The sequence below is a fragment of the Coffea arabica genome, chromosome 2e (assembly GCF_036785885.1).
Source record: "Coffea arabica cultivar ET-39 chromosome 2e, Coffea Arabica ET-39 HiFi, whole genome shotgun sequence".
Lineage (NCBI taxonomy): Eukaryota > Viridiplantae > Streptophyta > Magnoliopsida > Gentianales > Rubiaceae > Coffea > Coffea arabica.
In genome coordinates this window covers 12,688,593-12,749,540 of record NC_092313.1, presented here as the reverse complement: position 1 = coordinate 12,749,540, position 60,948 = coordinate 12,688,593, and the positions used below count along the sequence as shown (strand labels likewise).

The window sequence follows — 60,948 nt, the reverse complement described above, 5'->3', positions numbered from 1 at the left end:
CTAATTGGAAATAAACAACCCAGAAAAATTGAAAATGAGGGGGAAAAAAAATGTAATCAACTGCATAGCTGCACCAACTGCAACATAAGTAATCAAGTGAAGGGAATCATGCTGTTATCTAATCCATTTCAGTTGTAGGCATCACAAAATTTACATCACTCTCCTTGTGGGCATTATTCAACCAGATAATACTGCAAAAAGGATGTACAACCTTAACCATGGCAATATGCAGAGATCAGCGGCAAAACTCCATGCTTCACATTTTTGGCATTCAACATATTGAATTCATTCAATTTCCCAGAATTTGGGGAGCACAATGACAGACTTGTTTGCAAATTATGGACATGACATTGGACAGCAGTTATTGCTGACCCTGGGAAACCAACAAAATTAACAGGGCAGCTAAAAAACAAACTACTGAAGAATCCAATCTCTCGAGATAGTGAACTATGCAGATACATGTGCCTCTTAACTCCTGGTTGAGTATGACCAGCTCATTCGATGGGCATCCATGTGTCTGTGAGGCAGAAAGATAAGAGAGAAGATAATACCTAGAGATGACAATTCCTGCTTTAGCTGATTATGTTGGAGTGTGAACATCCCTTATTTTCAGCTGCATTGCAAATTTCTGAACCATTCTGATGTTTTCAACAGTTAAGGTATTTGTACAATTATATTTTTGAATTGCAAGTCAACACAAAGTCAGTAGCTAAAACAGCAGAGATGAAAGGATATTTTCTGTTCATAGATAGGATGGTTTAGCATAAGAAGGTTGTTGTTGGTCACAATTGCTCGGACTAAAATTTCCTTTGCCTCCTCATGTTTCTTTCTTAGCATGTTGCAGATCTGCATTAGAAACATTTCCAGTCACATCCAACTTCTAACAGTCCAGGTCTCAATGGAGAAAAGATAGGACCATTATAGGTGCATAAGAAATTTCATTCGTTTAGAAGACAGCTGACAGAAAACTATTTAAAGCTTGACAAGCTTATGATGATATCATCAGAAAGCAAAAGGGGCAGCAGAAACAGGAATAAACCTTCATTAACTACCCAGACAGTCACCCAACAATTTCATGACCAGAAATCAACTATAAGGTAACTAGAACCTATGATGGAAAAGAAGATTTCACCAGAAGCTTTAATTAAAAGATACTGTTGCATTATTCAGGAAAAAAAATTGTGTTTGCACCCTATATTTTAGCTAACTTGTCTCACAATAGGCTACAATCTTAATGAAAATTTCCAGGATCAAAGACCAATTAATATCATAAGCTAGGGGGGAAAGAATATCTTGTGATACTAGTATATTATAATGAAGAAGGAGTGAGTAATGTTACAAGTGAAAGAGCAAAACCTTAAGTTTACAAAGTTGCCGCAACTAAATCAGTTTAAAAGGCCGGAAGAAAATAAGTACCCAACAAGGTCAACCTTACATATGCATATTTCATCATAATAAAAGCAGCTTAAAGGAATTAAACTTGTACTTACATCTTCAAGCCCTTTAGCACAAGCATCCGCCTTTTCAATGTTGATGTCACTTTCTACAGAGAAGGTAGCATCTAGTCCACTCATGTCCCCAGGCACATCTACTCTGGAAGTTTGTGGATTTTTGTACACAGTCATGCTCTTCCCATCCGAAACATTCCCATTTCCACGTACCTGTTGAAATGTAAACCAAGTAACACTACGTGTTAAATCTATCATGTCTGCATGAGGCTGTATGTTTACAACACCACCTTATAAATGCAAATTTATTAGTTTAACATATCACCTCTCCATCAACAAGCTTTCCTATTTCTGCCGAATTTCTGCAGATTTCATTGAAAATCATGCATGGTGACAAGGATAAATCAGGAAAACAAACTCAAGTATATAGCCATTAATAAAGACAAACTCATTGCTAGGTGATGCTGAGAGACGCTTTGATGGATTTAAGATCACATCTGCACTAGAAGCCTGTAAATAAACAATGACATGAGCAATGATTGCCCAAGGTAAATTAGCTTGCTGCAAAGTAATTTATTGTAATGCCATAGCAGTTTTACTGATTTGAAGAAACCTCAACATCAAAAGGAAAAATATGGAAAGACAAACCTCAGCTATTTTTCGCTTAAGAGAGGGGATGGCTGGTGCTTGGTTCTTCATTTCAACAACTTTGGGAGTCTTGGATGGTGTGCTTCCAGCTAAAAATCTATTTTGCCGCATATCTCCTGAAACTGCAATTCCTTTCTGGGCTGCAGACTTCGATGAACCCAGGTTTGCTCCAGAAGTTCTATGTCAATACCACATTAATGAATACTAAGTACATTCATAAAGAACTTTGTAAAATATCACAGGAAAATACTACCTTAAAATTGTGAGGCCAGAACTAGTAGCCATCAGCTTTATAGCATTAGAAGAGGAGACTTTGTCTCCTTCAGTGGCTATGCCTTTCGTAGAATGACTAGCTTCCACATTCATGGGCAAACTTGCTGCTTTTGCAGGACTCTGAGATGTGGATTTAATTGTCAGGGTAGAAAGAGCAGGCATCTGCTTAATAGCTTTAGAAGAAGAGACTTTATCTCCTTCCGCAGCTGCGTCTTTCCTAATCTGACTAGTTTCCAAATTCACGGCCAAACTTGCTGGGTTTGCAGAATTTTGTGATTCTGGTTTCTTTGTCATTCCACTCGAAGGTTTAACACGTAAGCTGCAGGCATCAGGCCAATATACTTAAACAGTGGTATACAATATTTGCCATGATTGATTGCGGTTCCACGCATTATTTCAATTGATTTTGTGAAAGAAAGGCAGCATAATACACAAGCTATATCATAAATCGCACGTAAGAGTTAGAAGTGAATACTCACAGTTCAACAGCTGTGATTTTTCAGATGTGAAAACCAAGAAACTCAAGAAATTCTTAAGAATCTACAGAGGGCAGTATTTATCATCAAATAGACAGGCATCTATGTGACAGGAAAAGAATGTGCAAGGATGCTCAGATTTGAAGATTACAAAATTCTCATTTCTCTGAGAAAAAAATTTGAAAAGCCAACAGAATATATTTCTAACCATAGAAACAGATGCCTCACCTGAATGAATCTAGAGTTTTAACATTCTTTTCACCTCCTCTGGATGAAGGTATTCGTTTATTCACATCCTGGTCGAGTAGTCTTGAATTCCACCAAATGAATGTTTCAAATAAAGGCATAAAACTCAAGTCATTTGTGGGGGTCTAAGTAGAAAAGCATCACCTATTTGTGTTAAGACATTTAGAGTTCTCCTGACTTCCTATATGAGAATGTTCCTTCCTGGTCAGTACTTCAGAACTTGATGGGGAAACACCAGCCACCATGTTATCAATTTTAGACTCTATGGAGTTGCAATTCCTGCTAAAAATTATCAGATGAAAAGTGTAAATTTCAGAACCATTTTCAATCATAATGTTCAGAAAACATCGCTGACCTTTCATCCGGAGGACATGGTTCTCCGGTGCCAATTAATCTCCCATGCACTGACGAAAGCTTTGTCTGATGTGAAGCATTCTCAAACCGAGAATCAGCATTGTCTCGTTGCTTAAAATATTTTGACCTAATAACCGCCTCCCTTTCTTTCTCTGGCATCATATTATTATTTGTAGCTCTACTGCACCACATAAAGAAACCATTGGACCAGCTAAGATTAACATTGGCCAATAAAATTCTGTCCTTAATTGACAAAACAAGTGAATATCTACATAGGTTAGCACCACCAATGTTAAGAAAAGGTAATTGTACACTCAGTGATGCTCTGCCTTAATTAACAGAATCATTTACCACCAGATATTGTAGAATCTGTGGTTTCTTGTGTCACTTTTGCACACAGGACATGCAAAGGTTGCAAAATCCTAACCTCTCTAATGAACTTGTAGAACGCTCCAAGCTGTCCTTGTTCTTCACATTCATTTGACTATGAGTAATAGAGTCTTTTGAGGCATCAGTTGATAAAATTGGTTCGACATAAGTTCCACCCAGAGCAGGCTCAGCTCCCTCTTTATTGGCAATATGAGCATGATTATTAGTACAAACTTCGCTCTCCCCATTGTCTTTCTCAAAGCTAGCAATATGCTGCAGAAATGATTAATTAGAAACAAGACTTTAGAACCCGAATCTGCTATAAAATGCTGTAGACTTTGTTCCCCAACCTGATTACTTACGCTTGCATCCCTGGGACTAACTTCCTCTTGTGTTTTCAAGAGAGTATCTTGACCTGACTCACTTCTGAGTACTGTATCAACTGCTTTGTGCTGTATGGTTTGATCAGTAATTGGAGAAGCTGACTTGTCTAGTTGGCAGTTTGATGCTTTCTCACTGGTGGATGTTGTCTTCTTAAGTGTGGCCATTTCTTCAGGAGATGCAACTTCATCTATTGCAGCCTTGGAGTTTGGAAAACCATCATCATGGGTTCCAGACTCAGAAAGGAAATTCTCATTCAACGTATCAGGACTGGCACCACTACCAACTTCAGAGTCAAGGTTCGAAGTAATCAAATCCCCTGATGCCGGCAGATTGCTGAATTTTCTATCTGCATGTGCATCGAGATCTTCAGCCAGGCAGTCCCCAGATTTCTGAGAATCTCTTCTGTTCAAAGAATCTTCCTCATTTTCACCTTTATTGACTTTTGGATCATCTTTCTTTGAGCTTGGCTTGAAATTGAAACCATCCAATCTGAAAGCAAGCATTGAAAGTGATGACTGGACACATAATGTGCTGAACAGTTACCCAAATTAAGGATGAATGTAAAGATTTGCGGTGCAGCATGAATCATAAATAGAAAAATGCAGGAAAGTGAATAAATAAAAGAGACAAACCCTGGAAATGTATGCATACTTACTCGCCAAAATCAAACGTAAATTCAGAGCGATCTGCTTTTCCTTGAGTATTTCCACTTGCAGACTCCTCATTGGATCTTCCCTTGGATTTGCCATCCTTTTTAACCGGTGAAGAAATATCAATGTCTGGAATGTCTAAGTTGAAGGATGGGAGTTTTCCAAAATCGACATCAAGATTGAAATCCACATCCCTGGAGTATTAGCAATGTCAAATCAATTTATTGCAAAATGCAGCAGTAGTTCTATTTAGTGGGAGTCCGGAAACCCTTGCAGAAAACCATCAGGTCTTTCCAACAGCAAAACTGTACTCTATGGCCAATGTTCTAAACAAAAGTCACATAGAGAAATACAAGTATTTGTGCGATCTTACATTTTGCCAAAGTTGAATGCATTCTTCTTGCCTTTTGAAACAGGCCCAAAATCCAAATTCATAGAATCATCTTCAGTTATAGACGTTGACTTCCAGGAAGTCAGAAAGTCATCCTTCCCAAAGTCCAAATCTGACAAGAAGTAACAAAATTACTTTCTTATATGGAACAAATAAGATTAAACCACAGATTATTTTGGTCCAACAAGAGATACTAAACAAACAAGAAGAGGAATAATTTTCATCCTTAAGAAGCTAGCTACTGGTGGTCTGGTAATTAGTCCAGCCCAAAGTTTGCTATCAACTTATCTTTTAGTTATTTCAACTATCTCACTTAATTTTGATACTTTATATCTATTTTGCACAAATTATTCTATTGAAAATGGCTTTCTACAGCTTTCAAACCAAATGCTTTGAGAAGAAAGCTGCACTGCAAAAGTTTGGCAACCCATCAATGAAGTCTGGTCTTCATGGCCTCTATCTTTAACTAGAAAAACAATAATTCATGAAAAATAATAATAATAATAAAATAGAGATAAAAAATGAGCTGAAAACTCTTCAGAAACAGATTTTGAAGAGGATACCTAGCAATGACTTTTTCTGTTTTGAGTTGACAGATGAAGAATCTTCCTTCTGGGATTCCACCATATTTAAGAACAGATTTATCTTTCAATTCAATTCTGCAAGCATTAAAAAGAGTATGTATTGTGAATTCGTAAGAATTAGCCATCCTGCTGATACATGTTTACAGACAAAAAGTATAGAGGCAAATTCATAGTCCACCAAATGCTGATAAATAAAGAATATTTTATCATGACTATAAATGATTCATCCATTCTGCAGAAACAAACCTCCAGAGAAATGAGCTACAACACAAACTACTTGCATCTGTGAGTCAGAGAACTTAAAATTCTACCATCACAAGAAGCAACATTGTACATCATGAAAATCTTTCATAGCCTTTCCCAATCACTATTTGTGATATAAGTTATCACTATGATATCTGCAGGAATCCCAACTACAGACAATCAGCTGCAGGATTCTTTGTTGTAATCTTCTGTCAATGTTAAGGAAATGATAATTTCTCCAGTAGATATCTAATGAGGGATATCTAGACTCAAAACATCTGGCTAGAATAGTACTTCGAATCCAAAAGACACATCACACAGAGAATTTAGTAAAAACTTGCAAACATATTATCAAGTTTGGAAATGTTATTCTTCCCATTTCTAGCTCCCATAGGCTGTGAATCTCTTGCCAAAGCCAAGAGAAAGCACTTCTATGGCAATCATAATAATAGACATGGTATCAGAATTATTGTCCTGACTACATGCGATCTTCGTCGAATCAATCACGATGCCATAAGGCATAAGAAATACTCATTTTAAACCTCTACACACCATTCCTCCTTTATATTAGACAAAACAACACACGGGACATGGAGCTTAGGACGCCATTGTTGAAAGAAATACAGAAACTGTTTTTTGTTTTGTTTTAGTGCCTAGAAGTTTTGCCATGCCTCCCACTTTTCAATAGCTGGTCAACACTAAGGGAACTAAGGCTGAATAACTGCTTTCTTACTGCCAAAACAAGGTTAGAATTGAGTATTGCTACATTTAAGCCTAACTTCCACGATGCTGACGTCAAGAAAATGCTTTTTTAATCAAACCAAACTCTATAAAAAAGTTTCAAAAGTGATTACTAATACTTTAAAAACCTAATCAGATTGTTTAAGTATCATTAATCACAAAACAGGTATAAAGCGGCTCAGTTAAAAGTTCTTAAAATTAGGGGGAAAAAACAATAAAACAAACAGATACACAAAATTATTATCCGCAAAACAACTATATTTCCAATTATTCAAGTTAACACATCTCAGAAAACAAATAATAACAACCGGATAGTTGTATAACTGCATTTCCTATTAAATTGCTCGATGTACAAAAAACGTAGAATTTATAGATACGCAGCAATGTTAAATCAAACTGACGATAAAGTGATGAATTTGAGGAGCGAAAGCTCGAGCTCGTGTGATAAATGACGATAATTAAAGTCAAATTACGAGATTTTTAACATAATTCTACAAAATTACGACATAAACCTGGCTTTGAGATGAAACTAGAAAGAAACTTAATCCAGTGATTATCCTAACAGCAGATATTACAACAAAATCCACATACATTCATATGTGAGTGTGTTGTGCGTGTGCGCGTGAGAGAGGGAGACCTGAATTCAAAGAAGGTTGAGAGCTTCCGACGACGACGAGGAGGAGTCAGAGAGTGCTAGTGTGTGTGTGTGAGGCGGTTTGAATTATTTGAAGTGGTACGGCTTTTATACGCAGGAGGCTGGGGTATTTTCGGTATAAAGTGGCGGTATAACATCTTTTTTAGAGAATTGCCCGAATGGTCCTTACGTTTGCAATTTATAGGTTTTTGTCCCCCACATTTCAGATGATATATTCCACTCTCTAACGGAGTTGAACCTTGCAGTTTGGTCCTATATTTTATTTTACATCACTTTTTGCATGAATAGGTTATGCCAACACTACTTTTTTTTTATGCCAACACTACTTGAGATGAGATATGTTAAAATATCTTAAGGACAAAAGGGTAAATATGGAACTCTTTATCCAAACAAGAAACGCATCTTATGTGTGTTTTATTTTTTGAAAATTGGAATTGAATTTTCAAAAAAAATATAATGGACATATAACTCTATTTGAAATATTATGATTTCATCCTTAACCGTGATTGCCATTCAATTTATGAGCATGTGACGTGGTAATGATGTTTTGAGGCCAAAAGAGGTTTAGCTAAAAAATAGTATTGAGATCAATGTTATGTTTTTAACACATCATTTTGCATTAAACTGATAAATATTTCAAGTTACACACTGGTATGGACTAGTTGTGCAATTCCTCCCTCATAAGCTTCTAATTTTACATTAGCCCCCTAAACCAATCTCAATTATACGACAAAACCACCGCATTTATGATCGATTCTCAATTGGCCATCATACTTCCACTTGTATCAAAATGGCCTCTTGGATTCTTTTTCTCTTTTTTTTTTTTTTTTTGAGTCTTCCCAATTGTTTCCTATTATGTAGATCTAAATGACATATTAAAACCAAAATATTCGCCACTTCAAGAAAACATTGTATACTATAATATACTATATACGGTCTAAAATAAGGGCAAAGTTACCACTTGCACATTGAGGCAAAAAGCATACATTTAGGACCATTTATTTTGCTGCCATATGACAAAGTTAAGACTTCTATACCACCTTCCTTATTTCTAAAGAAAACAAATAATGCTGTGCTTTGTATAAGAGTCGAGTTAAGATATTAGCATCGCAATTGTAGGTTTTTAAAACGTTATCCTATTGTTTATGTTTGTAATTTAGATGGTAAATAACGGATGATGCCAGTGAATATACATTTTTTGTTTTTGAAGTAATTAGTGGACACGTGTTAATTCTTTATTGTAAATGAGGAAATATTTCCCATCAACTTTACCTTCCATTTATCTTTTTTTCTTTGGTCAATCGTAAAATCTACTTCTACTCTTACTCTAACCTATATTAGGGGAAGGTCTACTCAATAGTAGTACAAGACACTACACAATAGTATTGCTTAGCATATATGCTTGACATTGAATTTCTTCAAGAATACGGATAGGTAATTCGATACATATGAGTTGGAAGGTTCCACTTTTCTACATGGACAACAACAAGCATTTTCCTAATTTGTTGCCAATAGATCAAATGTCCACTGTGTTTTATCCTAACCGCTAGCTACATACAAGCTCGCAACATCTGATATGCAGCAGACATCAATCTTTGGTGTAGTTTATGGCCCTTTCAATATCTCCATAGCTAGTCGGATTGGTTCCGTAGCCTAATCTTTACCGGCAGGTCCCGTGATTGATCCTCGTGTGCTACTTCACTGTATATCCTTAGGACAAGATTCTATATAGCCTTAGGGAATTAGTCTGACCGAAAGATTGAAATACCACTAAGCGCAAAAAAAAAGGTATGGCCCTTTCAATAAAGTCAAGGCAATCCATCTATTGGCCGTTTCGGTAAAATGAGGGCCATCCGAGTTGATATACACTGAAGGATCTGGGCAAGCTGTAGTTTGTGGTTCACCACATTGTACTTACAATGTCGTAGTTGAAAGAGCCTCCTGCTCCGCAACATTATTATTGTGTAACAGTACTAGTTCTTCATTATACAGATAAGCTGTTCAATAAATAATATTCAGCAGAAGTCTTCTAACATTCAAATCAGTAAACCATATGGAGTTTATTAGTTTATGAAGTCTTGATTATACCACCTGCTAGCCATGAAATTATTGAAACTCGTAGTAGCATTACGTTCCCCGGGCTAGCCATAGATGAAATGCTTAGAATTTGCAACACTCTATATACAGGAGATAAGTGAGCACAGATTGTAAGGAAACTTTCGGCACTGAAAAAGTGACATTTGATGCCATAAATCACAACCTTGCTTTATCTGTCTTTGGAATTGGTGATCGAGTCTTTTGTTACTTTGTCAGGAGCAGGCTTTGGAGGGATCAACTTTCATTCATTAGGAACCTGGTGTGGCAATATTGAAGTGTCGACTGTACAAACGAACACATTTATTGAGCAGATTAATGTTGTGATTGGAGACAGAATTGAACAGCCAGAATTGTACATCATTTTCTTTTCAATGGTAACAGGCTATTAGACTGCTTCATCTTCAACTTCAGATTGAGGTAATCCTTCTGCTGATTTTCTTAGAATGCATGTAGCTGTTAAGTTGAAGAAAGCAAGACAACCTTTTTGGGCATTGGATAAGCTATTTTACAGTCACGATTGAGGTGGTAATCCTGCCCCATTTCCTTGCTAGAACAAAAGCTATTGATTTGCCCAATGACATAATACTAGCACGTAGTACCATAACAAGTTTCGTCGTCCTAATGCCATCCCCAGATAGCACTACAAACTCCCCATTATCGCCTGTGACATGCTTTAGCGTTGGAAAGCAGAAAAAACACCAGCTTGTACTGTAACATCTAGATCCTCTTTATCTCTTCACACATTCACGGACAATAATTAGTTTTCCCTGCAATGAAGGCCCAAACTGAACAACTATCCATCCCCGTATCAAGTTCAGGGACTGATCTAGGCCATCATAAAAAGCATAGCTCCTAATGGAGAACTGATGGAACTGGTCTGTCATTGTATTGAAGATTACTTTAAAAGGAAACCAGTAGATCTAAAAACTGGAATAATTATTGTAGCTGCCTTTGTCTTGCATCCTTCCCAGTATGCATCATTCATTTGCTGATGAGTCAGAGCAAGGTACCATGCTTGTGTATGAGACGTAGAGTTGAGTACTCCGGGACTTCAGGAACATTCTGTGCCTAGACGTCTACCACCCATACAAGTATGATTATCTTAAACAACAAAGCAATAGAAGACAATGTCGAGCTTTCTTCAGAAGCTATCCAGTGGGTTTGCACCACAAGTAGCCTGCTGCATGCTACAAACCATTTCAGAAGACTATATGTAGTGGGAGGCACCCTGGTCACCTTTTCCAACCCAAGAAACATTCAATCACAACATAAGGCCCCTTTGGAAAACTCTTGAGATCCTAGACCTGAAATCCTTTACTGTAACAACAAGAGTTTTATGAATGTATGGAGAATCTTAGGCCTCTTTACCCTTGATCACAAGTTGCAGTTAGACCTGTTGTTTTCTTCTGAATATTAAGCATGGATTACTGTCAAGAGTATAACTCATGATTATAGAAATTAGCATTGACAATAACTATGTAAGTTTGAATGGAGATGAATGTCTTTCAAGTTATGATACAGACGTCAAGCTTCATGGATTATATCTGTTGCATAGAATCAAAGACTATAGAACTTACAAGACGACAAAAGCTACCAATTGGTGATAGGTTGCAATTTTATCATTTATGTTATTATTAATTTTCCCTATTACCTGACCTGATGTAGATTAATTGTTAGATTCTACTCACTTTTAAAAATTTGCATTTATTACAGGGAGTAAAACGAAAATACCATAATAAGTGCCAATTTGACGGTCATCAGGAAGAAGTTTAAGTAGAGGCGTCCAGCGGCATTTTTGAAATATCAAAACGCGACCCTTTTTTATAATTTGCGGAAGATAGCATTGGAAAAAAAGAACGAAAGGCTGAAGTCTTCCTGACCGCTGGGGACGCCGCACGGTAGCTAGGCATTAGATAGAAGTAGGGAAATTAGAGTAGGAACTAGATATTAGATAGCAGAGAACAAGTACTACGGAGGCTGAGCCTTTTCTGTTTTGTCCTTTAGTAGCTTTTTCTTTCTTCGTATGTCCAGACGAAGTGAAGACATTTAATCACTTCCTGTAGCTTTGCTCTTTCATCAGTATTCCAACGAATTGAATTTACCCAATTGATGGCCGCGACTGTTGCTTCAATTTTGTGTGAGTTTTTCGCATCCGGGATGAACTAAATCCCCTTTGTCTAGTCCAAGAATAACGGAGGTTTTAGTTCACCTAAAAATTGTGAGATCGATTTAATTTTATCTTTTTCTTTTATTTATTGATATTCGCATATTCTTTGATTACAGTGCTTATGGGTGTCCAATTAATCGATTGTCTTGGATCCGGATAATTAGTTAATTTGGTAATCTATTGTCAATTGGAGCGTTGAATCCGTAATTGTTTAATTGTCCTGAAATAGTGACAACTGGTATGATTAGTTTTGTGTCAGGGGGATACGCGAACTAATTTGAAATAACCCTGATAGTGCGTTATTTGGTTAGAATAGGGTCTCTCTAATACATAAAGCAATTGGGGAATTAAATCTTACAGGCGTACTTAGGATTATTTCTCAATTAGAGCAGTGATTAACGGGTATACCTTAATCACCGACACAGTAAGGAGGGATTAACTGTCATCGCTTGTTTGATGGTTATAACCTATTTATTAGTAAATAATTGGAATTACATTTGCCTCGATGATCAATTAGGTGAACCATTGCTGAGGTTATTTCTTGGCTAAACCTTTAATTATTGTTACTCTAATTTTAGTGAATTGTCATTTAATTTCTAGTTAGCTATTTATTTTTATTTGAATTTCTTTGATTGTCATCGTTTATACAAAAATACCCTCCGTGTTACTTTGGATTTCGAAAGAGACAAATATCCCCAATCCCCGAAAATACGACCCTACTTGCCCTGTTTACAAATTAATAATTATTTGTGAAAAAATCATCATATTCGGGTATATCAGATCAAGCAAACTCTTCGGGAACAGGGTGAATCAAGTAATCCATTGCACACCTAGAGTCCCTGCTCCAGTACTTGCAATCGGGTTCTGGTTATTTTAATTGGCAATTAGGTTTATTTTTATTATTGCACAGGTTTAGACAACCTGTCAATTTTTTACGCCGCTGCCGGTGACTGGTGCCAAATTAATTTGTTTCTTTTTGAGTTCATCTTGTTTTCAGTTTTTATTTATTTTTCTCTTTTTTTTTTATATAATTTATGATTGCTAACATTCCGTATTTTGATGATAGACTGGACTTTATTCTTGAATGGGGTTATGAGACTCGTGTTCTTCCTAATGATCAATTGGCTGTTACAAATTGTGAAACTTATTTTGCCTCAAGTTATTCAACCGACATATGCCCCGCATTTTAAGATAATCTAAGTGCTCCAATTGATACTTTTGGAGATTTTTCACCTCGATTTCAAACATGATATGACTCTTACTCAAATAGGTATGATCAAGGATGGTAAGATAATTTCAATTTTAATTGTGCGACCGAACCAATGGATTTTCAACAGTAAGAGTCTCAACAACAATCATCCATGTCAGGTATGTCTCTTAAAGAAATGATTGAATTACTAGCTATTAATACATATCGATTTCATCAGGAGACACAAACGAGCATTCGTAACCTGGCAGATCAAGTGCATCTATTGATATTCAGGGTGACGCAATTAGCTTCTCACATGTGTGAAGAATTGCCCTCACAGACCAACATCAACCTTGAAGAAGACGAGAGTGCAATTATCCGAACAAATGACATGGAACTGCAAGAGTTTCAAGAAACGGATCTAAAGATGCAGTTAAAAGGAAGTTGAAGTGCAAGAAATGAGACCCCAGTATCAACTCGTTCAAATGAATGAATCCAGTGAACAATCTCTAAATGCGGTGACATCTCATCCATTTCTTAATCAATATTCTCCTGACTCTTATTCTTCAATTTCTGTTAGTGAGATTGACTTTATTATACCTGAAAATTTTGAATTTCATGACAGGAATAAATTAAGAGTGGCGATGGCAAGATATCTTGGACCAATAAATGCACGTGAGGGAGGAGTGAATGGAGAATTCAAATTACCGTTGACTTGTTTGGCGCCATTTACTAGTCCATGGATGACCATAGCTCGTGTGCTCAAGGATTACTCTATTTACGAGGGTTATCAGGACTATATAGAGGATGAAGCATTGAAACGAGCACAAGATTTTATCCTCCCTGAACAAACATGACAATGTCTAGCCAAAAATGTTAAAGAAAGGCGCTCATTGGGAGGCAACTCAATTTCTTTTAGTTATTTATTCGATTTTGTTTGATAGTTTAAATATGTTTTCCTTGAGTTTGACTGATTTTTTGCTTCAATTTTTCGTTTTTGATTATTCGTAGGTATCTCTCTAACTTGACGCGCCCGCATCGAGTCGTATGGAGAGCTCTTCGTCAGAAGGGTTCTTTTCTTTTTGACACGCTCGCGTCGAGTCGGATAAAGAGCTCTTTGTCAGAAGAGTTCTTGCCTCACGGGAAAGCCGCCATCCCCTCCCTTCATCGCCATCGTGCGACGCCGACCAGCAATCACCGTCTCCATTCCTCTTTCTCTCTCTCTCTCCTCCCATCTCTCTCTCTCCGCCTCTTCCATCCCCAGGAGCTGCTGAATGGCACCAACTCCGGTCACAAGTTCAGACTCTGGAGGCTCGGGTGATCAACATTGACGCCAACGTGGTTAGCATGGCGCAGAATTTGGCAGCATTTATGCATCATGCGGGTCTTGCACCTCAATTTGGTTTTCACCCACCACTTTGACCCGACTTCATGGAAGTTTTGTTGCCCTTTCTCCTACTTTTGATATTTATTTGCTACATTGAGGGCAATGTATCGTTTAGATGTGAGGGGATCAGTTGTGGTGCTAGTTTTTCTTGTTTTTAGTTTTTTGATGTTTTTTCTTTATTTTTAGTTAGTTATTTGTTTATCTTTCGTTCATTCTCTTTCTTTCTTTTTAGTGCTTAGCTCTCATGTGAATACCAAGATTTGATATTGGGTTGTTGACTTTAATTCTACTATTGCCAAATTTTAATAATAAAAGTATATCTAGTTAATGTGGTTGAGTCCAACAACATCTCTTTGGTGAATATCGGTGATTGCTTGACTCTTTTGATTTTTTTGTTAACTTTTCTAGGCATAGGAAATGATTGTTGGCATTTTCATGTGAATTGGTCCAGTATTAACTTTAGTTCTCCATATTTGAAGAAATGAGGCTAGCGGCTGCTATTTTTATTTTCTTTTGCTGTGTTATTTTGAGTTATTGTATTATCTGACTGTGAAATAAAGTTGACTGTACTCCGCTAGTTGTTACTACTGAGTAACTGGGGGTTTTCACCAAAAGTGTCGATTCTCGCCTCAAAAAATAATAATTTCTATTAGTTCGTGGTCGTATAGCGATAGGAGTTGAGTAATCGAGCTCCTTCATCTGAAAAATATTGGAGTTCACGTCAAAAGACTCCAATGGCTAGAGACTAAGTCTTTTGTGCTATAAAAAAATAATAGAAAAGTGAAGGTTGTGTTAGTATGTGATAGAAGTCAGCTTGCCGATTTATGGATTTAATGTTGAGATTTTGGTTAATATTTGGACCATTTGCTGATAAATGTTGTTCGCCATTTCTTTTTCTTCGATTAGTTAGTTTAGATTTGAAGGAGTTTGTGGTTGAGAAGCTAACTGGGGTGACGTTTCTTGGATCTTGATCACTGATGCTTGATCTATGTTTTTCTCGGTGTCTTGGCAGTATAGTAGATAGAGCAATAGCCATTGTCAAGTATTGGTGTTTGTTTGCTGTTCTCATGCTTAAGGACAAGCATGGTTTAGATGTGAGATGAATTGATTGGTTACAATTTTATCATTTATTTTATTATTAATTTCTCCTATTACCTGATCTGATGTGGATTAATTGTTAGATTCTACTCACTTTTGAAAATTTGCATTTATTACAGGGAGTAGAACAAAAATATCATAACAAGTGCCAATTTGGCAATCATCAGGAAGAAGTTCAAGTAGCAGGCGTCCAGCAGTATTTTTGGAATATCAAGACGTGACTTTTTTGGTAATTTACGGAAGACAGTATTGGAAAAAAAGAACGAAAGGCTGAAGTCTTCCTGACCGTTGGGGACGCCGCACGGTAGCTAGGCATTAGATAGAAGTAGGGAAATTAGATTAGGAACTAGATATTAGATAGCAGAGAACAAGCACTACGGAGGCTGAGCCTTTGACTTTTCTGTTTTGTCCTTTAGTAGCTTTTTCTTTCTTCGTATGTCCAGACGAAGTGAAGACATTTAATCACTTCCTGTAACTTTGCTCTTTCATCAGTATTCCAACGAATTGAATTTACCCAATTGATGGCCGCGACTGTTGCTTCAATTTTGTGTGGGTTTTTCGTATCCGAGATGAACTAAATCCCCTTTGTCTAGTCCAGGAACAACAGAGGCTTTGGTTCGCCTAAAAATTGTGAGATCGATTTAATTTTATCTTTTTCTTTTATTTATTGGTATTCGCATATTCTTTGATTACAGTGCTTATGGGTGTCCAATTAATCGATTGTCTTGGATCCGGATAATTAGTTAATTTGATAATCTATTGTCAATTGGAGCGTTGAATCCGTAATTGTTTAATTGCCCTGAAATAGTGACAACTGGTATGATTAGATTTGTGTCAGGGGGATACGCGGGTTAATCTGAAATAACCCTGATAGTGCGTTATTTGGTTAGAATATGGTCTCTCTAATATGTAAGGCAATTAAGGAATTAAATCTTACGGGCGTACCTAGGATTATTTCTCAATTAGAGTAGTGATTAACGAGCGTACCTTAATCACCGACACAGTAAGGAGGGGTTGACTGTCATCGCTTGTTTGATGGTTATAACCTATTTATTAGTAAATAATTGGAATTGCATTTGCCTCGATGATCAATTAGGTGAACCATTGTTGAGGTTATTTTTTGGCTAGACCTTTAATTATTGTTACTCTAATTTTAGTGAATTGTCATTTAATTTCTAGTTAGCTATTTATTTTTATTTGAATTTCTTTGATTGTCATTGTTTATACAAAAACACCCCCGTATTACTTTGGATTTCGAAAGAGACAAATATCCCTAATCCCCGAGGATACGATCCTACTTGCCCTGTTTACAAATTAATAATTATTTGTGAACAAGCCATCCTATTCGGGTATATCGGATCAAGCAAACTTTTCGAAAATAGAGTGAATCAAGTAATTCATTGCACACCTAGAGTCCCTGCTCCAGTACTTGCAATCGGGTTCTGGTTACTTTAATTGGCAATTAGGTTTATTTTTATTATTGCACAGGTTTCGATAACCTGTCAATTGGATACACTAAAAATGTTTATTGACGAAAATTGATGCTTGCTTAATTTGATGAATGTAAGTTTATGGAATATAAGCTTATACGAGATCCATATTTTTACAAATCTTACTTGTAAACGAAGCCATGGGAATCGATTTAGGCCACTGCTGATTCAGCCAAAAACTATTGAGCAATGGCATGTTAGTAAGTGTATTCTGCTTGTTCTAATCTCAGGGGGTTCTGTAAGAAAGACTGCCACAATAGGAGAATGATAAAGAATGAGACTCAATTTAACAGACTAACATTATCACAAGCCACTTCTATTCCAGAAACTTGGCCTCCGCTCCTGAAAGGCTGGCAACCGTTGATATACAATTGATGCAGCTCTTATCAAAATGCCAGCAGTTAAAGCCCATATAACAAACTTCTTGTTCTCTGAGTTGTGATCAAAGAAATGGAGTGCATATTTTTCTCCCATCCATTCTAGCTCCACTTCTCTTCTGTTTTCGTCCTGAAAGCACGGTTATGCAAATAAGGTGTGGTAAGAGCAATTAGAACTGAGTTTAAGGTGAAAAAGCAGACAGACAAGAAAAAAGAACCTTGAGAAACATCTCTAGGGGTGCATCAAATATTTCTTCCACTTCTGCAGTATTTGCATCTGGTTTAAATGCGTATCTGTCCTGCATAATACCAATAACAGGAACGACTGATATCCCCCGCTGTAGGAACGAAAACAAAGAAAGAGAATCAGAGAGACTTGAAACAACATTCAATAGCCAAAACCTTGACAAGCTCTTTAAGGGACATTTCAGTATTTGAGAGATGGGCAACACTTAGAAACTACAATTACTTTTCTTTAAAAAAAATTTTTTTTGAAACAAACAACATTTACTTTAGTCATCTATATTTGCTATAGCCTCCAGAAACTTTCAGTTTGCTGTCAGATATGGTTTTAAAATACTTCATCAAAACCTTAAATTTCAGAAGATCCCAACACCCAATTGCAGGAAAGTTAAGCAAATCTTGCTTTAGATAACTTCTCGTATTTTCTTGGAATCAGATTATAAAGGAAATCAATAACCTAAGCCATAAATATCTCATAGCCACACCGAAAAACTTCAGGAATGGAATCTCTAACAAAAAGCTAAAGATTCATACTCAAAAATCAGCATAAAGCCATCTTCTTTTGCGCTAGCAACTTCAAGCATCAGCAACCACGCAAGGCAGCAGAAGAAAAATCAAAGGACTCTACCATACAAACTGATTATCACAGTTGATAAATCCCTACACATTTGATATTTCCCAGATTTATTGAGCTATACCAAAATAGAAACCAAAAGGGAAAAAAATCAAGTCAATTTCCTACAGTTGGGCAAATATACAGCTATTCTTTTCAGTTGGACTCTACCATACAAACTGATCTACTCTTTTACCTACACAAAAGGAGACTTGAAAATTGTTCACAAATCTTTCGATCATTACCTTAGTAGTGAAGGATTCAAGAACAGTAACAACATTTACAAGTGAAGGGTCCAATCCTATTTCCTCCTTAGCCTCCCTCAATGCTGTCTCAATGTCATTAGCATCGCCCTCCTCAACTTTTCCACCTGGCAATGCTACTTCCCCTGCAAACCCAAGGGAACAAACAAATGGACACCCAGGACGAATATGTAAATCATGTATAATACTTATGCTATATAGATCGCTTAAGGGCCTTTTTTTCACCTGAATGGGAGGACAGCGTTGAAGATCTTTTGGTGAGGATAACACGGACATCTCCATCAATCCCTTCAAACAGGCAGATCAGGACTGCAGCTCTATTATTGGATTTGACATTTTCATGTTGGCTGGCATTACTAATTTTATCATCTTCAATAGGATTTGTGATTTTGTTGTTGGTACTATAATTAGTTGGAGGTTTGTATAAACGGAGCTGTTCAGCTAAGTTGTTAAGTTTCTGGGATCCTTCAAACTTGTTGCGGTCCATGAGAAACGAGTATGATGTACTGTGAATTTGTATTCTTGAATCTCGATGTTGGTCTAATTTCCCGACCACTTTGGTGAGTTGGTAGGTAGCGGGGCAAATTGAAATTCAACGAAAAAGAAATTCAAAGGATCAGATTTCTGGTTCCTATCTAACAAAAATTCTTTTTCCTCTTTCACCCTTGTTATCGTTTAAAACGATTCTCATATTTCATTAAATAAATTTTTTCGCTCGTCAATTTTAAAATAGTAACTTTACATTATTTACAAAATTAAATATGTAAAATTTGATTCCAGCCTATATTTTTAACCAATTTTTTACTTTGAATACATCACATAATCCACACATAATAAATTTTTTGTTAGTAAATTTACCGTTAAAGACATGTTAGTAATTATGTTACAAAACACCAAATCAATTTTCTTCGAATTACACAATTCCAATAATGACTAATTACACAATTGTTATATGATACCCTCGTTTGGTTTTGATGTAAAAATTGTTATGTGAGACCCTAAATAACATAAATGACCAAAACTAGTTTAAGCACTACATTAGGTTGTATTCATATGCATCATATTCAAATCTTGAAACTTTAGTTAGTGCTGGTTTATTTTGATACATTGTGTGTGATCGAATGGTCAGAGCTAGTTTGACCAAAAAAAAGAATGGTCAGAGCTAAAAAAAAAAAAAAAAAAAACTAGTACTAATATTTTACAATTCAATTTTACATATATTAGAGGGCACGAAATACTTCTATGGCGAGCTGTTATGCACAGTTAAGAGGTCTGAGAGGCCAGCTAAGTGTCAAATGGAGAGAATGAAAATAATTTTTGTTCTAGCGTCTAAAGGGAAGAAAAGAAAAGAGGTTCTAAATAAAGGTTTAGCATCGAATGTACCATTGGCACATGTTTTCACAAAAAATTCAAGATCGAATATAGTGATATGCATATACATTGCAGACATTATCGATTTCAGAAAATACGAAATTCCTTAGTTTGTTGAATACTCAAGAAAAAATATCAAGCAAAAGATTGAAAACATGATGATTACCATATAGGATATCAAATCTTTCTTGGGTGTCAGAATCAGTTACTGTATTGATCTCTCCAAGGAAACCAAAGAGAGAAGAAGATACTGGAGAACAAGAAAATGATGAATCCCTGTTTTTGGCAAGACATCCTTGTTAAACTGTTGAGCTAAAAAGGGCAGGGGGCAACAATGGAGAACCTCGAATGATTCTTCAGCCTATGCAAGAAGTAACCAACACAATGTCGAAGGAGAGTATCCTGTTAGCTAACCAAATGAAATTGACATCACAAAAATTAAAAAACTACATGGGAAATTCCTTCAAGGTTACATTGCAAATGGTAAGAATACATTCATCTTTAGTTCGTACAAGCAAGAAAAAGATGAAACAAGAAACTTTTCTAGATTAGTTCCTGAAATAATAAAGTATCCAGTCGGTGATGCATCTATTACAACTCATAGTTTCAATTTAAGCAGTATACAACAGGTTTAAGAACTACAAGTTAATTTAAGCTACGATGCAAAGGTTAAAAAGTCTGGCTCTTGTACATTTCATTTCTAGTCTCTCCCTCAAATACATCACCTCCTCTGTAAAAAAATCATAAATCAGCATGGTCCAATTCGGTTTGTTCCACATATGATCAGGTGAATCACAGGAAGTAATTTTCAGCCCAATTTAACGCATTGTAGTATCTCTATCCACAACCCTAGGGACCTTGAATTTCGGATTTTGCTCCAAGAAAGTAGGCGGCCTTTGATATACCACTGATGCTGCCCTTATTAAAATGCCAGCAGTAAGACCCCATACCAGATAGTTCTTACCATCCATTTCATAGTCAAAAAAATGAATCAGATACTTGTCTCCCATCCATTCTCTTTCTTCCGATGTTCTATTTTCATCCTAAGGAAGATATTTAGGAATTAGTTTCATAGAAGCAAAGGAACAAATATACACATAGCATGTGAACATATAATCTTAAACAAACGCGTGCAGAACATATGTACACAAACACCTGAACATATGTATATCAGGTCATGCAGATGTGTTCATGCGTATGTCCATACACAAAACCAATTAAGAGATCCAAACCAATTATAAGCAATGCAGTAGAAGACCTTGAGAAACATTTCCAGTGGAGCATCAAAAACTGCTTCAACTTCAGCAGCATTGGGTGTGGGAGTGAATGCCCTTCTATCAGAGAGTATGCCAATAACAGGAATTACTCTAAGTAGGTGCTGCGCATAAGGAAGAGAATAGGTCAAGCATCTGTAACTTGAAGAAATACACCCAAAAATTTTGAGTAGTGTGATAGATTCTTAGGATTATGAGTTTTTTTTTCTTTTTTTCTTTTTTTGAAAGGAGGTGAATATCATCACATAACTTTTGATCTGATACAAGCGCAATGCAAATTAAAACTTTTTGAATGAATAAAATCACCAGAAAGTGATAATCAAGGTTACCACTCTTGAAATTATATTATCATTCTCTTTGTTCTTATCTTTTCTTGACAGCAGAATCAAAGTTTTCTGAGCAACCTTTAATTTGAGATCCAGTAAATATTCCCCCAAACAGGAAAGAGAGAAGAAATGAGTCAAAAACGAATAATACCAACATGGAGGAATAGTTTACAAGCTAGCAGGAGAATACAGCAACATTCACCGCATACTTAAAATTCTTTGTTTAGAATGTTAAAGTTCTATATATACCTGCAAATCATAAATTATGAGGTCAATTATTACATAGATGTCAACATGTTAGACATCATAGGTTATGCTATTGATCCTCATTCACAAGGTAAGCAGAAAATCAAGGGAATAGTGGCAGTTCATCCAATATATTCCCTGATGGTAAACTTCGGTGCTGGATAAATGGATGGCCAGACTTCCTTATAAGTTGTAATGAAGGATCTCTTTGTATTCTTTTTTTTTTCACTTCTTTGTTGTTTCGTATGATGTTGAATCCCAAAAAATGCCTTCATTCTTTTGTTTGCATGAATGTGAATTAATATGCCTCAGGTCATTCTCTTTCAATGTTTTTTTTCCTTCCCTTATAAATGGCAGTCTAGTGGTTTAGGATAAAGAAGGTGATTGAAGAGATGATTATCCAAAGACATCAGCATCATTCTGATTCAATCAAAAGTTTTGCTTCTCTTATCATATCTAGCTCTTTGGAAGGTACCGTTCAAGACATCAGAGCTCTAGTTCATTCTTATTCTGCCAAATTTTGGGCAAGAACTGAATGGGAATTAGAGAAACTGACCTGAAGCAGTGGTATAGCTAAAAAGTAATATTACTTGTAAGAGAAAATAAAATTGAGGAAAGAAAAAAGTTTAGGACACATCCCCAAATCATTAGTCTCCAAACTCTATTAACTCTGCTTCTTTAGGTATATGTATTTTGTAAAAATAAAGAAATTTCACACAAAAAAAGAGCAAATGCCTAGAGTAATGAATTATACAACAAGTTTTAAAAAGAGAGAAAATAGCAGGCAGGAGGACAAGGTAAGCAGAGACAATGACCAAGTAAGAGCTATGAGAAATGACCAAATAGAGAGCTCATGTGGCTAAACATCTTGATTTTTGCCACAAAATCAAAATCTTGAATTACATTCACCAAAGGGATCTACTGTTTCACCATTTTCCTCTAATTGCACTTCTACTCTTCCAATCACCTATCAACTTTTTGGACTTTTTTGGGAAGCGAACATAATGAAATCAGGATGGGCAGCCATAAAAAGTTTGAAAACAAAACAGAAAATCAGTTAACATCAAAAACTTTGACAGCATATAAGCTGATGAATTTGAGTTGAGGAGCCAAATGAAGCCTATCATGAAAAGCATCAGAAGAATCATTTTGGTAAATTACACCAAGCAAATTACCAGAAGATAGGGCATGAATTTCTGAAAAGTAGAATAACTAGCTTTGCCTTCACATAGGAAAAGATAACTTTCTTGCAATGTTGTTCTAGGTCTACAGATATCTAAGACCTTTCGAGAGACTCATAAGATTCAGAGAAACAATGGTTATGAGAGATCTTAAAACCACATGAAGTAACATATTTACTCCTGTTCCAAACCTTAACAAATGCATTTCCTAAGTTATAAACATTAAGTCAGAATCATTCATATGGTCCTAGAATAAGGAGATAATGAGTTCCAAATGTAACAAGCACACATAAATATCATTAAAAGTAAACAAGATATCTACACATTCTACTGACAGCCCATTTACGAAGCCACCCCACGAATTGACAGTTTTGAAGATTTGAGATTTTCTAAACTATATAACTATCCTAGATGTTCTCAATTTGAAAAGCTTTTAGACACATTAATGTTCCATAAACCAACTGCAAGTTTACACAATGGGTTCTGATCAAGCAGCACTAACAACTAAGATTAACAATACAGACCTTAGATAAGAATGGCTCAAGACATGTCACAACATTAACAAGTGAAGGATCCAATCCTATCTCCTCTTTTGCTTCCCTTGTTGCAGTTTCAGCATCGTTGGCATCTGCCTCCTCAGCTTTACCTCCAGGCAAGGCAACTTCGCCTGCATCAGAAAGGCTAAATATTCAAATCCAAATGCATATTGTAATGGGAAATGGACAAAAACATGTCCACTTAAGTAACCACCAAGTCAAATACTGATTTACAAGAGTTTTTCCTTGCAAGTCTCATTGGCGTGCAAAATAGTTAGTCTATCAAATATGTTTTTTGGCATTGCAACGTATGCGGCTTCACATTGCTACTCATATGTCAACATGAGAAAAAGAATAAGAAGTACAAAAATCTAATCAAGTCAAGCTAAATGAGCAAAACAGCAGCCATTAACAATCCAAACTAATGGTAACAACAGGAGTTGAATGTGAATGATAATATGAAGCTTTGAAGACGATTAGAAGAACCTTGAATGTGCCAAGATTTTAGTATAGAACTGATCTATGATTTGTTAATCTAAATTTAGTTTCTGTTTTTTGCTGTAGGCGTTTGAGTGATTCGTTACCAGCAAGAAAAATTGTTCTTATTCTGTGTTAAGGAGGATTCCTAAGAAATTTAGGGAACCAAACCAAATTTCATGTCATGTTAATTCCACCTGTTATGTTATCTTTCAAAGTGCTAAAGTTTACTGTAAGATTCAAAACGGAAAATGAGGCAGAAGATGGAGTGTTTGTGCGGCATAGCTCTATATATGGGGATGTACTTTATCTATGTATATGCAAGACTTAAGAGCCACATTACTTCCGAATACTGGTGTAACAGTAACTTCAACTAATCATTTTGAGATTTAGCAATGAATAAATTCCCTTTGAGAAAATATCTTTTTAATAACTCTAATTTCTTTTAAACAAAGCCATTATCAGGTTGCCACAACCAGTAACAATTACGCATGAAGAGACTAAGCTAAAAGCAAAATTTAATAGCTCAACCACTGTTAGTCATCCAAAATTTGTCCCACCATTAACATATACCCACTGAGACTTGGATAATAGCATAAGAATTTCATCATTTAACGTCACTTGTGGCGCAACAGCCTTATGCTACGAAAGATATTATCTTCTTTAGCATCCACATTCTATGCCAAAAAGAGTGTAAATCGAAATTGAACCTAATAAAAAATTTTGACAAATACTTAAAAGTGAAATGAATGGATAACAAGCTGAATCCCATCTTAATCAAAACCTCAGAATTGCGGAATACATGCGTTATGACTGTTAAAAGATGACAATTTTCAAAAGACACCAGCTTCATGGAAAGATCATAACCCATGATGCTAATTTTAAAATACAGAACAATTCCAATTAGTCCAAATACACGATCAAGAAACTAGTAAACCCTCTACCATATTCAATGAACTTATCAAGAAACTAGAAATCCTACTAACCAGAATGAGTAGAAAGCCTTGAAGACCTTTTAGTAAGGATCACACGAAACTCTCCAGCATCCCCTTCAAAAAGACAGATCAAAACAGCAGCTCGTTTGGGTCTAAATCTTTCAGGTTGATGAGCAACTGGAGTAGCTGATTCTGGAAAACCCACTTGGGAAACAACTTTTCCAGCACTTTCTTGAAGTTTTTGCTCCTCAATTTCATTCTTGGGGTTGTCATCATCATCTGGTGTTAAAGGTGGTTTGTACGTCCGGAGTTGTTGGGCCAAGGCCATTAGTATATGCGATCCACCGAAGCAATTGGACGGGTTTGAGGAAGAATCCATAACGAATTTGGAGAAAGAATTTGGCGTGAGTGATGATGAGAACATCAATTTTAGAGGAATTGATGATACTCTCCTGAGCAATGGTACCATGCGTAATAGGACACTATTCTTTCAGTTTTTACTTTTTACTACATGCGGAATAAAATGATGCAATTTTAAAATGCCAATTTCAAATCGTTGATAACAGTATAATAGGAATATTAGCATATTAAGGAATCTGTATTGTATAATCTTACAACATAAAATTTTAGAATTAGCTCTCCAGCTGAGTTGCTTTTATTGTTTGGATTAATCTTTCTTGAATTAATTTTTCGTGGGCACTATTTTTGCAGTTATTATATATATGTCATAAATTCAACAATAATAATATAAATATCATCATATGTGTCATAAATCTTATATATACTGACAGTGTATATACTATCACGATCAGATGCACGATATATTTGTAAAATTTGGATTTCAAATTTAAATTCAACTTATGTATCATGCATTTTATGATGAAAGTATATACACAATTGTCAATGTATAGAAGATTAATCCATAACATTTACTCTTATTTTTTCTTCATAAAGTATCCGGTTTTATGTCTTCTCTGTGCTGTAATTTCTTCAAATCTTTTTTTTTTGTAGAATAAAGAGTAGTGGTGCACACAGTCTCCTACCACCTTTTTTTTTCGAAGACGATAATTGTAGTATATCTAATTTATTCTACATTACGGGATGGGATAGACCTAAGGAGATCCAGGAGTAACCCAGAAGGGACTGAACCATCACCGAATCAAACGAATACATTGCACACCCGCCTGAATTTTTTAAAACAAATTCACATTTTAATATGACAATTGATGAGAGGTAAGGTTTGAACTCCCACCCTACCAAACCTTAAAGGCTTGATGGTAACCACCAGCCTCGGCCGGTGATTCAGTCTCCTTCCACCTTGAGATCACAAAATGTCTATGTGCCCCTAAACCAACCACACGTATGACAGTGCGTGAACATTCCCACTCTCTTATTTAGCGAAACTTTCACGGGAGAATTTGGTAACTTACTTTGCAGCCTATTTGTAAGAATCACACGTCTACACCTCATCCTCCATTTCTTCTTTTGAACAATACAGTAACCAAGGAAAACAGTAAACGCAAATATAAATGATAAAGAAAAAGGATTAATTACACTAAATCCCCATGAAAGTGGACATAAGTTTTACTTTGCCCCATTCAATCAAAACGACAGTAAGTATGCCCCACTCACAATTAGCAATCTTTTTAAATCTGGACCAAGAAGCGAATTGAAAGAGTTGCGGTTTAACTTGTTTAACCCCGATTCAATGTTTTAATCATTTTTTATTTATTTTAGTATTATAAATTATAAATAAAATTGAATATTTTGTTAAAAAAATAAAAATTTGGTGAACTCTAGTTGATCCTCCAGGTTTTTTATGATTTTTACTAGTCCAATCGGCTTTTTATTGAAATGGCTTTGACCGATTTAATTGATTTTTTGGATTAATCATTGAACCAAATAAGAACACAATCAATTTACGATTCTACAGGTCAAACCAATTGGTCTGGTTTTCAAAACACTAATGATGAGTCAATAATGCTCTCTAATAAATCCGTTAAATGGAACTTTGTGACATGACTATATATATGTATGCATGTGTGTATGTGTGTGTATATATATATATATGTATATACATGTGCGCACATACATACGTACTACGTGCCAAAACTAATTTTAATTATCCTATTTTTAGCTTTTGATGGAAGGAACCTGGCACTTATGTGCAATGGCAACTGGGGAAAAAGATAATCTAAATTACTACAAGTTCCTTGCATAAAAAGAAAGAAAAAAAGTCTCAATTTCTAAACAATATTAATTTGCACATTATGTCCTTCTAACAATCTTTTATTAACAAAAGATTGATTTTATGTGGAAAGATTGTTCCAAACAAAGCCAATAATTAACTTTTATTTTCTAAGATTAATTGAAAACAAATCAAGAGTAACAAACTAGAAAAGTTTAAAGGGAAAAACAATAAAAAAACATTATTTTGGCATTCTAACAATAAAATTGTGCATTCAATCTTTTGTAACTTGAAGTTGCGTCTGTCTCCATCAAAATTATGGGCAAAGTGCCTATTTTTTGAATTTGAGGGAGCGAAGTGAAAGTGCAATCTAAAGAATAGTCATCTTTCACTTCTTTTCTTATTTTCTTCACACTCTGCAATCCAAACAATAGTCATCTTGCCTGGCTCACAATAAGTGAAAGATGTTTTCTAATCTGTTAGATGGAAATTTTGTACAATGACTACATTAACCTTACAAATGTTTATATGCAAACAAACACCCTCTAGGTGACAGAACTAATGCTGCTGATTCTATTTTAGTATTTGTTGGGAGGAACTTGGCACTTTTGTGCCATGGGAATTGGGAAAAAGGATAAACAAAAATTACTTATAACATCTTTGCATAAAAGAAAAACAACCATATATTCTTTTGAACCAAAATTGAATTCGCAATCGTGACCTTCTATTAATTTTTTGAACCGTATGCAAGACTTATACTTAACTCTTTTATTTTCCAAGGTTAATTGAAATCAAATCTAGAGCAAAATACTAGAAGATTTTAAAGGAAAAAACAATTTAAACACTCTTTATGGCATTCTTAGGGTATAATTGTTAGTGCAACCCTTTTTAATTGAAAGTTGACTTTATCTCCATTAAAATTATGGGCAAAGTGCCTGTTCTTTGAATTCAAGGGGGCAAAGTGAAAGTGTTTTGCACTTTCAGGGGTTTTTGGTGTAGTTAGCCCCAAAGAAGAAGAAAAAAGGTGAATTGAAAAGGTGGGGCAAAAAGCAGGCCATGCAAGACCGTGTCTCTTTCCTTTTTGTTGGGTTCGTACTTTTGGCACAGTGGAGATGACCATTTACGTAGGCCCAATCCGTTAATTGTCAAGAGTAATCATACCAAGTGGGCTCCGCCCACATGCCAAAACATGACACTGCAAGGACCAATCAATCCTGGTTGGACTTCCCCATTGTGCCATGCAAGAATGATGGTCTTCTCGATTCTAGTTTCTGATCATTTCTTTCTTTTCGTTCGTCTCGATAAAAACCGATTTCTTCTAATAATTACTACAATATGTGTGTGGCCAAAACTGGAAAGTAAAAACTACAAAGAAAATTTTCTTGAGATGAGCCATGCTTGTCAAAAGTGAAGCAATATTAACACAAAGTTAGCTTTAAAATTAATAAATGATTAATCTGTTCCTCTAATTTTATAATTGCTTATGTAAACCACTGGATTGACCCCATATCTAGAGGAAAAGTTTTTCAAGTTCTCCTCGCTAATAGGTTCAAAATTGTATTCAGAATTCATCATCCAACTATTAGGTTTAAAGTTCAAATCGAATATACGCTAACAGGTATAAATCTATGCTATATTATCTTAATTTAAATTTAAACGTCAAATCAAATTTTACTTTGTAGCGATACTCTAGATGGTTCAGATATTTCTTCAAGGGTTGGGTCGGAAATTAAGGGATCAAAATAATTAAATCAAGTTATTAATCCATTTCCCATGTGGGATAGGGGCATTATAAGAGAATTATGCAACTAATCCTACATTGCAGAATCCTGCCACTTTACTGCGGCCATTACTTTGCCTACACTAAAGGCTGGAAAGGCTATAAAGGTAGAATTAAAACTTCCTAATTTTAAGTAAACTAATACCATAATCCATTCTATATGCAATCTAAGGCTCATATCGAATCAACATCTCGAGATGGGACGATATAAACATACATGAAAAGATATCAATAAAGTTGTCAACTTTTTCCTTCTTTTTTTTTTGGTTACAAGCTGACGAAATTGTGAAGAACACAAATATTTTTTCACATTACGTAGTAATTAATTTCATGTAGACGTCTAACAAAGAGAGTTTCCAAGTTTTGCTTTTAAATTGTCAATCCCCTTAAGTCTTAATAGTGTTATAATGGAGTAGCTCGTGAACTAGCTAAATGCGCTGCAAGCTTTGATGGTTATGTAAAATGGTAGTGCAAAGCCCACAAGTTCTTGGTTATCTTAAAATTTTTATGCTCCTTCTATCCTAAAAAGGAAAGCCAATAATTGCAAAAATTTCATACTCTTTTTTTTTTTTTTTTGTCTGCAACGATGGATATTTTATAACCTAAACTAGACTAAATTAAAGAAAATAGACCAGGAGAGATAGTCAACTAAGACCAGTCACATGTTCATACTTGGTTATCAACTTTTGACATTGAAACAGGAACTACTACTGTTTAAACGTCTGGTGGATATGACGAAGAACACAGTGAAAGTAATGTAAAAAAGATACCTCCCACCACAGGAGAAGAAAAGGTTCAGTATGCAAACAGTAATAGTAGCACCCATGTATCATGCACATGCACGCATGCAACTGACCTTGTTCCTTGAGCCTAGGAGGGACCCATCTATTGGCATCTAAAGGATGTATTCCATCTCCTACTTTCATCTCCTACCCTCAGTCGCCCTTTAGATGAGGCCATAAATAAGTAAAATAACTGCAGTGAGTAGTGCGGTAAATCTTCGTGTCACCAATTGGTTGGATGGGTGTTTCTTGTGGATGCCTCTTAGATTGCATTCGGCTCGCTCTTTTGGATTACTCCTGTGTTTGTTTTAATTGAGTGCGTGTGTGAGTTTCTTTCAGTTCTTGGAAAAAAGAGTAATGCTGTAAATGAACCACTGATCTTGGCGGGAGTTTAAATTTCATTTGTAGTAAAAAAAAATCAAAGTTTGTATCAAAATACTTCCTTGATCTAGTAAGATTTGTGTCCCAAACATAGTCTCTTTAGACTCCCCCTCTCCTGTAGTTTAGGATAGATAGGTTAGACAATAGTTATCATTTTCGAAAAAAAAAAAGAGTAATACTATAAATTGGTGGGATTCAACGAGTTCAAAACTCGACTCTCATAAAGGAAATAGAATTTTCAAGTTTCGAACTTTAGGTTTTAGACTTATATTAGGTTTGTATTTTGAGCTGAGCGAGCCGAGCTTGAGCCCACTTGGCCCGGTCTTGTTCCATTGATAGATCTAGCGGTGAGTGACACGCGTATTAGTCCAACTCAATTTGGTCCGTTCAGAATCCTTCATTTCGTTCCAAATGAATTTGAAGTCAATGGCTAGAATTGCCTTCTGTGTAAGTGTGACCTGCACCCTTTGAGTTAGAGCCCCCGGATTTTGCCATTTAATTAATTGCGGACGTACATTATGGAATGCCAACGCATTAATTCATATAGATATTCTTTCGTCTCGGCAATATTCTTGTTAAGTCTTATAAAACAATTCCTCCTAACTCCTAAGATGACTCTTTAGCAGTGGACATAAATCTTAAAAGATTTCATGTACCTTTCGTAATCTAATCAGAGTATATCATCAAAATATATCACTGTGGGAGTTGATATGAAGATTGTGTTATATTTTGTCCTTCAAATCCTTTAATCTATGCATCTACATCACTGAATTTTTGTGACCCTCTTGAGCAATGCATTATATATAGGTCATTTTCGTGTTCAATATGGATTTAGGTAATTTATGGACTATAGTTCTCAATGAGTGGAGGTGTGATGTGACAAGAATTTGTCTTGTTTCTTTGCATGCTGCAAAATATACACGTTGCTGAAAGGCCAAAATATGTCGCAGGAAAAGTTGAATTTGAACCATCAGAAATGAGATGAATTGGCACCCTGTATCTGTTTTAATACATAGACAGAAGCCCATGCAGAATGCAGTGCTTAATTTTGCAAACAGTACTAATCTGTCTCTCTTTAAGTGTATCTGTGAAAAAAGTACCAATTACTGTTTCCCGATTCCACCAGGGGCAGCATGCATGCACTTAATTAATGGTACTGCTTGTTTGTTGCTACTCCTTCAAACTCGCTACAGCAAAGCTCTAGCATATGTGTATATATATATGTATGTGTGTGTGTATATATACACATATACACACACACGTTACACACACACAACACACACAAAGGAAAGGCCACCACTCCACACACCTGATCCTGAATAGCAATTCCACTGCTGTAGTTCTTATGGTTACTTCTCCTGATCTGTGCTTTGCTTCTTCAAGTAAGCTTGACCCTACTTTAATCATTGCTTAACTTACTTAAAAATTTGGTTTGATTAGCACTATTTTCATCTTTTTGGAAATAATTAGCACATGTGAAATTGTTGCATTCTGAATAGACTTGATTGGATAGCAAAAGTTCTTTTGCTACATTTTTGCTTCCGGACTACTTTCTTGTGTTTTTTTTTTCATTTTCTTACGGAAGTTTAAAAATCTGTACAGGAAGGAAAAATCTTGATTGAATACTATTGATATACATATGTGGTTCACCTGAGGGCCCAAGGGTGACAGATTCTGATACTTGGACAAAGAACTCACAAGCCAAAAGCCCCTGCAGGCCAAAAGGGTTCAGAAGACTAGGACAGCAAAGTAAACAGAAAACTTCTTCCAAATCTGGATCCTCAAAAATATCAGCTTCATCCGTCCGAAGACGAAGACGATGATGAGAACAATAACAATGAAGATAAAGGATATCAGTACAGTCATTTCTACAATCAGCATTTTCATCAGCCAGATAAAAGCGTGGGAAAATCATCAATCCACCAAGAAAAATGGCCAGACCTGATTTCATCTGGCCAAACATTGGATCCAAATCACCGACACATCAAATCTGCAAAGTTTAAAGGGAGAATGCAAGACGTTTCCAATCAAGGGTCAACAAGATTGAAGCCTAAAAGAGCAAAAGGAAATAGTATAGAGATGCCTGGTGGGCGCATTTTTCGATCCACAGGAAGAAAGGACCGGCACAGCAAGGTCGGTACTGCTAGAGGTCCGAGGGACAGACGAGTTAGACTATCACCAAACACTGCTATCGAGTTCTATGACGTGCAAGACCGGCTTGGCTATGACCGTCCCAGTAAAGCCATTGATTGGCTAATGAAGGAGGCAAAAGCTGCTATTGATGCTCTTGAGCATGATTTTAGCTATGCTACCACAACCAATCTTGATGGTTGCAGCATTTTGATGCAACCAAGAAATCCTCTACCGGAAAAAGGCCTTGATGTTCAAGAAGAGAGCAGAATTAACTGCTCAGAATCTGCATGTAGAATTGACAGCCAAGAGTATATGAATAACGATGATACCTCCATCAACAATTTCAGTTTCTTTTCCATGGAAAATGGTGTCATTCCACCCACATCCTCACTTGGCTTCTATAGCTACCCACATGGTGGTGATCTTAGTACTTCAAGAAACAATAAAAGTCAAACACAAGGGCTTTCTCCGTCTTTCCACACTGTCCAAGATTTCTCTTTTCTTTTTTCTGGTGGTCAACAGGGTCTAATTCCACCACCCTCCTCCTCATCACATTGTCAAGGTGAAATCAATTCAGAAACGGCTAGATGTCAAAGAATTTTGGCTTGGAATTCTAATTCTAGCAATGCAAAAGGATCTCAGGAGACTCTAGTCAACTCTGAGCTGCCACTACATTTTCCATCACCTTTTGACCAGAATCAGTTGCTTTTTCACAGGGAACCCCTTCAGTCCAGCTTCTCTCCAATCCGTGGTCCAACATTGGATAGCCAATTTCCAAATTTATGTTTTTCAAGCGCTAGATTTTCCAGTGATGGTGGGTTATCAGAACTTTCTGCTGCAGCCAGAATTCCAGGCCCTGAGAAGCAAAAGCCAGTTTCTAGCAAGCCATCTTCACCTACAAATCTTCTGCATTATCAAGACTAATCATCTTCTAAGTTTCATCTTTTTTGTGCTTTGTGGGTGTATGTTTTATTATGTTACTATAATTTCTTTAATGTTATTGTAGTTGATTTGCTAATGTGCCTTTGTTAAATTTGGGTGTTGATAGCAATTGTTATGAAGAGCTGTAGCTATCAGCTGAAAGGTCAGTGGTTGGCATCTGTTGCTTTCACTTCAATAGTTTCAAGTTTGGTAATACACCAACATGCACTTTCAAAATTGTTGCCCATTTTCAGAAAGTACGCAAATTTGGCATTCACTATGCATGATTGTCTTGGCTACATCACTTTTCTTTCTTGGATACGAACATCTCCTAGCTGTCAGTTTTAATAGCATGGCAAGTGAATTAAAGAAGGCTCTCAGCTGATGATCTTCACTATTGCTCTAGCATTCAAAATTTCAACTGCCCCTCTTGAGAAGAGAAATGTTTAATGGGCGGTGCAAATGTTACCACTCCTATTCATCTAGTGGTATTGACCAGTGATATGGTAATATATTCTACTGTAACTTTGAGCGGAGCCAATTTCTGATCCCATTTGAAATTTTGGACTGCTTTCTTGAATGCCGTCAAGTAGCAGGAATTCCTTTTCTGAAGTATCTTAACAACAACAATAATAAGGATCCCATCACCTTTAACCTAAATGACATCGATGACATTCTAGTTGTAGCACACAGGGTGTTCACAGTTACCTGATTTTCATTGTGATCGCAAGCGAAGCAGTAATTGATAATTGGTGAATTCTGTCCAACCACTCCATATCACTGTATTTAATACAGCGCAAGAAAAACAAGTACTTCCATCTATTTCTCATTGATAATCCTCAACTATAGACGGTAGGAGCCTCTTTTAAGTTAAAGTCCTACCATAGAGCATCCCAAGTGAGAAAATTGATGCATGTTGACATGAGAAGGAATAAAGAATCAGACATTTATGAGAATGGCTTCTGGTTCTAGTTTACCAAACACAAATTAAAATAGACACATCAAATTTTTTTTTTTTAAAAATTTATTTTAGCAGAAGAGGAGTGAAATTTAAGAAACTACAAAGAGGAATAGGAATGTGATAAAACAGACACATTTGTGTTTTCAAGAAAGATTTACTTATTTGCTTAGTTCTACTCTAGACTTATGTTTGTAGTGTAAAAACCGGTCCATATAGATAATGATCTGATTTGGGGGCCGAAGTGCACGAGAAGAAGAAAAAGTTTAATCCAAATTATTGAACATTTGATTCTTCATGCCACTTCAGTCCATCATATTTGAAAAACAATTATTAAATTCATCTATTAATTAACTTTTAGACGGGTTAAATTCACGCCCGCTTATCTTACATTGATGCATTTGATGGATTATCAACGTGTACTACCTGCATTATAATTTATATAATATCTGGATTTAGAATGTCGAGGTGTAGATAATTTTTATCCATGTGACACCTTTGGAGATGAAAAGAAGTTTATTGCATAAAAACAATTAATTTCCTATTCGGTCTTCTCATATGGTTGGGCAGCACTGTGGCATATGGGGGCATTGAACACAAAAGATCCAAGCAGAGCATGTTCATAGGAACTAACTTTTTGGATGAGCTGGGAAATCTTCTTGAATTCTTTGAAGTTTCCTCCGACTAATTTAGTGCAAAAAGAATTGATTTTAGATAATGCCAATTGTTTGGAATTTAATTAGTTCTAGCCCTGCAGTCTGATGCAACTATTGGTAACCATGTGAGAGATGGAATGTGGGCAAGATTATGAGCAGCAAGCGGACTAAGGAGCAAGCAATTATTGACTCCATTTAAGCAAATGTCAGAAGCTGTGAATGGTACTTAGTAATAAACAATAGGGCAAACCTTTCAAATTCGCAAGAAAAGAGACTCTTGATAAAAGTTCTTGCAACATTAAATATTTTACTAGCCATGATTTTCCCTTTACAGATGCTGCAGGCGCCCATTTAAGTAAAGGAAAGGTCAATGTACGCACAAGTATTCATGTTTTGGCTTCTTGATACCTGCAGTGTTAGCTTGTTTCCTTAAAATGCTCCCAACATTCTTTATTCTGAATTCTTTCTTTTTACAAGTCACGTGCTTTCTAGTTTTCCTTTTACAGCTTGTGTATGCCAATTTTTTTCTTCTTCCTAATAACGAAAAGATGAAATGGCTGCTTCATTCTCAAGTCTTAACCATACATTTGATGGGAGACTTTCATTGCATTCCGTGCTGCTGAGGATGAAATTAGGTGACTGCAACCTACCACTATTGTTTGTGAACCCGAATATGTGGACATGGTCATATTATCATATCAATGAAATATTAGGAAAACTAGATAGTACATTAATTGAGACATTGAATAGAATTAACTCATTATTAAGTACTTGTAGAGCTAACTCTATGAGTGTGCGTGTGTGTGTGTTTGTGAGAGAGAGAGAGAGATAGAGAGAGAGAGAGAGAGAGAGAGAGAGAGAGAGAGAGGGAGAAATCTGTACATACAGTTGGCATGGCAGCTTGACAATGTTCTTAGAGTTATACGAATTGAGCAAAGACTAAAGGAGGACATAGGGATACAAAAACAGCGAGTTACCTTTTATTCTGAAAACTTTGCAGACTAATGCATGCTTCACTTAAGTTGCTTTTACAGCTAAAGAGAATCATTAAAAAGTTGTAGCTGCAGCTCATAAAAACCACCCTTTTTTCTCTTCTGTTTTGGTGGTGCTTTGGGAACAGAACTGAAGAAAAAGCAGAAACATATCGTTACATAATTAGCGCTCTTGAACTAGTGACATGTTACAGTTCTGCAACTAGCGATATGATACAGTTCTGAGATCCTATGTCCCTGTGCAGCAATTTAATTCTGAGATACGGGTGAGCCTGGAGTCGATATCTTTGACCACAGGCTGGAAGAAACTAGCGTTAGTGTATCAGGTTAAGGAGGTTTTCTGTAGCATCTTCACAAATGTAAGTCTATTGGCAATGAGCGTAGGAACGAGGCACTACTACTATTGACATTGTGAGTGCTAATGTAAGCTTCGACAGCACACAAAAAAGCTCAATATTACAAATAGAATCAGATAAAGAATGTACAAGTGTTTGATCACAGCACATACCTGCCTCCATTTCATTTTTCAAACAAGATGAAAAGAACTTCATCTATGTACAAGTAAAATTCATGATAATTTAGTTCTCCAAATATACACATGCTTGCATGAAAAAAAAAATTAGAAAGGCAAACAAGAAAGAATGATCACCAGGTCCATCTCAATCCTCTCACAACTCAAATGCACGCAACCACGAAACCAGCAGATGACCTAGCCTAGCCTCCTCATCGTTTCTTTACATCACTAAATGAATCGCTTTGCATATTTAAACTTCCATTCAATGCACACCATCATTTTTCCTAAGATGTACTGCCTGCTTCTTCAGCTTTGCTGGTCCCTTTTGGAGTAACTATCTTGTCAGCCGCTTCGAAAGACAACTTTCGGGCTTTTACAGCACCCTTCCCGTTAGGCGAAATCGTTTTAACTGTAACAGGCGTTTTTGTAGTTGGTGTGTTGATGTTTTTCCCTGTCTTGCTGGTTTTCTTACCATTTGATTTCTTTGGACTTGACTGAACTGCGACACGGCATTCCCATGGCCTAGCAGCTATCCAGCGATCCATCCAGCTCCAGCCCCAGTTGGTTTTGCCAAGCTCAGTGCTCCCCCATCCAAAATTTGGGTTAGTATTGGCCCTCCACTGCACATTATGAGCTACTCATCGTAAGTTTTGGCTTCGTTATTGCAACTAAAGTTGCAACACTTGATTTTGTAGCCGTGGCTTACCTGATGAGAGAAAGCGTATGCCATAGCTCGCTCCCGCTTGCCTGCAGCTTCTTCTCTCTGATGTATCCTTGCCAGGACTTCTTCCATTGTTTCAGAGCCACCATTCCACTCCACCTGTCATGCATTTACTTTGTTAGAGAGAGCAAGAGAGAGAGAATCTGAGACAGATCACATTCCAGCTTTTTTCAGAAAGGCATATTTATAGGATAGAATCACCTGAAGTTGATGTTAGTATGCCAAAAATGGCTATGAATACTTAAAACGCATAAGAGGCAATCAGTAGGATAATGTATAATCAATTGATTTACGTCAGCTTTGGTCCTGCATCACTTAAATATAGTTCCGGCACTTAGGAAACTCTCAATTTTTTGAACTTGCTGGAATTTTGTTGATACCAGAAAACTACAAGTTAAGAATCCTAAACTATAACACCACACATGCACTTTTTCCTTATTTCTACGTGATAAATCATAATTTTTCTGCAAGATTTGAGGCACTGCAAGATAAAATAGTGGGAAGAATGACAAAATCCAAAAGCATCAAAGAACCACCTCCTCATATGACTGAAGCAAAATAAAATAGATACCATAATCCTGATGAGATTAATTAATCTATTTTCTGATTATTAGTACTACTATTTATGATCTATTATATCCATTCAAGTCCCATCCCTTGTTCGTGAGATACAACTATTAATACTCGTAAGCCACCATATAGAGCTCTGCCTAAGACACTGAAAACTCTCTCAAGTCTTATCACACTAAGAAATCACTGAAAACAATAGACAATAGTTACTTAGGCCCCATTTGATAAAACCGAAGTCCAAATTCTGAATTCTGAAATCTAAAATTGAGGGCTGGAAGTATTAAGTTGCTGAATTGATAAAGTTATATCTGTTTGATGACTAACTGAATTTAAGCAGTGAATTGAAATATCACACAATATGATAATCTTATCTTTAAAAAAGAATTTTTATTTCTGTATTGGGAGAGAAGGGTGTATGTAAGAGAATATAATGAAATGATTAAGAGGTGGTGTTTAAGCGTGTGTATTTTTGTGTGAGAGTGTGTGTGTTAAGAGAAAGATAAAAAATATCTACTGTGTGTGGGAGCAGTGTGTTTGTGCGTGTTAGAGGGACAATATGTGTTGTGTCTGAAATGAATAACATGTGTGGTCAGTTCAACAAATTCAGTAAAAACATTTTCACTTAAAATTTTGAATACAAATTAAGCAATGCTTAATGTTTTAAGTGGTAAGGCTTTTTGTTATCAAACATGCTGAACTCAACAAGTTCTAAATAAATTAATTTTCAGCATTAAATAGAGTTATCAAATAGGCCCAGAGTGGTTATTCCTTACAGCGGAGGATATAGAAAAAGACAAAACGAAGGATAAACAATCTTACCTCTACGTCATGAAGCTTTGCCTCAAGCTTTAATTGATTCTCCAACTTCTTCTGCCTGAGGCGACCTTCAGTCACCATACAAATTCGGCGAGCTCTAATATGTGCCTGCATTTTGCTCCAGGAATGTAGGTAGCTTAACGTAGATGATGCTTGCTTTTTGACAGAGTGACCTTGTAACAAAGCCTGCAACCTTAGTACGCCTTTCGAATAACGGAACTTTTTCCTTGCCTATAACAAGAAAATATCCCTTGTTGAACACGGAGATTAAACATCTAAATGAGCTTGAATATTTTAGACAAATAGTAATGCCAACGAGAATATCTGCATAGAGAAGAGCCAATTTTGTCTTCTTAATGCATTATTCAAACCTAAGATAGCCTATATGCTTAACATGAATCCCTGGTGTCAGTCCTTTTAAATTCTATAAGGCATGATATGTAACATAGTTCAATACTTGCAATTTAAACTGAACTATTTGTTTGATATAAATTACTGTATTCTAAAGCTAGAATGAGCAGGAAGATCATTTCTTAGCAACAGTAAGGTTGATATCTCATAAACTGAAATTATAACCCACATTGGAGAGATGATAGAAGCTGAAATGACAGGGAACATCATTTTCTTAGTAACTGGGAGGGCTGAACTATTATAAGCTGAAACCAGGAGGAACAATATATTTTGTAATAAAGGTAACTGTCTCATGATGCTACTGGGTCAAAAGCCACATGCAGGCATGCACATTTCAGTTGCCTGCTTCATAATCTTGAGTAACACAAAATGAATGATGCTGAGATAACACTGCTAATAAACTTCCGCTTTTCTGTGCAGTTAGAAACATAACAGTCCATTCCATTTCAGAATTTTACGCTGCCACCTGACTAATGAGGATTCCATTTTTACTTCCTATTCCCCTCTTCCCCGTTGGTCAAAGGAAAAATTTCTTAGTTCTTGCAGTCACTGAACTAACAATGGTTACAGTCAGAGCAATGTTGAACCAGAAAATTTACTCTTGTATACCAACAAAAAAAAAATTTGTAACAATTGATTTTCATGGCTCATTAAGGACCGATTATTTCGTTAATGGGACCTAGAAGGTCAAGCTGAACACTGATTGTCACATGCATTAGTATAAGCTTACACTTGAGGTGTCAACTATCTGCTCTCAAAGTTACAAAATGAATCACAATTTAAATTACCTGAAGTAAAATTGCATGCTTAATAGCTTTTTCTGATGCAATGCTACTCGTTAAATGAGTTCCCTATTTTCCCTTCTTTCACTCTATTTTAAGAAAAAAGGTTCTTTCTCATTTACTTGTGTCATTATTGAGCTTTCAAACAAGGCAAGGAACACTATGCCACATGAGTTACCCCATTAGACAAATAACAAGCTACTTCTAACAAAGTGCACAACATTTAGCAACACTTTAAAACAGAACCAATAAGCACAAGTGATACCATGAATCCACGGAATGCTGTCTGAATCCTGATTGCTGCTACATCCTCAGTGGGTATACAAGGAACCCTTTCATTCTTAATGGAAATATCATTTGCTAATCTAGAAGTTTCTTTAATGGCTTGGTATTCCCCTTCTTGCTCTTTTGACTTTTTAGATGCCGGTTCCTGGTAGAGACAGTCAATAAAAATTACCAACAGGGGAAATTCCTCGTGCTATGCCAAGGCAAAAGAGTGAAATTTTAGACCAAAAATCATATACAAAATATGAGGCGATAGCCTAATGCTTGTATTATGCCTCTAATGATGTAGCGTCCTCCTCACCCTCTATCAAAAACTTCCAAATACACACCCAATACAAACTCAAAGAAAAGGGTAAAACCTAATATAAGCCAAAGTGAATCAATGGTGTAGATAAATAAAAGTTTTCCAAAGGATGCATGAAGTCAAGCTTCTGCAGAAACCAAATAATGATGCTAGAAGTGCTCAAAATCTCAGAACCATGAGCACCAAATGATGTCAATGAAGTTTCCTAATTTAAGTTTTTGGAACACAAACTCAAATACTACTGATTCATAATATTGATGCATTCAGAAGTGAAAAAGTAGTTGCCTGCTCAGTAAAGAGCCAACACATGAACTAGAGAAACTGTAGAGAAGTAAATTCCATTGCATGTATATCAGGGCTGAATTGCAGAATGCTGCTTCAATTTTATATCAAGGAAATATTAATTTCTAGGTGACAAGTAATAGATGAGAAGAAGATTATTAAAAGGATTCCAAGATGAGGCTCATACATGGTAACGATACTTTTATCAAATGCACCAAGTAAAAAAGCCAGCCTAGTCCCTAGGATAAGAGCTTGCATCTCATGATAGGGGATCTCTAGGAGCATCCAATCAATCTTCCATGATATACTAAGTGAGAATCTTTGCAATCATACATCATGTTATTCCAGATTTCTTCATTATGATAGCTATTAAAGGAAAAAGAAATGGCTATAAACATGTCTGGTGCTGATACAACTCTTGTCATAGTGGTGCCATACCTTCAGTTTTTTGGATCTTTTGTCTTTCACTTTCTTTTTACTGATTATATTCTTCAACCAATCTCCAGAACCCATTGCTGTAGCTTGCTATCTGTTGGCCTGTATTGTACAGCACAAGAAAATGAAAAGAGGACCTAGCTGATGCCAAGGAAAGATAACATTCACACTAACATGAGACTTATGCACTCTTCCACAGTTTATAAATCTTAATTCTAGAAGTTCTCCTTTTGACTTCTTTTGGCTAAAAGCACAAGTTTTAGTGGGATAAAACTTCGCAGAAGTTTAGGCTTCAATGATAAATGGAAGGGCCAAGTTAAAATCATTCAGGATACACAACATAGTCATAAAAGGAAAGCGATTGCGAAGCAAAAACTTATGTGAACAAACTCTCTACATAACACTGTAAGGACATCTTATTTCCTTACCGAATATTTCAAAATTTAACAAACAAGAACAACAACCATTAGGAATTGTCATCAGAAAATGAATCTTATAGTGATAAGTAAGAACGGAAGTTTTGAGTATTTATGAAGGTAAATTGGTTTTGTGTCGAATAGTCTAACTGATTGTGAAGAAAAGTTGCACTGGGACCTACATTTGTATAAGTTTCATTTTTGAGAACTCTCATGGTTATGCTGCTGAAGTAAATTTTCTCTAATTCAATTACAGGTAGCATGCACTCATGCAAGAAAGCTATATAACATTCACATCCACTTCCAAAAGATAATCTTCTTGTGTGTCATCAAAGGAAAGAAAGTAATTTGCGAGTAAGTTATGCAACCAAAACGAATATAAATGAAATTTTGGTGCTAATGGATTCTCTTTTTGAAATGGAATTCCTGTTACACATCAGCGGAAAAGAATGTGTCAATTTATTGAGTTTCCTGGCAGCATCTGCTCAACCATATTTCCTAATTTCATATTTGCATTAATGTAAAAAGCTTATAACCTCAAGTGACCATTACCCAAAAAAAGGGCATTACCTTAAAAATACAACAGTAGAAACAGAAAAGTTAGCAAAGACGTAAATTGCTCAAACAAGTTACCATGGGAAAGTTTTCTTGGGTTTGACAATTAAAATGATTTCTACTAATTCGTTAAAGAACACTGATTTGAAGAAAATGACTCCTAAAAGTAATGGATTTTTCTATATTCAACTGAAGAAGGAAATCAACTGTAAAAAAGGCTATCATTTACAACTCATAAACAGGTGCAGCTTTTACAAAAACTGAGCTATTTCTTCTTGAATAACATGTTTCTGGATATGTGGCAATGGGTAAAAAATGTCATGATTATTTCCAAGTCTGACATATCTCTGTATATTCAACTCTACGTTTCTCTGTGTGTCAAAGACTGAAGTTGGCACAGGTGAAAAAGATAAAAGGACTTCGGTTTCTCTATATTAAAAAGTATAATATTTCAATGACATCAACAAATACCAAGAGCCCTTGTTAATTGCAAGCTTCCGCAACAGTTCAGGATTCCAAAATCAAAAGTTCAAAGCCTGAAGAAATAAAAAAAAAAAAAAAAAACTTTTGTATAGTATCACCTAAGTCATGGAAGCATCTCAGTAGTTTGTTAATGAAGATTAAGTACCAGGGTATGGAAGAAGAAACAATCTTGATGACAGAAATAATCCAACATACCTGTTCTATGGAAAACAATAAAAATGCGACACTGGAGCTTCTAGATGCCTAGAAACTAAGTTCTGAGATGGTTTGTTCAAATCTAACCATTACAGAATCTATTATTGCATATAAACTTTCTATCATTGAAATATTTGCACAAATGTAAACCAATAAATAAACTCCTTTCTTCATTATGACCTGGCTAGGATGCAAAGTAGTTTGTAATGTCAGGTCTTAGGAAAAAAATTGCTCTGGACATCAAAGAAGCAGAATCACTTCAGAAATCCTTCCATACATTCATCGTGGGAGTTTAACATACAAAATCTAGCATAACATTTTCCATTAGTCATAAAGAAGAAGAGTCAACGTGATCGACTAGACACAAAGGATCATAATCCTGATTGAACTTCAGAGAATCAAATCTTAAGCCAAGTACATACGGAAAATTACAAGCCAATGACACAATTTGCTTAAACCCAAGTTAGACTCTTCTACAACTAACGAAAAGATCCATCTTTTACTCTTCAAACGCCAAATCCCAGATTCCAAAACACGATAAAACCAGCTAAAGATATGCAAAATCATAAATACAAAGCAGGGACTCGATAAACTGTATCAAACAGAATTTGGGCATTTTCAATAACATACCTCTGTGCCTTTTCTCTTCAGGCAAATGGGTATTTCTCAAATGTGAAGGAAACTAAGGAAAGTCAATCAAAGTGGACAATGATGAGATATTTCTCAGTAATGGCAGTTCAGGCAGAGTATACTATAGACTGGTATGAGTGAAAGAGAAGAAATACTGGACGAAAGAAAGAGAGAACATAAGGTTGGCATCTGGGGTAGTATTTTGTGTGGGTATTTGGAGCTAGCCCATCACCTACTTCCCGGCCCAACTTGTTTCTTGGTAAGATAGATGAAAAAAATAATAATAATAATTTTGTGGGTTATTTTAATTTTTTTCTCAATATAGAATACTCCTATATTTTTATATGCAAAAAATCAAAATTTGTACAGAAAATTTTTTTATGAAAACTAGCAACTTGATGAAAAAAAGTCAATGGTGGCAAATATTGGTTAGATTGGGGATGGTGTAAAAAAACTAAAAAGACGAAGTACTATTGATCAATAAGAAATATGAGAAGAAATTTGTTAAACAAAAACTTCTGAAGGGTTTTTGGACATGGCTATTTGGGAAAAAAATTTCTTATTATTCAGAAAATATAATTTCCATCTAACCTTTTTCCCAAAAGAATTTTCTCTCTCTCAACTTGGTACTAAATTATCTTCTCTTTCCTCAATCAAAAGGGCTTAACCACCATTCCAATACAAATCCAGGCCTGTATTTTGCTAATTAAAGTTTGACTACAGTGACACAAGTACCAACCATTTTAATTTGATTGTGATGGATAGACCTTTTCTTTGGCTTTTCTTAGACCCTACATCTGAAAAATAATTAGTTCTTCAAATTGTGTTATTATTATTAGATTATAATAGTGCCGACACTATTTTACATTGGAAGGCGTTAAATTAAACCACATTACAAAATCAACTTTTGGGTTACCGTAAAAGAGATTATTCCTTGATTGCAAGTCAACAATAATGAAAGGTTTTGGGATTTCCTCAAACCAAAAGATTGTATTGGAAAAATCAACCTGCTAATGTCTGGTTTAATTATATCATTTGCATGTAAGTACAAAAGATAAAGCAATTTGCAGGAGTTAATTGCACTTTGTTTCATTTGAGTCGTCTTGTTTATACAATTCAAGCAAATAGTTGGCACACCAATGATTTGATGCTTCTACTGCTTACCACAATGATTTGATGCTTCTAGTGCTTACCACAAATCAATATGGCAAATACTCTTTGAATTGACAATTTATTTAAAATGTCCTTTAATTTGCAAAGTTTGAATTGACAAAATTTGCTAAATTTGAAAGTTTTTGCAAAATTTATTTAAAATGTCCTTAAATTTGAGTTGACAAACCAATATGGTAAAGATGTCTTCTGGATATTTGCTATGAACGAGATTTAGAGAATCGAAAAGATAAATTTGCAAAATTAATGTCCTTAAGTTGTTTTAGAAAGTTTCTAATGATGCAACTATGGATATAAGAGCCACAGTGGTTTATGGAAAGGCAGACAAATAATTAAAGTTAGGTCCAATTCAAGAATGTTCGAACGTTTTTCCTTGACATTAGAAATATGGTATATCTGTATGGAATCTTCAATAATTCAGGTGGTTAAGTTTTTAGGCTGATGGTTTCAAACTTTCAGGGTGGTTGAGCATTTATAATTTGGTGGATAATAAAGTTTCAGATTGGACCAAACAAGGAAAACTAATGTGGCTCTTCCCTGATTGCTGTCTGCAAAACAATAATTATAGTGCCAAGGCTTTAAGCTTATCTAAAATAATTGCTGACTAATGATAGCTGAAATAATATTGTGACAGGCAATAGACTAATGGGACTGTCTAACGGGTCATTATAATATACTGAGTACTGTTAAGGGGATTTTAGGTGTTCTTATGTTGGAAAAGTAATTTTAATTAGGAAAAGCATATAGATGCAAGATAAGGTAATAATTGTTAGTGTGTGAATTTATATAGTAGATTAGATATGCGATTTAGGTGTAATAACGGACACCCGTTAAAAAAAACTCTAAATTGATCTGGGGTCAAACTTTGCTCATTCAGATTTGAGTGATCGAGGATTTTCCCTACGTGCGAGTAACAGTTCGTTTGGCTAACATGATTTGCAAAACAATAAATAAATCAAAAGTGGCAAATTTTGAACTGCTAGGTTTACAAGACCAGATCTACCAAGTTTTTGCCTTTCTAGATTACGGATCAATTATTGGCTCCAAAAACATGTAATATTGGAAATTTGCAAGGTTCACCCATGTATGAGGTCAAAATCACGTACGATAGAATTTTATAATAGCAATTTTAGTTTAACCTTAAAAAAGAGCTTATAAAAAAAAGTCAACCACAATGAAAATATTTGAAGAGCATGAGGTGGTTCGGATCTTTCATGAAAAATTCTTAAAAGAAGTCTACATCACCACATGATATTTAAAAATAATCGATGTGTGCTAACAATGATGGTATGATGCAGCTTGCAATGGGGAAAGTAGGTTACAAAGCATTATTGCACTTTGCACTATTTGACTTGTTATTTAGGTTGAATTATTGGTTGGTTTGCACTTTAATTAGCTTAGTTCTTAGTAGGAGTTGGCAGCATGAACCAACACAACATAGGTGTCGGCATCTAGTTTGAATTGATTAATTGGTAAGCTATACAGTTTGAAATTTTTTTTCCTTTAGAATAATTTTTCATTTTAAGTTCCTTATTCTTTAGTTTCTTTTTTCTACTAAATCGGGATTGGGTTTTGTGGTTATGTGATGATTCTTTGAGAACATAGTTCTTATTATTGTCATTTTCTCTTAAGTGTTGAATATTTAAGTTTTATATATTTATGGTACTGCACAAGTTGGTAGACGACAGTTGAATTAGGAATGTTATGACATGGGTATAGGTAGTTTATGTATCTTTCTTTGTGCTTATAATGTGGTTTTAGATGCATGATCTTATTATGTTCACTATAAGAAAAAGGAACAAAAAATCTATGAATTAATTGTAAAGTTTATCAATACTGTGAAGATTGTACAGATAACAGTATAATAAGAGAAAATTAAATCAGAAGACAAATCAAAATAAATTACTGGAGATTAAAAAGAAATGCTAGTAATCTTTGTTCCAAAGAAAAAGAAGAGTTTCAGAAAAAGTGGTCCCGGCGGGGCTCGAACCCGCGACCTTCGGCTCATAAGACCAACGCTCTAACCAACTGAGCTACGGGACCTTGTTGACAGTTGAGGTGTCTTTTTCCTACAGATGATCTGATGAATTATATAAAAGATGAGAAAATGTCAATAAATGAAGCATAATTATTTTTTTACGGTCATATAAACACTCTTCGACTGAGGTGATAAATGATTAAAATGCACATAGTCCCTCACAGTTTTAATTGAATGCAATAAATATTTCCCACAAAAATGACTTTTCCTTTTCTTCGTGTTAATCCCTCTTTTGCTTCTAATGCTCATCTTGTAATTTCATTACCTACGCCTTACACAATCAAAATTGAGAATCCAAGGAGCTTTTGCAATTGCAGAAAATAATTATGAACTTGCAATCAAAGCTGGCTAGGTATTTAGATTCCATGCTCTATTCTCCAAGATACGTTCAAGATCTAATAAATGTGACTTTGTCATATGAAAATCAGCCATTAATTAGTAGTGCTTGCAAAATGCAGAATATTTTCAGATAGTAGTATTGGCTATAATTCCAGCGAAAAGAAACATCGGCCAAGTTTACATAATTGACAAGGCTCGCTAACAAGGAAATGAAATGAAATGAAATGATGTAAGGCAAAAAGAGACCAAAATTTTGCCATTTATGAGCCATCCGGAAAAGCTTACTCATTAGAGGGATTTATGAGCAACCTAAAGGGTGAAATAAGGTGAGAGGAATGAATTTAACTTGTGTATCATTTGAAAATTGACATGAATTTTGACAGGAGGAACAAATTTCTTGACGCAGACTAGTAACTACAAAGAGACCATGATAACAACTACAACTCATATATTCAGCAAGAAAAGAAAACAACCAAAGCTGTCCAAACAGATCCATACATATGTTCACGATACTATCAATATCAGTCCAAAGCATGAAAAACTAGCTCAGTTCCATGCATGATGCCACAACAATCCAACCCGAAAGGTTTCTCAAGGACAATAAGCGTTCAGTCATTGAAGCCGCAAGCTCCATAAAATTAGAATTAAAACAGGTCGAAACAGAACCAAAAAGTACATTACTGAATTAAAAACCAACACAGAAAGCGAGCTCAGCTTCCAGTCAGCACTTGAGGCTGGTTTAGTCTCTGTCCAATCGGACAGCATATCTCTTGCAGAGGGCACAGCAATTCTTTTCAGCCAGCCACCGCTTGATGCAGTCGAAGTGGTAGCCGTGGCCACAGTCCAGCTTCACAAGGTCCTGACCAGCTCCCAATTCATCCTAGATAACAAGAAAGAGATTACCAAATCTAATAAACTAAAGATGGTATTTAGGAATGCCTCTACGATTTGATGTAAGAGCACGTAAAGTTAAAGAAAATTCTTAGATACTTAAAAAGGCTTCCACGTGTGCCATCTAAATGGTAATTGACCGTTTAAGTTTGATACCCAAAAATATGGCAGTATTATTATCTCTAGTGAACTGAAAATTACTTACCAAACAAATACAGCAATTCTCTTGTTCTCCTTCATCATCTCTTCCACTTGACTGGTATTTGCGAGGGTTCAGGCTTTGCAAGATCTCTTCCTGACTCAACGGGGTGTCAACTCGCACCTCGTTTAGTAGATCTTCGATTTCCTATATCCCAATCCGTATATAACGAGTAAATGTTCGGGAGAACAAATAGGGAATAACAATGTGTTGCTTTTAAACTTTTGTTCAGTCCATCTACAAAATCTTACCTCATCGGACAACCAACCCAAAATCAAGTCCAGGTAATGCTCGTCATCATCACCTTGATCGATGTCTGTGGCCTGCAACATGTTACCATAATCAATATTAGCATTCTGTTTAGTGCCACACTATCATTTTCCAAAACTGATTTTGATTAAAATTTTGGCCAGAAAACGAAAGCAGGCTTTACGCCTGCCAGACATCTTTACACTACTTCAAGTAGGGCTGTAAATAAACTATGCCCTTAACAAACAATTCGGATTTGAGCTTGACCTTAAAAATTTTAACCGAGAAAGTCAATAAGAGAATTGGCCAGTTGGAACTTCAAGTCAATAAGAGAACTGGAAATTCACATGTTTTCAGGATAAAACTAACCTCGTCTTGATTTTCTGCATGTCCAGTAGGATGCACTTGTATATCGTCGGCCTTGTGTCAAAAATTCAAAAAAAAAAGAAGAGAAAAATACAAAACAAAGGTTATATAATACCTGAAACGAAATGGCTTCATATTGATTGGAAGCAAATACATATTTCCAATTTTTCTTTTTAGATGCCACAACTAATTGGAACTCAAAGTTCATGATTTTTATATAGATTCACAGTGGTGTTAATTGTTTTAGTGCATTGCTACTTAAAATAATCTACGTACTAGTTAACATATCCAAAACAACTATGGAACAGTTATAAATGTAGTTTTTCCATCACTAAAATAACATGTCAACTTAACTGTGAGTTGAACATCATGCCCTACTGCACTTTGATCTTCTTCATATGTAATAGCTTAAAAAGTGAACAATTGAACTAAGTGATAGTATATGAGCAGTATTAATCTCGGCGAAAGGATTTCTGTGTTATTCACTGAAATAACATGTCAACATCATTCACTACAGCACTTTGATTTTCATATGAAATAACTAAAAAAAAGTGAAATTTGAACTAAGTGATAGTAATGGCACTTCTAACTACTAACTCGGTGAAACATTTACTATATATGTTCTATTAATTTTTTCATCATTCATGGATAGGGATTTCTGTGAGTCAATTTTTTCATGTTTTATGAAGAGTGTAAGAACATGATAAATAAGTGTAGAAACTTATCATAGGCAATTATATAACCAATAGATCAAAGTGGGCGAAGACCAAACCATAAATAGAGAAACTAACCATATCATCAGGATGTCCAACTCTACTTGAGGAAGCTTCTAGTGGGGCATATGGCATGGGAATCCGAGCATTACTTTGAGCTATGAACTCTCTGCTATACAAATGACTTCAATTATGCTATATAAAGAGGCTATGATTGATACTGTGGTGTTATATATGAAACCTCCATACCTCTCGTTCACACTGCCAATATCCATCCCTATCCGGCCGCTATCATGCTCGATTGCTCCGCCTAAGTCATTGCCATGATCGGAACAAGGACACTTTGGACAGTGAATTACGTTTCCAAAAAGTGTAATGCATTCGCTCCTTCCTCCACTTGAGCCAATGTTGCTACTGTGACGGGGATGATTTGTATAACCAATGACATTTCCAAAAAGTGTAATGTAACCATTGCTTGTTGTCTCAGTGCTGTGTGTCATCCCAGCAACTTGATTGGAGAAGTTCAAACTCCACCTTGTTTCTGCTTGTATAGTATGTGTGATCTCTCCTTCAGAATTGACTGAAGTTCTAGCACTCCAGTAGGTGAAAGGGATAGCTAATAGGTTTCCTCTTACAGTTTCTGGACTCCTCCTAGGATGGACATTCCTGTAGTTGTATTCTGGATGACTCCCGACTTCAGAAGTATCTCCTCTCCAGGTAGACGGTCCTTGGCTCATAAATGGACTATCACGATATGTATTTGGTAATGAATTATCATGCAAAATGTTGCCATGATAACCTTCATTATCCACGAATGATCCATCAAGTGCCTTCATTTTTTGTCCACAATTAGCAGAGTCTTGTGGAATAGCGGAGGGACTTGTATCAAAATTCTCATCCGAAATGTCTGAATTGGAGATCAATGGAACTGATCAAAATGAAATGATTTAGTTACATGATATACAATGATAAAATAATTTGATAAGCAGCAAAATTCAGGAAAAAGGGATAGCCTTACCATATGGAACGTTCAAATCAAAGTCGGTATCATGATTATTATCCAAAATGTGCCTATTACTGGCAGGAGCATCAGAAGATAGTTGATGAGATTCCATGGCACTCGGAACAGTTGCATCTCTTGTATCTAGTTGAACTAGTGTAGAGCTAGACAAATTGCCAAGCGAGCTAGAAATGTTGCTAGTTGAAGAGTTGCTGTTGGTGCTTTGCCCTTCCATCGTTATTCTACTAATATCTGTAGAAGATCCAGAAGATCATTTGATGTTGTCAAATCCCACTTCGCAACACGGTAAATGCAATATATTCGAATGTTCTTTAAGTAAATTTTGGTAGTATGTTTTGCTTCCTTGCAACTTTTTGAAGAAAAATTTGTCACCAAAAGGGGAAGAAAAAAGCTAGAAAAACGAACAGAAATAGGGCATCACTTTAAGTAATATAAAATAGCTTTAACTTGTTCTTTTTGGGTGAAATAAGAAGGAAATTTTATGATAATAAGTAAAAGACAAGATTTAATTAGTGATATACAACAAATCTTGGTATTATTATAGATGAGTACTTTATGTATATGTCAAATAATGTCCTCTAACCAATTACTTTTAAAAAAAATTTATAATGTAAGTGAGAGGTATAGAATTCAAGATTTCTCACTTAAACCCCTTCTTCTTGAACCATTTAACCCATCTCTACCCCTAACATTTACTTCTTGACCCTAAGAACCGTGGATGGAAGATGCTTCGACACTAAACAGATAAATTCATTCCACATGAAAATAAAGAAATAAAAAATAATTGAGATGACCATATTTTAAGCCAATATATCACTTGAAAGGAAAACCATCTAATTGGACTAAAGTGAAAAATTGTTGTACATGCATGGGAAATTTTTTTAATACAAATGAGAAAATTAGGTTAAAAGGTAAGGTATGGTCTCCATTGACATATTTATATAGAGATTGTTGATATGAAACTTGGAGGTGCTATAATAAGGGTAGGAAAGTTTAATTAATGGGATGAATAAAAAAAAGGAAAAAATCAAACTAGATATGAAAGAATTTAAAAGTGTATAGAAACATAGATAATCACCTTTAAAAACAACAAAATTTCCTCACCTAAAATAGAAAAGGACAGAAAAACCAATGAAAATATATAACCTCTATTGGTGGAAAAAAAGTTTAATGGGTTTTTTTTTTGGAATGAGAAGAAAATGACTTATTGATGAGAGAAAAACAAGATTCACTAACGATTTTTTAACCAATTCTTGGTAATCAAATTGTGATAATTTAAATTTTATATATAATGTGTGCTGATCAATAGAGGTCATATTAGTTTGACTTGGAAGAACTAGGAAGTGAAGACGCTTCAACACATGAAAACAAAAAAAAGCAAAAAAAAAGAAAAAAGATAGGACCGTATATGTCAAATTTATCCCACCTATACAAGGTAAAAAATTGTATAAATTAATTAAAGTTGAAAAATAGCAGGATGAGTATGAAATTTATTCAAATCTTGTTAACAAAATCATACTTCAATCAAGTTATGCCACAGTATCGACAAATGCTATCAATAAGCTTGTCTAATGACACTCATGTTACCGATCGAGATAAAATTTAGAGGCAAGTGTATAAGACCATGAAAATTTGATCCACCAGACTTAAATATAAAAGGTGAAAGTCTAGCTAGATTAATTAAAAAAGATTAATCTATGTTGAAATATGAATGGCTATGTATCAATATCAATGATTCCAAGTGACCTTAATAGGAACAACAAAAGATGAAGAAGAGCTGAAACTTAAGATGCCAATAAAGTCTTTATTGTAGATTAAAAAATTAAGCAAAATCTATAAAGATAATACTAAAGTTAGATACTTTGTCTACATTCCTTTAGGAGGCTTTCGAAAAGATGGATAGTTAAAAAATTGAGTTTATTCATCTAACAAAGAGAAAAAGAAGATCAATTCTTTGATTCTTTTGTCAAATGAGATTGGGTTAAAAAGATATATTAATGAAAGTAAAAGAGACAAAATAGAAAAATAGAGCTGCAGAGATGAGCACAATAATAAAAACGAGCAAGCGATTTCAATTATGTGATAACCATGGATGATAGGTAGATTGATACCAAGAAATTCATCTATAAGAATGGAAGTCAAAGAAGCATAAGAAGTATAGGATACCATACCAAACAGGATAAAGAAGTAGAGCAAAATCTTAAAAACTCAAGATCTTAAGAATTTACCTTAACTCAAGAGATTGTGAAAGACCACTAGGAGCCTTGAATTGAAAAAAAAAGTTAAAAAAAATTGAAATTTGTTTGTGATGAAAATTAAAGGATAGAAGAGAAGTGGATTTCTACAAGGCTTATGAGAAAATTTAATGAGAATCCAATTGTCAAATTCATGCAATAACTACTTTCCATGTATGACATAATGTGAGTAGGATTTGGCTTTTGCTTAAACACCAAATATAAGATAACAGATGTCGTCTCCCTTCTCTTAGCATGAACTGGGTGAGAGTATGCAATGACAATTTTCTTTATTAATTTTCTCAGAAACTCTCTCTCTATGAGCAAGGTCCATCACTTTTTTTAAAAAAATTATTTGTTGTTTGTGTGCTTGTCTTGCCTCTCTTTCGAACTTGCAAGTTTACTTTCTTGTTATTTTTCAATTATCAATAGATACTTTTATTGGAATTTTAAAATTTTAACTTCTTTTATTTCTACCATCATTAGTAAGAGCTGCACAACTAAATTTTACTTGAAAAGAAAAAAAAAGAACTAAACATTCCTTGTGCTACTAAGAGTTATCAAAAATTAACGTATTTTTATGATAACTAAGGTTCAAAGACTAAAATAGGTGTGCATGATTGTAAATTGTTCTTAGTCTTATATTTTTCTTATTATAAACCTAGCAAGAATGAGGAAAAAATGTACTACATGTAGGACAACATTTTATTTTGACTGAGTGCAGAAATGTAGTTCTTACATCTTCTGAGTGTTAGATTAGTTTAGTATAGAGTAGTATAGTTCATCCACTCTTGTATATTGGTTAGATTAGGATGAAGATGGAGATGAAGAAGGAGGAGTTGAAACTCATGTGACAAGGGTTATCTCTTCTCTAACTCTTTATTTTTTGTATTGGATTCTTAAGTATGGTTAATATGCAAGTATTGGATTTTATGCTAATTATGTGTCTTTAAAGTTTATGCCTTGGGTTTGATTGAACTTCCTATGATTGTTAGTGTTTATTATTTGGTTATTTGAAGCTATTATTTGAACAAGTTATTTAGCACTTTATCTCTTTAAATCATGATTAATTTGGTGCTATTGATTGTGATTATCTAAGGTATTACATCTTCAATGAAAATTGAGATTTAACACTGGTTCAAGAAGTGCTAAACCTAGGGAGTACACTCACTAGAGTAGAGGTGCACTTATGTGGTTTTAGTGATTCATTTTATATAATTTCATTGAAGAAATGAACTTGTAGCTAATTTCATAACCATGAAAATAGGTATGGATTAGTTATGAATATAATTGATTCACTACAAAAGTAGGATTCATATACATAAGGAAATTACATCATAACTAGCCAAGATAGTAGCACTCACTGATCCAAAGGTAGCACTTGCATGAGTAGTTAGGAATACCATAACCTAAGGTGCTTTCATTTGTTGTTATCTTGCATAAGTTTAGCATAGTTTTGTCTCTTTTAATTGATTGATCGTCTAAATAATAGAGAAGGTTCAGTAGTGCCGGTAATTGTCCAATCTTTCTCGTAGGATCGACCCGATATATGCCCTAAACTACTAGTTGACCTGTATACTTGCAGTCAAAACGGATATAAATTGGATTTAAACTTGTACACACGAGGAAGTATCTATTGACCTCTAATAGAAAAGGCCAAACAGAAAACAGCGAATCCAAAATAAAGCTGTATACTTTCGTGAGATAGGTGACGCATGGGTTGTCGATCTGTTTGAATTTATGTCAAGTCGTCAAAATTGAGAGGTAGGTTTCCTGTAAATCTCATCCCATGACCTAACGGGAAAAGTGTCTCATAGACAGGTTATTTGATTTTTTTTTTTTGTTGTATTTGCCATTTGAGACCCGGATCCAGTGTTTACCAAAAAAAAAAAAAAAAAAGAACGAATTAAATTGTGTTCTACAAAATAAAGCATAATTTTGTGAAACGCAATTCTTGCTTTAGCTTTTGTGAAAATGTATAAATCTATGGTATGTTCTTTCATTAAAGATGCACAATCTAGTAAAAAACTGAAAAATAAACTATAAAAAGGATTAGTATATATGCATGAAATAGCATAATAGCTAAAGTAGTGGTTCTTCTTTCTCCAAAGCACTTTTTTGCATTAGTAGTAATTCATAAGTCAATTCTCGTTTATTGCACTAAATGTTCCTTACCTTGTTTTTTTGTACGCTTCATACTTTTATTGATAGGCTGATGAGTTTATACAGAGATTGGAAGCTCTCAGCAAGGGAAACTCCTAATTCCAAGCATAGCTCTAGATTTTGCTGAAGCCTAGGTATAGGTCTCCATCCTAGCACAATGCTTCGATGTTCCGTACCTATTACAACTTCTTTTTTCTAAAAAAAATCTTTCTTATCTTGTCCTTATTTCAAACTTCACCAATACTACCACATAGCATTAAAGCTCTTTACCTCACGGTTTCTAGCTTTTATTTATTACAACCTCACTTGCATCACCTCTCATTCTAAGACTATCATGCCTGCCTGATTGTAACAACACATCAAACTCATAAATCCATACCTCTTTTGTTCTCACTTTTAATATTGGTTTCTTTTAATTTTGTAATCTTGAATTAAATTTTGCGAGAAATAGAAAAGGAATGAGAATATCTGTGTGCGCTTGTATGGAGAGAGAGAGAGAGAGAGAGTTTGGAGCGGATGTAGAATTTCTTGTTACAAAGAAATTTTTAACCCAAATTTACCTATTTGGAATAGAATTGTGAAGTTTCAACATATTGCTTTAGCAAACGGTGGCCTACTCTAGAATTTCAAAATAAAAACAATAAAAATAGTTAACTACTGAAAAACTCAAATGGAATGTTTAGATGTGTGTGTATGTGTGCTGTATTTATAAGAATCTTTAAAAAAAATATTAATTAAATTATACTTGGTCATCTTCAAATTATGAAGAATACTTAAAAATCATATGTCTAAATCAAATAAGAGAATATAAACAATATGATAACTATTGTTTATTGTTATGCATAATTCCTCTAGAATACGATGTCAAAAGTGGCGACATGAGAGGAACAATAACAAATGGTAAACCATCAAAAGTGGAGAAAGAAAGAATGCCCTAATTGAAAAGTACAAGATAAGAAAAATGGGAGGAACGAATTTAACTTGTAAATCAAATGAAGTTAACGTGTTTAACAGGAGGAACGGATTTCTCTCTAATAAGAGACTGTGATTATCGAGCAAACACTATAACTTAAATATTCAGCAAGAAAAAACAATCAAAATGAAAGCTGTCTAAACATATCTCCACTGAAGTTCACAGTACTATCAATATGAATCCAAAGCATGGGAAACTAAAATAGTTCCACACATGCATGATACCAAAACAAGCCAACCCAAACAAGAATCTTGACGGTCATAAATGTGTTTTATCATAGAAATCACAAACTTCAGAAAACTAAAATCTAACAGGTCAAAAAAAAGATAGACTGTAATTGAATTGAGCCTCTATCTAATCTGATAGCATATTTCTTGCAGATGCACAATAATCTTTTTTTAGTCATCCACTGCTTGATGCACTCGAAGTGATATTCATGGTCGCAATCCAACTTTACAATGCCCTGGTCGACTTACAATTCATCTTAGGATAGAAAAAGGGATCATCAAATCTAATACATAAAAGATGGAATTATTTGGTACCATATAATTGCATTGTAGTATTATTATCTCCGGAGAACTCATAATTGCCTAGCAAACAAAGGCAGCACATTTCTTGTTCTTCATTATCATTTCTTCCACTTGAGCGGTATTTGCTAAGGTTTAGGCCTCATCGCTTAGTCGGGTGTTAAATCCCATGCCATATTTCAAAAGCAATTACTGATGGCTAACTGATAGGGAATAACAATGTATTACATCTAAACTCTTATGCAATCCATCTACAAAATCTTACCTCATTAGACATTCTTTCCAAATTCAAGCGATCTAGGGTGTGCTACCCATTATCATTAAAAAAATATTAGCATTTTATTGAGTCCCACATCATCATATTTAGCATATGAATTTATTTAATATAATGGCCAGAAAAGAAAAGTTAGAATTGTTTTTTAAGTTTTACTCCTAAAACATCTTTATATAACTTCAAAATAAGGGAATAGGATAGTCAAAAAACATAGAAATTCACAAAAAAGTAACGGACGTGAGTTGAGCAAAAATCTAACCTCGCCTTGGTTTTGAGCATGTAAAGTCGCATGTCCTAAGTCCTGCCTTGTGTCTAAAAATAAAAACAATTCAAAAGTTATATATTACCTTAAACAAAATTGACTAATATCACTTTCAAGTAATAAATATATTTATATAGCAATTAATCAATCCAAGTTGAAGAGGCCTTGGTCTAATAGTTAAGGATGAAACTCCAAGAATTTAAGGTTTTGGGTTCAAAATTCTCTATAGCAATTAGCCCATCCAAGTTTGAGGAGGTTTTAATCTAATAATTAAGATTGATATTTCAAGAATTAGAGACCCTGGATTTAAATCCTCCTTCTCGTTTCTTAATTCCCACCATTTCCTTGCTGAATTTTTTTTTTAAAAAAATTAACCTATCTAACTAATCTATGGAAATAGTTATAAATTTAGCAAATCCATTGCCAAAATTACATCACCAACTTAATTACAATGTGAAGATTATCCCTAGCACTTTGATCTCATACCAAAAAGTTAGAAGGGAAAATTGGCATGTACTAAGTTCAATGAAGGATTCTTTTCAAGTTATATATATAGCGTAAGAGCAAGAAAAACAAGTGAAGAAACTAACCATAGCAAGACTAGGAAAAAATTGATGGAATAGTAATGGTAGCAAACCAAAACTTGGATGTTCTCCTATCCTTGAAGAAACACTAATATTGGGGCATTTGCCACAAAAACTGTAGCATTACCAGTTCTTAATACTTGTGCTATGTATTCTCTCTTGTAGAATATGTTACGCATGAGATGCTGTATAAAAATGCTGTGATCAATCTCTACGGTGGTATAGATAACACCTTTATTTCCCTCATTGACTCTGCCCATATGCATCTGAATTGCTCCACCTAAGTCAATATTATGAATAACACGTCCTAAAATTGTAAAATATTTGTCAAAAACTTGGTTAGACTCCTATCCCGATACCCCAGTTATGATGATATTCAGGTCATTCTTTCTAGCTGCATATTATGTGTGAATTCTCCTTCTGTATTAACTATAGTCCTATCATTCCAACAGGTGAAAGAGGTAACAGAAAGATGATAATTTGATGGTAGTAAGCCTCTCATTGCGGTGTGGTCTTTCCCTTAAACAGATATTCCTGTAACTGTATTCTGCGTGACCTCGGCTTATAGATGGACTATTGGGATTTGTTCTCTATGATGAACTATCAAGTGCAGGAGTTACCTGGCATTCATGACAAGCTCCAGTATCACCATTAGAACCTTTATTACCCTGGAAAATCTATCAAGTGATTTCCTTTTCTGTCCATAATTAGTACAATGTGGAAAAGGTGCAGAATTTTTATCGCTAGTCTCAGTTAGAAATTTCAAACGCAAAATTAGTGGAATTGATCAAAATAAAATAATTTATTTACCCAACATACAATATGAGAATAAATTTGATAAACAACATCAAAATTCAAGGAGCAGTATATTCAATCTGATGCCATGATTTTGTTTAACATTCTTCAACGTGCTTATCATTGTCCATGGTCTATTACTCAGGAAGTCGATCAATTGTTGGCTGTATCACATAATTTTATAACTATATCCAATGGTTATCGTCAGGCAAATAAGATTACGGATGTGCTTTCAAATGTAGGCTGTTCAAAAGGCGCTTCAAAAATTTGTCTTCGTGAGTCTAATCTTCCACGTTTGGCAAGAGGTGAACTCCAAGTAGATAGATTAGGTTTGCCATCTCTTAGGAGTCGATAACTTGTACTAGAATTAGAAACTTATTGTAATATTTTTTAATTTTTCATGTAATTATGGAGATTAGATTCATGTCTCCCTTCTTCGTAATTTTTAATTATTATTAATAAAATTTGAGATGGCATCCCATCCCCGTGTATGAAGTTTGTGAAAAAAAAAAAATTTTTTTTTGCCATATGGGATGTTCAAATCAAAGTCGCTGTAGTTATTATCTTTCAGCATTTGCTTGAAGTCAGTATCAGTACTGGAAGATGATTGGTGAGGTTCCATGGCACTTAGATTAGAGGAATTGCCAAACGAGCTAGACATATTGGCATTTGAAGAATAATTGTTGCTTTGCCCTTCCATTGTTGCGTTATACTAATATTTGTAGAATATCCAAAAAGTCATTTAATGACCTCAACTCACACTTCATATAAGGGAACATCTAAGATATAAGGATATTTTATGAAGAGATTTTGGTAACATGCTTTGTTCCTTTGCAATTATTGAAGAAAACTTTGTGTGTAAAAGGTAAATAAAAAGTTAGAAAAAAGCAACATAGATGAGGAACCACTTTTGGTAAAATAAAATATTGTAATAGATTTTTTTTTTTTTTGCTTTTTTAAAATACTATTTGTTTTTGAAGGTAAGTCTATTTCTTGGGAGATCATTAGTCATAATATTTTCTGGATTTGAAGGATGCATTTGCTACTCATTTTCAGGATATTTATATTCAGACTCATATATGGTCTAGTTTCTATTTATCCATTGCTAATATGGCTAAGCCTATGAAGATTTCATTAGTTAAATAGTTTCCTCTAGCGTTGTCGGTCTTCAAGCTCAACACTGATGGATATTCAAAAGGTAATCCAGGACCAGGTGGGGGAGATGGAGCTTTATGTGATAATCAAGGGCATTTCTTTTAGCCTTTTCTTGTCATTTTAGCATTACAACAAGCTTAAAGGCTGAAATGAAGGCTTTGTTATTCGGAGTCAAGGCTTGTGTTTCTAAGGGTTTTTAGTGTCTTCATTTGGAGTCGGATTCATTAGTGTTAGTGAATATTCTTAAAGGTTTGAATAGATATCCATGGAGTTACAACATGAATTGGATGAACTTACGCAATTTCAGCAACACTTTTGTCAAATTTCCCATTGTTATCGAGAAGCTAATCAACCTGCTGTTTGGCTGTCTAATATTGGCGCACTCTCTACTGCTGATTCCATGAACATTGCCTTGGCTGGTTCATGGAGATTTGAAATTGGATAGATTAGGTTTTCCATCTTTTTGTAGAAGATAGTTTTGATTTAATTGTTAGAGAGAATAGTATTCCCTATTTAATTTTTTGTTTTCACTTAATTAAGGTCAAGTTAGATCTCGCTCAAATTTTTTGTAATTTTTATTTTTAACTTTTAATAAAAGTATGGGCTGGCATCTCTTTTCCGTGTACGTGAAATGCATCTCTCTCTGCCTCACCAAGATTGCATGAATTATCAACAAATTATGACAGAATGACAAGTGGCAATTCTAATAGGATGTCATGTCTAAGACACTCAAAACTTTTGTAAAATTCATTCAGGTACTAATTTGACCAATTTTTTTTCAAACTTATTAGTGACTGCATTTCATGCATCTAAACTTTATTGACAATCTTTCACTTATCATGTTCGTAGCATTTGATACTTGATATTTCTACTAAAGTTTTTAAAGGACAATTAAGATTAAAGCATGTATAGAAACATTAGGTAAAAAACATATTAAAAAAATGCATCTAAATGAGCTAAGTATCAGATTCCTACTAAATGAAATGGTTAACATATCTTGGGAACAAGTAATTAAATAGAGAATCAACCCTAAGTATATAACAAGACAATGAATCGTAAAATCAGTAATTGTCCTTATTTTCGAAGATCAAGTTCTCGTAGATAGGGCAATTGTATTATTATTATTATTATTATTATTATTATTATTATTTTTTGTCATCTATTTCTACTCTACTCCTATTTCTAACCTATTTTATCATAACTCGAATCCAAGAACTGACCCAAGTAATTTTTGGACCAAATTTCACTAGCTCAAAATGGTTAATCCAAATTATTTAGTAGCCCAAGGACCCAAGTTCTTATACCTTTTCTTATACCACCGATGTGGGATGTCTCATTCACCCCACCTTTAGGATTTTGTATCCTCATAAAGCTCATCAGCGAGGTTCGCTCTGATACTATATGGACCACTTTAGTGATAACATTTTCCCAGGTCATCACAAAGGTAACTTTCCGCCACACCAACAGGTTGCGTGCAACCGATATCGTGATGACTAATCCTATGTTGTCACTAATGATAGGTCTATGTGAGGTCATCTGTGACGACATCAAAAATCATCACTGAATGGGTCAACTATGACAAGTTTTTGCTTGTCACTGATAATATTGTTACAAAAGACCAAATTTCTTGTAGTGATTAGAAGACGTTGCGCTTCCGGAAATGATGAAATCAATACTGAATATCGCCCGATTTTTCGAGTAGCCTTGTACTCAATCCCCAAGCGTATAAGTGCCTCTAGCATGTTCCAAGAGTTCAAATCACTAGGTTTGAAAGCTTTCTTCAAATCTACCTTATACCCCACATTCGAAACATGAAGATAGATCTCCAAATCAGCTCTATGGACTCAAATTTTTCTCCCTCGCACTGTACTGGTAATCACTTTCGTGTCGTAGTGGAAAACCTTCTTGTCATCCACATTTGCATAAAATTCTCGGACAAGCTCCTCATAATAGAAGTTTGGGATGTTAAAGAAGTTTTTCCATCCCAATTTGGCAAAGGAGGCCTTGAGATGGTAGACCTCCTCAACATCCGGAGTGACATCTTTCTCCACCAATACCTTAGCTCCCCTCCTA

At 35.1% G+C, this 60,948-nt stretch overlaps 5 protein-coding genes and 1 non-coding gene across 6 annotated transcripts; 1 reads left to right on the top strand and 5 right to left on the bottom strand.

Annotated features, from left to right (window-relative positions):
• Nucleotides 1–238: 238 nt before the first annotated feature.
• On the bottom strand, nucleotides 239–7,514 carry LOC113731029 (uncharacterized protein At4g18490-like). The gene is made up of 15 exons (XM_072079035.1): nucleotides 7,445–7,514; nucleotides 5,803–5,898; nucleotides 5,222–5,351; nucleotides 4,854–5,042; nucleotides 4,165–4,687; nucleotides 3,873–4,087; nucleotides 3,447–3,626; nucleotides 3,236–3,370; nucleotides 3,074–3,154; nucleotides 2,350–2,688; nucleotides 2,097–2,274; nucleotides 1,897–1,958; nucleotides 1,774–1,810; nucleotides 1,491–1,661; nucleotides 239–846 (listed from the first exon to the last, which is right to left on the bottom strand). The coding sequence occupies exons 2-15, from the start codon at nucleotides 5,864–5,866 to the stop codon at nucleotides 703–705; spliced, it is 2,448 nt and encodes an 815-aa protein (XP_071935136.1). The 5' UTR covers nucleotides 5,867–5,898; nucleotides 7,445–7,514; the 3' UTR covers nucleotides 239–702.
• Nucleotides 7,515–17,031: 9,517 nt separating this feature from the next.
• LOC113728577 (nudix hydrolase 11-like) lies at nucleotides 17,032–18,979 on the bottom strand. Its single transcript, XM_027252968.2, has 4 exons — nucleotides 18,612–18,979; nucleotides 18,369–18,511; nucleotides 17,486–17,605; nucleotides 17,032–17,397 (listed from the first exon to the last, which is right to left on the bottom strand). Exons 1-4 carry the CDS (start codon nucleotides 18,871–18,873, stop codon nucleotides 17,194–17,196), a joined length of 729 nt encoding a protein of 242 aa, XP_027108769.2. The 5' UTR covers nucleotides 18,874–18,979; the 3' UTR covers nucleotides 17,032–17,193.
• Nucleotides 18,980–20,208: 1,229 nt separating this feature from the next.
• LOC113731028 (nudix hydrolase 15, mitochondrial-like) lies at nucleotides 20,209–25,252 on the bottom strand. The gene is made up of 4 exons (XM_072079034.1): nucleotides 24,784–25,252; nucleotides 23,309–23,451; nucleotides 21,016–21,135; nucleotides 20,209–20,800 (listed from the first exon to the last, which is right to left on the bottom strand). Exons 1-4 carry the CDS (start codon nucleotides 25,199–25,201, stop codon nucleotides 20,576–20,578), a joined length of 906 nt encoding a protein of 301 aa, XP_071935135.1. The 5' UTR covers nucleotides 25,202–25,252; the 3' UTR covers nucleotides 20,209–20,575.
• A 5,878-nt stretch (nucleotides 25,253–31,130) lies between these two features.
• On the top strand, nucleotides 31,131–33,033 carry LOC113728576 (transcription factor TCP3). Its single transcript, XM_027252967.2, has 2 exons — nucleotides 31,131–31,245; nucleotides 31,466–33,033. The coding sequence occupies exon 2, from the start codon at nucleotides 31,874–31,876 to the stop codon at nucleotides 32,918–32,920; it is 1,047 nt and encodes a 348-aa protein (XP_027108768.1). The 5' UTR covers nucleotides 31,131–31,245; nucleotides 31,466–31,873; the 3' UTR covers nucleotides 32,921–33,033.
• A 2,980-nt stretch (nucleotides 33,034–36,013) lies between these two features.
• On the bottom strand, nucleotides 36,014–43,085 carry LOC113731027 (protein IQ-DOMAIN 9-like). The gene is made up of 6 exons (XM_027256063.2): nucleotides 42,923–43,085; nucleotides 40,647–40,745; nucleotides 39,603–39,767; nucleotides 38,148–38,375; nucleotides 36,744–36,857; nucleotides 36,014–36,657 (listed from the first exon to the last, which is right to left on the bottom strand). The coding sequence occupies exons 2-6, from the start codon at nucleotides 40,719–40,721 to the stop codon at nucleotides 36,322–36,324; spliced, it is 918 nt and encodes a 305-aa protein (XP_027111864.2). The 5' UTR covers nucleotides 40,722–40,745; nucleotides 42,923–43,085; the 3' UTR covers nucleotides 36,014–36,321.
• Nucleotides 43,086–46,061: 2,976 nt separating this feature from the next.
• On the bottom strand, nucleotides 46,062–46,135 carry TRNAI-UAU (transfer RNA isoleucine (anticodon UAU)). Its single transcript has one exon. It is a non-coding gene; the product is annotated as a tRNA-Ile (tRNA).
• Between the last annotated feature and the right edge of the window lie 14,813 nt (nucleotides 46,136–60,948).

Bases quoted from the DNA above. Each gene is read 5' to 3' on its own strand.
- LOC113731028 (XM_072079034.1), bottom strand. From the start codon at position 25,201: ATGGTACCATTGCTCAGGAGAGTATCATCAATTCCTCTAAAATTGATG. The intron at 21,136-23,308 runs GTCTGTATTGTT...CCTTATGCGCAG, and splicing joins TTGAGCCATTCTTATCTAAG to CACCTACTTAGAGTAATTCC. The intron at 20,801-21,015 runs GTCTTCTACTGC...TATCTTCCTTAG, and splicing joins CACTGGAAATGTTTCTCAAG to GATGAAAATAGAACATCGGA.
- LOC113731027 (XM_027256063.2), bottom strand. From the start codon at position 40,721: ATGGGTTCTGGAGATTGGTTGAAGAATATAATCAGTAAAAAGAAAGTG. The intron at 39,768-40,646 runs GTATGGCACCAC...TGTCTCTACCAG, and splicing joins AAAGATCCAAAAAACTGAAG to GAACCGGCATCTAAAAAGTC. The intron at 36,658-36,743 runs GTAAGCCACGGC...CATAATGTGCAG, and splicing joins CATACGCTTTCTCTCATCAG to TGGAGGGCCAATACTAACCC.
- LOC113731029 (XM_072079035.1), bottom strand. From the start codon at position 5,866: ATGGTGGAATCCCAGAAGGAAGATTCTTCATCTGTCAACTCAAAACAG. The intron at 4,688-4,853 runs GTAAGTATGCAT...GCTTGCTTTCAG, and splicing joins TTTACGTTTGATTTTGGCGA to ATTGGATGGTTTCAATTTCA. The intron at 1,811-1,896 runs GTTTGTCTTTAT...TGAAATCTGCAG, and splicing joins TCAGCATCACCTAGCAATGA to AAATTCGGCAGAAATAGGAA.
- LOC113728577 (XM_027252968.2), bottom strand. From the start codon at position 18,873: ATGGACCGCAACAAGTTTGAAGGATCCCAGAAACTTAACAACTTAGCT. The intron at 17,606-18,368 runs GTAATGATCGAA...TCGTTCCTACAG, and splicing joins TTGAATCCTTCACTACTAAG to CGGGGGATATCAGTCGTTCC. The intron at 17,398-17,485 runs GTTCTTTTTTCT...CCGTGCTTTCAG, and splicing joins CCCTAGAGATGTTTCTCAAG to GACGAAAACAGAAGAGAAGT.
- LOC113728576 (XM_027252967.2), top strand. From the start codon at position 31,874: ATGCAAGACGTTTCCAATCAAGGGTCAACAAGATTGAAGCCTAAAAGA.